Source organism: Rhea pennata, chromosome 23 (assembly GCF_028389875.1).
Source record: "Rhea pennata isolate bPtePen1 chromosome 23, bPtePen1.pri, whole genome shotgun sequence".
In the NCBI taxonomy this organism is placed as follows: Eukaryota; Metazoa; Chordata; class Aves; order Rheiformes; family Rheidae; genus Rhea; species Rhea pennata.
In genome coordinates this window covers 5,157,385-5,226,780 of record NC_084685.1, presented here as the reverse complement: position 1 = coordinate 5,226,780, position 69,396 = coordinate 5,157,385, and the positions used below count along the sequence as shown (strand labels likewise).

The 69,396-nt window shown below is 45.7% G+C and overlaps 3 protein-coding genes across 11 annotated transcripts in view; all 3 read left to right on the top strand.

Annotated features, from left to right (window-relative positions):
• DHDDS (dehydrodolichyl diphosphate synthase subunit) overlaps positions 1–7,826 on the top strand; it is a 13,414-nt gene extending 5,588 nt beyond the window's left edge. For 5 of the 7 annotated variants that reach the window (XM_062593975.1, XM_062593972.1, XM_062593974.1 and 2 more), the window contains 4 exons: positions 1,552–1,659; positions 4,710–4,929; positions 6,466–6,536; positions 7,401–7,826. In XM_062593975.1, the coding sequence (XP_062449959.1) occupies positions 1,552–1,659; positions 4,710–4,929; positions 6,466–6,506 (369 nt within the window). In that variant the 3' untranslated portion in view covers positions 6,507–6,536; positions 7,401–7,826. Of the gene's footprint in view, positions 1–1,551; positions 1,660–4,709; positions 7,060–7,400 lie in introns of those variants that run through there. The other 2 variants (XM_062593977.1, XM_062593976.1) reach the window with 2 other exon arrangements.
• A 537-nt stretch (positions 7,827–8,363) lies between these two features.
• On the top strand, positions 8,364–12,039 carry HMGN2 (high mobility group nucleosomal binding domain 2). 2 transcript variants are annotated; one of them, XM_062593979.1, is made up of 6 exons: positions 8,364–8,447; positions 9,400–9,444; positions 9,792–9,821; positions 10,159–10,209; positions 10,566–10,661; positions 11,131–12,039. In XM_062593979.1, the coding sequence occupies exons 1-6, from the start codon at positions 8,433–8,435 to the stop codon at positions 11,164–11,166; spliced, it is 273 nt and encodes a 90-aa protein (XP_062449963.1). In that variant the 5' UTR covers positions 8,364–8,432; the 3' UTR covers positions 11,167–12,039. The 2 variants fall into 2 exon arrangements, with proteins under 2 accessions (XP_062449963.1, XP_062449962.1); XM_062593978.1 differs by having other exon boundaries at positions 10,563–10,661.
• Positions 12,040–27,594: 15,555 nt separating this feature from the next.
• On the top strand, positions 27,595–68,053 carry RPS6KA1 (ribosomal protein S6 kinase A1). 2 transcript variants are annotated; one of them, XM_062594133.1, is made up of 23 exons: positions 27,595–27,688; positions 34,137–34,181; positions 50,480–50,533; positions 55,437–55,553; positions 57,839–57,920; positions 58,240–58,320; positions 59,150–59,229; positions 59,858–59,964; positions 60,560–60,597; positions 60,729–60,871; positions 61,453–61,523; positions 61,760–61,848; positions 62,068–62,132; positions 63,159–63,261; positions 63,572–63,699; positions 64,198–64,323; positions 64,782–64,871; positions 65,136–65,294; positions 65,518–65,679; positions 66,336–66,412; positions 66,573–66,690; positions 67,114–67,251; positions 67,599–68,053. In XM_062594133.1, exons 1-23 carry the CDS (start codon positions 27,626–27,628, stop codon positions 67,719–67,721), a joined length of 2,259 nt encoding a protein of 752 aa, XP_062450117.1. In that variant the 5' UTR covers positions 27,595–27,625; the 3' UTR covers positions 67,722–68,053. The 2 variants fall into 2 exon arrangements, with proteins under 2 accessions (XP_062450117.1, XP_062450116.1); XM_062594132.1 differs by lacking the exon at positions 50,480–50,533.
• Positions 68,054–69,396: the final 1,343 nt, after the last annotated feature.

Genomic DNA, 69,396 nt, shown 5'->3' with positions numbered 1-69,396 from the left:
GGTTTTCTAGATTCCTAGGAGAGGAGCATGTCAGTTGTAGGTACTGAAGACTTTACCCTGAAATGTATATATAAGGTGCATGACTGACTGACTGACTACCAGAGTTCCGAAATGGTGATGAAACAAGACCCACAAACCTGTTCTGAGGATGGCAAAGTCTAATTAAAATGTGTTAGGCCACAGAGCTAAGACATAACAAGTTCTTAACCTGTGCAATTCATGTACCTACAATTCCATTTCTATTTCTCTTTCATGTCCTAGGTAATATTGAATTGCTTGTAACCTAGGATCTGCAGAGAACATCTGAGTCTAACTGCTTTACTTAATGTAATTTCTTTTACGTGTAGTTTGGAGCCAAGAACCAATTGCCTTTAAGCAACCACACAAAATATTCCTGTTCCGAGTCATTTGATGTGCAAGTTCGCAGAAGTTGCCTGGCCTGAATTGTGATTGCCCAGCAAGATGTCCTTCTCTCCTCCCCATATTTTTTGGCACATGTACACCCTGGACAAGTGTCAGTGCTGCAAACTAGCATTTCTCTTGCTCCTCTTGTGGTGGTAGTCCTGGCAGGGATGCCTTTGAGACTGAGCTTGTATGTAACTGATGAACCATTACTGAGCAACTGAATGCTTTGTGAATCTGGTTGGCAAGAGGCCCCTCTCCCATGCCACTGATTACAGCTTCTTCAACAGAAGTAGTAGAAGAGAATGTGTGACTGTGCTCCCACCCTACCAGGTCATGTTACAAAGCACTAGTGCAAATTTTCCTTCATGGGCAGTGATCAGAGTCCTGACAACCCCCAAGCAGGAAAATTGTGCTATTCAAGGAGATGCCATAGCATCAAAATGTCCTTGCAGTGTTTTCTTGTGTAGAATTGGCACTGAGATTTTTTTTTTCTGTAGCACTGTGATTTTTAGAAAGAACGTGCAGGGTCCTTTAAGTGTTACGTTTTATAGTAATGTTTGCTGAAAGGTTATCCACTTACCTGAAACTTTAAGAGAATTGATGGCAAAAGTAGGTTTTTTACTTAGAAGCTTCCATCTTGCAGCTCTGGGATATTATCAGTGCAGCACAACTCCTATATTCATTATGCAGTTTAAATGCTGTGAGTGGGCAGTGAGGAATATCAAAGATGTCATTTGGGGAGTGTCTCAAATGTCATGTCCTGATCCTCAGTTCATCTCTTGGTCCCCAAACTCAACCTTTGATAGTCCAAGATTGCTGTTTTAGTTTTGTTGTATGACTGTTATGTCTAAGCTATTAGAAATACTTCTATGAAGACCAGCATAGTTTTTGAAAGAGTTCTGCGGGATACTTATACCCGAATGGATGACTCTCATCACAGAATTAAAAACGAATTATATAAAAGACTCTATGTTGTACAATTTCAAAGTATCTTAGCTGTTTTTATTTCATTTTGAATAGAATCTGATAACATAGCCTAAGGAAAGTCTTTGTGGAGAAACTGGCATAGTTTGATTGACTGAGCTGCATCTTGATGACTCTTCCTTCACTAGATGACTAAATTTTTGGTGATCTTGCTTTCTGCAGACATCCCATTCATGCCTGGTGTTTCAGTCAGTGTTGTGGCCAGAGTATTCCTTTTGGAACCTGTGTGAGGCTATCCTTCGGTTCCAGATGAACTACAGTGCCTTACAGGTAAGGGAGCCTTAGGGAGCTAGAGAGCCCAACGCAGTATGTTGTCTGAACAACAGCTCTGTAACACGCCAGAGATCAAGTGAGAGTGCATGAAGTGTGGACAGAGGAATTATGCATTTCGTTAAGATCTTGTTTCTGTAGCGGCCTATACCAGATGTGTGGGTTCTCCTGTATCCCTGTGTCTTGTTACAGCATCTTAGGATGTGGACAAACTCCTTTCTGGAGTAACTAAGGTATCTGAAGTCATCAATATCTCCACTGATCATTATCATTCCACCAGCTGGAAGGATTTGTCCCCACTCCTCAGCTGGCAAGACAGAACAAATAAGAACTGATTTGCTACAGGGCAAAGGCAATGAGTCTAACTCAATCCAATCCATCAGTGGTTTAAGCAAAGACTGCTGAATTCACTGTGGAGTGGCCAGGGAGATTTCACATGCTCTTCTGATAGCTCTGTTGTGTTTAGAGTTGTAACAAGTAGATTTACGATCTCCTTTCTGGGAACTGATGTGGGGATGCCTAGACCATGAGACTGGACAGGTGTCTTCTAAATCTTGATGTGGTTGTTGAGGAGGTTATTCTCATTGCTGGGAAATGTGCTGGAACAAATGCTGTTGCTCCTTTCCTCCTAGATCTTTCTCACCTGGTTCAGGTAAATCCAGCCAATTTAGTAATGACTTGCTAATCTGGCTATTTTTAAGCAGAAGTAGTTTAGCAGCTGGAGTGCCCTAATGAGCAGGTTGATAGGGAAGCCTGGGCAGCAGTGGCCTGTGCCACAGGAACAGCAGTAGCTGGCAGCAGGAGCAGCAGTTTGGCATAGTGACTCCTACCTCCACCAGTCGAGCTGCTGAGTGCCTCTTGCTCAATTATTTGGGTCCTCTGTTTGAGAGGCATTATACTAGTCTTCAACCTTCAGGAACCTTGCTCACTTCTGAGAGTTATCAAATAGATTATAAATTGCAGTGGTTGCAGGTGAATTTAGTAAGGTTCAACTAGTTTGGAAGCATTTAAATTCTCTGAGTCCTTAACCTTTCTTTTACTTCTCTCTGTCCTGCGTCTGCCCTTCTGCTACCAGCAATTTGTTGTTCTAATACATGTAATGACAATTCACTTTGAGTGAAGAAGAAAGACGAAAAGCAATATTTTTTGGCATTGACGTTAGTTTTACCTCCCTCTAGTAAGGTCACTGTTGTGTTTTTGCTTGTAGTGCTAAGTTCTGATGAGGTAAAAAATGCTCCTTCTGTTCTAGCTAGTCTGGTCTCTTTCAGTTCTTGTTTTTGTCTCTACGTGTTCATGTTACGCTGTTAGCAAGGTTCCTTATTTGCCAAATTTGTTCTTTGGTCAGGTTTTTGCTGCAAGACTCACTTGTCCACAGTGTATGGAGGCTGCCCTTGCTTCTAGGGATGCAGCTGAGTCTTGCAGAAGGACAGACTTCTCAGTGAACTGGGGAGGGGTTGCATTTGAAATAGATTCTGTTGAAAGCCAAAGATATTTGGAGCTCAGAAACAAATTGCCTTGACAGAAGTGATTCTTGTCAGTGAGAATGGCAGGGTTAAAGATGCTGCCTTTCTGAGAAGTCAGAATGTTTTACAGCAGCTGTGTCTATTACGGAGGGTACTGCTGTGTTCAGGACACCAAAGGCAGTAAAGATACAGAGCGGCAGCTGGATGGAAGCTGGAAGGTTTGACAAGGCGCAGAAAGAATGTGGGGGTTCTTGCTTGGAAACACTGGACCAAGAAGATAACCTCCCTCCCCTTTGTTCTGATGGTGCTACTGTTCTATCTCCTGTCTTCCAGACAGGTCATGCACTGTAGTCTCTTGCCTAATCTATTTCTAACTCATATGGCATCAGACTTAATCGCCATCTTTGTTTTCCATAGTGAGTTTACTTCCCAAGAGAGGCTACTAGCTGGTTGTTCCTCACCATTCTGTCCCAGGGTTGGTTGTACCCGCTTTTCCTGCGTGGGAGTCCTGGGGAAAAAAATGCAAACGCTGACTGGCAAGCCACCTATTTGAAGGTGGTCACACTGAGTCTTTTCAGGTTGCATGAGCAGAATTTTACTTTATTCAAGGTGGAAGTGTTACGCTGAACAGGCTGATTAGCTGTATATTTCAAATCAGCAGAGCTATAGCAATGGTACGCTGTCAGTTCAGTGGGCTTTCTGTAGCTAGGGATGTTTCTACCCTCACTCCCAGAACAACAAAAGTTAATTTACAGTGCCAGAGCATAGACTACTGAGTCTACATTTTGCTTGTTTGAAAGGCCAGTATTCCCTTGTGTGTGCATGTCAGTGGTCATAGTCTTGTTTCTTTTTAATGAAGGCTTAATCTACCCACATGCAGACACAGTTCTTCTGTTAGAGGCTCTATGACTGCAGAGTAGGATGTGTGCAATGAGGAGAAACCCAAAAGCGTTGCTGTGCAATATATTTCAAATACTTGAGGGTAGACAGAAAGCTAGCTACTACCTTTTCCTTTCTGCTGCCCATCATGCTGTGTCTTGAGCTGGTACATTATTAGATCACAGGCATTTGGCAAAGCTGAGCCCACTCTTGCTTTTTTTGCTGCAGCTAATTAGCTCAGTACCTGATCATCAACTCAAAGAATTGTTCCATAAATTGTTGTTCTGAATCCCCCCCAAACCTTTCTACTGCCATGTGAATAAGTTCAAAGATTCTGTGATGATACTGGCAAGGATAGTGCACTAGTCTGTGATTTGAAAGTGCTTTTCGACACTGTTCCTCTCTGATTCAAATATAAGGCTTTTTCCACAGTCTGTCATGACCTTTATTTTAACTAGGAGTTAATGCTGTGAGCGGACTTGTGTCTCAAGGAGAAGGTCCTGAACAATATCCCTATATTTTTCTCTAACCAATCAAGCAGCTGCCTTAAAGTGGAGGAAGTGCACACAGACCCTCTCTTCATTTAACCTGCAGACTGATGGCCAGGCAGAGGCTATTTCTGCTGTGTTCTTTGCTGCCTTGTATGTGTACCACAGGCAAGCTGAAAGGCCTGGTGAAGTGCTAATGCTCTACTGCTTTTCACTCTAGAAGGCCAGAGATTCCTACATGGAGGAAAGGAGGCGACAACAGATGGAAAGGGATCAGGCTTATGTGACAAAGAAGCTGCAGCAGGAGGGGTTTGCGTCTCATGGAGACTCCCGGCGTCGACGGACACTGTTGCAGAAATGCACCGCCATGCGGGAGGAGAGAATCCAGGGCTTCCTACAGGCACTAGAGCACAAGAGAGCGGACTTCTTTGAAAGATTGTGTACAGTGTCTGCATGACATAGGTGCTGGGTGGTTCTTGGGAAGACAAGTTTAACCATGGGAAAAATAACAGCTGTTGCCCAGAGGAGTTGGTGTGGTTCTGCAGTGGGGATGCAGGGCTGCTACAGGACTTTACATCCCCAGTGGCACTACCCATGTGCCATGGGGGATGTGCCAACCTTGCTTTCCTCAGTGGCAGTCACAGAACTAGAAATGTCGTCTTTCTGTCTTGCCTCTGTGCCCCTGATGATAGAGAGAAAATACATGCACCCTACCTTTTCTCCACTGACTGGTACTTTACAGGCCTAGATGTTTTGGGGACAAGTACCTTACTAGAATGAGCTTCCAGTCTTGTTAGGCTGCTCATGAATTGGCTGAGGCAAAGCAATTCAGCACTGTTAAATCAGGCTGGACTTGAATTTTTCTGTGACTTTGCAGTGGAGAATCTTTTGGTAAGATTTCCCTTGCTGTTTCCATGATGGTGTCCAACTTCCATTCTATATGCAGAGGATTATTCCAGAAGGGATCTATGCCTAGCAGTGGCAGAGATATTCCCTGTTCCCTTACCCCTACCCGCACCCCACCCCGTGGCTGCTGGGTTTGATATATCTGCTCTCAGCTTCCAAAGAACTAAATGAAGGTGCTGTTAGCTTTACTGTAAAGAAGGTACAGAGCTTCACCTTGCTGTCAGGTCCTGTGAAATGTAAGCAGTGGGGGCAAGGAGGGCCCAAATGCACCAAAATCATAGTTGCTGATGTTGGAATGGACTAAACATTTTTGGGGAAGGCTCCAAGGAGGCAAGAGAAAAGGATTGGTATGGATCTAGGTTAATGGCTTTAAGAGGAAAACATGGTAGCTAAAACCAGCTGATGGTTACAGCATACCAGATTTACGTGAGACCTGTCTAAAGATATGACTTACCATCCTGTTCCCAGTGTATTAGAGTAGGCTTAGTTCAGCAATACATTAGCCAAAACCAATCTGTTCCAAATCAAAATGGTTTAAAAGTACTGTATAGCCAATTTGAATGGAAGTGGTGGGAGTATCTGGGAAGTGGTATCTGTTCTCAATTCTCTATCAGCAGGGAGATGGACTAGCTAATCTCCAAGATCATTTCCGTCTCTAATTTCTCCTGTTTCCGTCCCACAGGAAAAAAAAATCAACAGAAAATGTTGTCTTGCTTTTGTTTCTGCTGTACGTACAGGTGCAGCAGTTGCAGCCATTGCTGTTTTTAAAGAGCTCCTTTTTACCTCCAGATGAGAACTAGAAAATGCAGATTTAAAAGATGAAGTGCTGCAAACTCAGCACACTGAATATGATTGTGAAGAAGATAATTAAGTTGTCAAACTATGAATAAAGCATTTTCATACCAAACACTTTTAAAATAGGCTGAGCATTTAAAACTATACACAGCTTCTTTTCTAAGTTTTAATGAAGTTGGCATCCAGGTCTAATATAATGTTGTTTAACCTGTGACAGAATCCTTATCTAATTCCCGTTAAAATGGAAAGGATTTCAAAGCTGTATTCTTTTACAGTATTGTCTGAGCAATTTGCTGCTGTCCCAAGACTTGGCTGAATGAAGCACTGTGCAAATGCATCCTTTTGCGTAAGTAGCTAACAGTAGCTTGGATGAAAATATGCTGAGATGATGGAAGCTGTCAATTTGAACTTATTCTGTGGTATTTTGTCTATCTTTACATTTTTATTTTAATTTTATCTGTCTTTCTGTTTCAGAAAGTTGTCTATAGAAATAGTTCTCTCCAGTCTGTTTTGGTAGACAGATAGGGAGATTGTCTTCTCTCCAAGAATGTATATTTGCCTCGAAAAGAGGTGGTGGGGGTGGAAATCAGTAAATTGGTTGTTTGATAGTACAATCAGTAGTATATTGGTGACTTTCTGCAAAGTAGTAGTACTGTTGCAGCTGTGGCAAATGAAGGATAAAAGTTGCACAAGGTTTGTCAGAAGTGTCAGCCTACAGGTTTGATATTTTCCAGCTGTAACAACTGCTCTTATAAAAGGTATCAGAACAAGTCCTTCAAGTGATGGTGGAGGGAGCTCTGTGGTACCTGACAAATTGTCCTATTCCGCTTGCATTAGTTATTTGAATAAAATAGTGACTTTACCTGTAAGCTTTGCTTCCTTAAAGGGTGGACATAAGTTATAAAGACAGACTCCTGTGTCTCAGGAGTCCATCTGTCCAGGGAGTATTTTAGTTATGGACCTCTCTGAGTGAGAATCCAGCTTCCCTAATTTAGAAGGGATGTTTACCTTGTGAAGATGTGAATAATCAGCACGTGACTGGGGAAAATGCTCTCTTACTTGCATTTGAGAGCTGAAAAAGCCTGAACGATCACCTGGTGAGGGGAGGGGGAATGTGTGCTTGTGTTATTTTTCCAGGTAAGGTTCAATTAAAGGCAAAAAGGTTGGTGCAAGAATGAGGTGTGTATCTAACTGGATGTTCGTTTTGTAGCGGAGGCACCTCAAAGAGGCTGTGCTTGTATTTAAGCGTGAGCAATGTCGTCTTTTGGCAGGAGACTAACTTTGCAAGCCACTCGAGCGTAAGTAGCGTATGTGGTGAGACTTCACCGGGGGGAGAATCGCTTTACCTGTGAACTTTCCCGCATTTTGACGAGGCTTGGTTTTTGCTCTTACGCCACTACCTGAGCACCCCCCCTTGCCTCTCTGTGGTCGGGGCGAGGCCCCCAGGCTGGCCGGCGCCGGGGCGGTGGGGGCCGCGGCGGCCCGAGGTGCGCCTGGTGCTGAAAGAACAGCTCCGCTCACCTGCGCGCCGCCGCCGGCATTTTGTGGAACCCCGGCGGTCACGGGGGGCGGCCCCAGGCCCAGCGCGGAGGCAGCAGCGCGGCCGCGCTTCCTTTTTCCCCTCCCGCCGCGGGCCGCCATGGCCTTGCGCATCTTCCCTCCCTCCCTTCCCCTCACGGCTCTTTCCCGCGCGCGCGGCTCCTCTGTGGGCAGGCGCGCGCGGGAAAGGGGGGGGGGGGGGAAGGGAGGGGGCGCGAGGCCCGGTTGCGCGCGCGCCGCCTCCTCAGCTTGCTTCCCACCCTCCCCCCTCCTCCCGCGCTGCCTGGCTTGGCCCCACCCCACGTGACCCGCGCGGGCCAATGGGCGGGCGGGGCGGTGGGGATCCGGCTGGAACCGGTTGGGCCGCGTCCGGCTCTATATAAAACTTTATAAACACCCGATTCAAATTAGTGGGGTCGGGAGCCAGCCGAGCGAGCCGGGAGCCAGCCCCGCCGCGCTGCCCCCGCGCCGGCCAGCCTGCCAGCGCCGCAGCCTTTTTTTTTTTTTTTTTTTTTTTTTCCTCCTCTTCCTCCCCCCCCCCACTTCGCCCCCTCCCCCTCTTCTCGCCGCCGCCCCGGACCTAGCGAGCTCGACTCCCCCACCCCCCCCCCTTCCTCCGCCTTCTCCCTCCGCCCCCTCTCACGCCGCCCAGCCGAGCTCTTCGCTCACACACGCACAACACACGCACACGCCGCCCGGAGACATGCCGAAGAGAAAGGTACGTGGCACCGCCGGGTGGGGGAGCGGGGCACCCCAGCTCGCCCCCGGCGCCCCGCTCCGCCCGGAGGGCCTACGTTCCCCGCTGCCCCCACCTCCCCCCCCCCGCACGGCCGCCCGCGCCTCTGGAAGGGGGGGCGGGACTAGGCGCCTCATCCCCCTCCTTTCTCCCCCCCCCCCCCTTCGGGGCGGTAACGGTTGCGAGGTGGCGCGCGAGCGGAGGCCCCAACGGGCGCGGGGGTGGGGGCGGGGCGGCGGGGACCGTTAGCGGCCGCGCGCGCGCTGGGGCTAACGGCCGCGGGGACCGGCGGCGCGGGGCCGAGGCGGTTAACGGGGAGGGGAGGGGCGCGCGCGGAACGGAGCCGGTCCGATCCGGCTGGTTTTGGCGGGAGGTCGGCGCGAAGGGGGGGAGGGGAGCGCCGGTGGGGCTCGCCCCTTTCCTCCAACGCGCGGGAAAGGGCGGGAAGCGGCCGCGCTCCTGGAGCCCGGGCTGCTTTGCCGCCAAAACCGCCGCCCCATGGGGGCAGCCGTGGGCGGGAGCGGGGCCTCCCTGAAGGGGCAGCTTCCCCCCCCCCCCCCTCCTCGGGGGAGAGGGGCCTCTCGTCTCCGCTCCCGCTTCGCTGTGGGGCGGGTCGGTGCTGGGCCGAAGGTTTGCCTCCGGATCCCGCCGCGAAGGGGCCGTGACCCGTGCCAAAAGCCTTGGCGCCGCTGATGCCTCCAGCCCCTCCCCGAATCTCTGTCCGCGCCGGAACGCCCGGCCTCGCGGTCCAAACAGGCAGGTGGGGGTGGAGCCCCGGAGACCTGAGGCGCCGTTAGGGCCTAGCGCCCTCCGGGAACTCGCCGAAAACGTTTACTTTACAGGTATTGGGGTTAAAAATAACTGTGCTCCTGCGGGTATCGGGGCTGAGCATTCCTCTTAACTTGTTGCTGCAACTTACATTTTATGCTTCTAGGCTGAAGGAGATACCAAGGGCGATAAGGCCAAAGTTAAGGATGAGGTAAGAAGTTAAATATTTTGAGAAAGTTAAAGCATAAAGTGTTTGTGTTGGAAGGCTAGGTTTACCTTAGTCGAAATAAATAGCTGGAGTGGGGTAAATTGTTCTTAATTGATGCTATCCTTTTAAAGTATTAACTGTGCATTTTAACCGTGCAGAAATCGACTTGACTGCTGTTATGTGTTGTTTGTAGTGACTTTAAATGGGGTATCTTGCTGCTTGATAATAAGAAAAAAGTAAAAAGTTAAGCTTGTGTTCTGGGATTGTACTCCTTGAAATAGACTTATTTCAGAGTTTTGGATAGTTCGCATTCTGTCACACTAATTTTAATCATTTTTCTTTTTAAATAGCCACAACGGAGATCGGCAAGGTTATCTGCTGTGAGTATTTTGTTGAGATGTCACAATGTTTAATAGTATTAGTCTTGAGTATTAAATACTGCATCTGCGTGAGAACCATAGGTATTCTGGAGGGATGCATTGTTCAGTTGAAAGAATGTTGTTAGCTTAACAAACTGCCCCATTGTGTAGTGTTATGGGAGTGGTAGAATAATTGTCAAATCAACTAAGTGCTTCGATTTCAGATACTGCTTTCCTGCAAGTAAACTATTTGGAGAGTGTGTGTGTGTTTGTGGGGGGGGAGAATCTTTTCATTTTTTTCTTAAGACCCAATATGATTTTTTTTAACTGCTTGTATAATAGGATTTTTTTCTTATAGAAACCTGCCCCTCCAAAACCAGAGCCTAAACCTAAAAAGGCAGCTCCAAAGGTAAGTTGCTATGTTAATCCTATTACTGAAAGGCAGATGGGTTATGAATTATAGGCTTGTCTAGTAATAATTAAGAAAACTTAGAATAACAGTGCATTTGTCAGTGGCGGCAATCATTTGAGGATTTAGTTGGATCATTGCTTCCATAAAGTTGGACTGAAAACTCTTATGCAAGTTCCATGAAAAAGTATCTAAGACGGATCAGATTCGCTACTCCTGTAGAGTTTCTTCTCATGTATTGCTACATTCTTTTTAGGCCAACAGTCTTTCTTTTAGAATCCTAGTTGTTGGAGTCTTGTGGCTTAATGAATGGGTATCGGTAATTCTAATGGTGTATGTCATCTTGCATTTAGCAGAAGAGCGAGAAGTTGCCTAAGGGGAAAAAGGGGAAAACTGATGCTGGCAAGGAGGGAAACAACCCTGCAGAAAACGGAGATGCCAAAACAGACCAGGTATAGTAGTATTACTAGCACCTTGTGTTACATCAGTAACTTTTTTCCTCCATATCAAATATTGGCAGGTCTAGACCTGTACTAATGAAATGAAATTATTGCTCAGTTATTTAGACCTGTTGCTTATGACATTAAAAGAATCTGTAGACATGTTGTTAGAAAGTATTGTTTGTGTTGGTTGATAAAGAGTTAAAATGAAAATTGCCTGTTTGCTAGTTGAAGTTACTAAATGAAATTACTGTTGCGCCTTGTTCTACAAATCAGTAAAGTTAACACATAGTAAAGCAACTTCAGATCTGCTTTTAAGGTGCTTCTAATTCTAGATTTTCTTTTGCTTAAAGATTAGAGTGATGCAGCTCAAATAAGTTTGTTTTGTTTTTCTGTTGGGAAGATCCTTAATGAGGAAAAGGAATTTCCAGTTTGATGCAAGTATATGGTGTATATTGACTGGTTCCCCTTTTTCTTTCAGGCACAGAAAGCTGAAGGTGCTGGTGATGCCAAGTAAAATGTGTGAATTTTTGATAACTGTGTACTTCTGGTGACTGTACAGTTTGAAATACTATTTTTTATCAAGTTTTATAACAATGCAGAATTTTGTTTTACTTTTTTTTAAGCTATGTTGTTAGCACACAGACCGCTTCGTTGTTGTGTTGGGGGGGAGGCAGTGGGGACAAATGTCACTTAGTCTAATTCTCAGAACCTGGATTTTAAAAAACAAAAGTTTTTTTCCCCCTCCCCCATTTTTTTTGGAAGAAAGGCTCTTCCTGAATAGAGGAAGAAGGATTCCTTCATGCTGCACGTCTGTCAAGTTCTGTGAAGTGCATCAGAGTGAATGTTCAAGTTCCCAAGATGCCCGTTGCCGGCTTCAAAACCACAGTTTTGTAATGCCATCTGTATTTTCTTTCATGTCTTCATTACTTGCCGAGAGCTTATCACTCCAAAATATGGCAGAGATGGCAATTGGGACTTAACTACTCTAAATGCATTGTCAGGTGATTCAGACTTCTCATGTTCAATTTGGAATATAATGGCTCTAGAAGGAGCTGCATTCCCTCTTTTATATTGTGGATTTTCAGATTAAGAAACCTGCAGTTTTAATTTTTCCTCTAAAAGTCAGGGTAGGTTTGTGAAAAGTTGTTAAACAACATACTAAATGTGAAAGTGTCCACCCTCACTCTAAACTTTTCCCTCTACAAGTATGAAATGAGGATTCTTCTGTTTTATAGCAACTTTTACGTTTTGGTAGTCCATGAAGGGAGGGGAGTTCGACAGTTGTTGTAAAATGTTGCAGATTGTAGCCCATGTCCTGCCTAAATTACCATGATTGTTTATGAAAAGTACCTTTAATAAAGCTGGATACGGTTTGGCTTGGACTGTTCTTAATGCCTTTCTAATTTCTCTTGCCTTTGTTTCATCTCTAATGTGGTGTATGCTACAAGAATATAGTTGCTGTGTACGTGCATGCATTTATATTTAGGCAATGTTTCACTAATGGTCAAGAACTTGTTGAAGCACCTTAATTCAGATGCATAGGATAATCTTCATTCACAAATGTTTCTCCTTGCTTCAAAGTTAGATAAGGTAGCTTTTCTGTAGGATGTTTCAAAATTCTTGACTCACTAAAAGGCCGAAAATGCAATGTGTAAGTGAATGTACAGAGATAAACTGTCTTCATTGTCTAAGAACTAGTACTATGTGAAAAGGGGGAAAATACTTTTTTCAGTTGCTGCAGAGAAAAATTTTGTTAAGCTTCCTGTAGTGAAACCAATAATAGCTCTGTAAAACTGATTGTATGTTAGGCTTCTGCACTTAAGCTTGAACATTGTTGCTTCTGCTGATCAAATGCAGACTTTGCTGTGGTAGTGACTAGGCAGGAAACAATATTTGTTGAGTAAAGGTGCACTATTTCTTGTAGTTGCTGCTTCTGACTGTAGAGTGATGCCAAAACAGAAACACTAATGTGTAAATGTCTCCTTCAGCTAACTTTTTCAGATGGAGTTTTTTTTTTTTTTTTTCTATCTCTACTTAGCATTTCCTGGGACTTCGGTGGCCTTCATTAAGTTCAGGGACTTGTTCTAATCTGTGCTACTTTTCAGGAGAATCCAGTAGCTACTGACAGGGAAGTGTTTCACATCAAGAAGTATTACATATCTAGTAAAAGTACAGTATGCATCAGATGGCAATCTTTTAAAATACTTGCCCAGTAAGAAAAATGGTGAGGTATGATAAACCTGCATATGCCCCTATGCAGAAGCAGCATTTTGGGAAAGGTCAGTGCAAGTACAACTAGTTCTCCAAGCTTGGTGATAAAGATGTAGGATACAGCTACTTGAAAGCTGCAGCTTCCCAGAGATGGAGCAGGGAGAAGAGAATGGTTAACCTTCCAAGGTGTTCTCTAATAGGTGGTGCTTAAGAAAAGCCTTGGAATGTCAGCATGTGAGTGATGCTTTTTTTTTTTTTTGGGGGGGGGGGGGGGACATTAAGACAGGTATGACACCTTGATAGGTCAGGTCTTTCTCTCTTGTCCTCCAGAAGATGACTCGGTTGCTGTGTCCCATCTGCTCAAGAGAGGATGAGCAGTTAGTCACAAAGGGTGATGACTGCAGGTTTGAAGTCCTCAGGATTTTCCAGTGAGTCTGAATTATCAAGTGCCAGACTGAGATGAGCCTCAAGGCTGTGGAATGGTCTTGCCATAGTGATGGTGCTATAAAGCCTTCCAGGACTCTGAAGTTAGAATTTAAATATAATACTGAAATCCTGAAATATCCTACCTGCCTTGATGGAACCTCATGTTGTCTGGGCCTCTACTAAGAGAATGAATAGTTCCAAATGAATTGGCTTTTAATGGGATTGCTCCTGGATAACAACTGTAGTGCTAAGTTCTCAGTAGTAGTACCATGATGGTTGGGAGGTCTTTTCATCCCCTATTCCTTCAATACACTGTGGTTAATAAAGTATAATTACAGGTTTTCTTTCTTTTTAACTTAATGCTTAACTAATCTTTTCAGTACCTGAAAGTCTTAATTGTATGAACTGTGTGCTGCTGTGTTGTGCATTATGATGCAGAACACTCTCCACTCTCTCTGTTGTGTGTGTTAACTACCATGTAAGTTTATTTGTGGTAATTCAGCCATGTTATCTGACTGCTAACAGCTGAGCTTCAAGGTGTCGTGTCACAGATGCTTTGGAAAAAATCTAATGTCTGTGTAACACATATGACTCGGTGCTCATAGCGTGATGTATTTTGGAAAGTACTTGATACTTTTTGCTGCAAAACTCAGTCTGTATTTTCCTTTATTCTGGGCTGAAATCTACTTGCTGATGAGTATGTTCTCCATCTTCCATATATAAAACTTACTAGAGGAGTTTTTAAATCTCCTTGATGATCTGCATCTTGGCTACAGGAGGGATGTCTGCATGTTTCCTCTCTAATATATGGCAGTGTGCATATAAAGCACTGCAAGATTTAAGTACCTTGCTGGTTCATAAGGTTATCCCAGTGGACATGCCTTGATACTAGAGTTACTTTTTCCCTATTGGATGTGACGTGACACGCAGGGCTCATTTATTTCTTCTTAAGCAAATAGTGGGTAAGGTGTGCTAAAGACAGTAAATCCAACTAATTAGTTCTGTAAATTAAATCATAAAGATTGGCTAACCCTGTGCCGCAATCCATGCGTTTAGTGGTTAGAACAGCTGCAGATCTGCATCTCTGGCTGCCAGAATGCCTTAAGCAAAGAATAAACTTTTTTTGTTAAATCATAATCATTTTACATGGAGTTTTTTTCTCTGTATATCATCTAGGAATGTGATTTAAGCTATCAGATGCATTAAGCAAGTTGGCCTATTGGGCTGTCTTTGCATTGTGTTTTGTCCTGTGAATTTTGAAATTACAAATTACTAAATTGGACACCACCAGCATTTCAAGGAAACAAAGCTAGCCTATGGAAAGATGATCTATAATGGAAAGGCAGCACCTTGCAATGTTCCAGCAATATAATACCAAAGTACTATGCAGTAATGTGCATTTTCTTGCATTTTTTTTTTCCTAAGCTTAAGGACAGAGAGCATCCTGTTTTGAATCAGACTGAGGAGTTGAGCATTAAGTTAACTTTCCTCAGAATACACAACTGTTCCCATATGCAGTGTATGACAGAAAAAGACCGTGGATTGCACCAACTTCAGATAAAAAGAGTAAGTACTAGGTGTAGTGATAAATAGTTCTGTCTGACCTCAGTTGCATTATTGAGTTTTGCTTAAGTACCCTTTCTGGCAATTTGTTTCTGTGGAAGAAAACAGCTTTTCTGTTGGTTTGTCCACCTCAGGACTTCTCAGTATCTTAGGGAACCAGCTATTTATTTACTTACTTTCAACTAATCTGTGACCCCAACCACATACCGAGCAGCTATATCACTTCATTTTAGATGCTTAGGTGTATCCTCAAATCTGTGCTAGGTTGGTAGGCAGGGTGTACATTGGATACATCCTGTTTCTATCACAAGAAATGAAAGCCTTTTGTGTTTCTGCAAATTACTCCAGTTCTACACACTCACTGTCAATTTACATGATAACTTTTCTGCTTTGGTGCTACTCTACATACCTTTCCCACCTTCATTTTGACAAGTCATCTTACAGAAAAACTTGATTTGTACAAGTGATGTGCAATAGAAAAGAAATTTGATTTTAATGTGCTGCTTGTTTCTGCAGTTGCTTCTATGCAAAGGAAGCAATGACATCTAGGATCCAGAAAGTCATCATTGACAGCAAAAAGGCAAATGAGTAGGTTCAGTGTTCCTCACCAGGTCTTGAAGTATAGTTGTGTACCAGTATGGTTTAAATCCATGTAAAATTAGAGGTTGTAAATTGAAATAATCTGATAAACAATCGAAAGTGTCTGTAAATAGACTCAAACTCCCTTTATTGTTTGTTTGATACTGTTTGTCTGAACTGACTATACATTTTGAATCTAAAATCGCTTTCATGACTAATTTCACAGGGAAGATGGCAAAGAATGACTGAATTCTTAATGGTGTGGAAACCTTTGGCATGTTTCCAGTAGAGCCTGTGAATGACTTTTTGTTTGTTTTCCTAATACCTAGATTTTTGCTGGGGTCTTAAGAGCATTTGGATTACTGAGGAATACAGAGTAAAGTCTGGCATCCCAAAAGCAGTGTACTAGGTAGTGATTAAAACTCAGACTAGAATTTAAAGTGAGCTACAGTTGCAGGCCGGTAGTCGCTTACTGTGTTCTTACAGAACCACCTTTACCACAACTGCGTTTTCACTTTCAAGTGAAAGCAAATAATAGGCCAAAAAAACCCTTGGGAACCACTGAACCACATCATTCTTACGGAGTCTTCCCTGCATAACGAGGCTGTGAACCCTCTCTTCCCAATGTACTGTCTTTGGATTAACAATTTGGGATTTCAGGATAATTTACTCTTGCAACAGTTTTATCTTGCCTTTGTAGAGCTCAGTTGTATGTGTCAAAAGTGATGGTATACTTACCTCAGCCAAGCCCTGACTCGGGTGGGTAGGAAAAGGAGCAAGGAAGGAAAAAAGACTAAATTTCAGTGTGCGCACAGTGAATATGGAGTGGTAAGATCGTTTGTGTTGGAAAAATCACCTGGCTCTGTAGCACATGGATTACATTGTCCTTAAATCATCCCAGGCGTGGTAACGTATATCCAGGGATGAACGTTGCTGACTATAATTTGTGAAAAACGGGTCCATATCCAGCATATGGTAAAGATAAAATGGAGCTGTCAAGCAGACAATTTACAATATATGCCTGCTCTCAATTGCAAAGGATAGAAAGGAGATGACAAAGGGGGATTGAATTCTGAGTAAAGTTTGAGGCTAATGAGAATTAGATGCAGACCATTAAATAGCTTCAGTAAAATGATATTAGGAAGAATTCTGATATGAATGACTGTTTAGTATTTTGTTAATTAATAACTTGTTGGATTTTAACCATCTTTTTGCAAAAGGAATTTTTAGGATGCCAGAAGATGTGTGGCGTGTTAGAAGAAACAGCAATAGAAAACCTCAATGTCAAGGAAAACTTTCTAAATATGAGATCCATTAAAATGTGTTAAGGTCTCCAAACAACACAATTCATTTGCTTTAGAAAACTACTAAGAAAATATGTTAGGATGTCCCTGCAGTGGCTGCAAATAGCCTAGATATGGGAACACGTTTTTTCCACTCCATTTTCCGACCCACTTGAAGGTAGTAGAAGTCTTTGCTGCTGGATACTTAAAACTCAAACTTTCTAGGTTTTGTCTTCTAAACAGTGGATTTCTGTTTCAGTGAATTTCACTTTATCTTGTGCCATTAACCCTACTAAATGTGTTCTGGGATTTTTAACAAATTTTCCCCCAGGCAATAACTCTCTGCTCAAGTTTTCTAGTTGCAGTTGCTCTGTAGAAGTTAGTGTATATGATAATGAAGAAGCAAGAGAGGAGTTACCCCAGACAAGAAATACTATTTCAGCACTGCGCAGACAGGAAGAGATTGACTTTTGTATGCCCTTATTCTAACTAAGTGGCATCTCTGTGCTTATTGTTGATGGAAATAAGTGTTATCTAAGTATGAAATCTGAAACAATATATACTAGATGTTCTAAGTCTAGCATGAGGACTAATTGTAAACTTAAGCAGTTAAATTACTTTTTGCCATAATTTCCTTCTTACAGGAGATAATACCAGAGATTGTTACTCTGTTCGGTGAATAGATTTTGCTGGATTGTTGCCTGCTTCTTAATGCCTGGGTTTCCCTGCCATAGCATAACAAAATTAGCTTCCTTGTTGGCAAGTGCTACAGAAATCAGGGAAGGAAAATTCCGTTGATACTGAATTTATCCCACTTGCAAAAATACCCATGGCTTCAGAAGTAAACTGAAACTGAGGCGTGTTGGCAGGGAACCCTATATTTGGCAATCTCTTAATGTGTGTTTGCCACAGTTCAGTGGATTCAGGGATTTGGATAGTTCCGTTTGTTTCATTAACGGTTTGATTAAGAGCCTATTCCTCCCTCCACCACACGGTGGTACTAGGAAACACAGAATTGCTGCTTGGACCCTGACAAATGGCAGGCAGTGTCCAAATACATCGCGAGCTGCCTGTTAAAAACCTTGGAGGGTTGAAGCCTGTTTTATTACAATCTAATAGGTGCTATTTACTTTTAGAAAGCAGGAGAACTGCTCCTCCTGTATTCCCTATTGGCATGGTGCTCTTCCAGCTTCTGAAGATCAGCATGAGACAAACAATCACTTGAGCAATGTGAGTCTCCCTTTTGATCCTGTCTAATGTGCTTGTATAACCATAGTGGACAAGCACTTCCCATTTTTGTTATGTTTTTGCTCAATATCCATATGGAGTGCTCAACTTACCAATTTACAGGATGCCAGATATCTCGTAGGAAATCTGTGGTATAGCAGGTCTTTGAACTTAAGCCTCCCAACTTATATTTTAAGAATCTCTGGTCCTTTTATTTCCCCCCCTCCTTTCAAGCATTTATTACAACTGCTATGACATGTATCCTGAAAATCTAAGCCTAAACTAGACTTGTTATCCATCTCATTTGTCCTTAGCTGAGGAAGGGATGCTTTATACCCAGATTTAAATAGCCTGGTCAGCTTTAGTTTTGCTGGTACAAACTATATCAGACTTGCTGAATCTTCAAGCTGAGATTCCAAACCAAATTTTATTATTTAAAGAAATAATACTTGACTTTACTGAAAAGCTTCCTATGCTTTTTGTCATGTCTCCCTTTACATTTGTATGCAAATATTTTAAGTGATTTTGTTTTTCTTCTACAACATAAATACAATCTAGAAAATAAAATCTAATATCTGTTCTAATTCACAGGAAGTATGAGTTGAATTATTTTTCTGATGCTGTAAAACTCAGCACTACAGTTTGTTAGCCTGCAACTTTTACCGGCCTAATGTTAACATTCTTGTCAACTTCAACACAATGATATCCTGTAATGTGTACTGGGCTGAAGCAATATCATTATCTATAGAGAGCTGTTTGTCCTTCAGCTTGTGCATTATGAAACACCTTAGCCATGGGGTTATCTGCTCACACATGCTTTTGATGTTTACCTTCTCTGAGTAGTAGTGCATACAGTTGGAAAGGAAGTGGCTGCTTCCAAGAGCTGGAGATTGCATATGAAGCACTTGACACCCTAATGCTACTTCCTTGAAGAGGATGCGAAACGGAAAGATGATCTCCTGGTAAGCTAAATTCATTATTCCTTTTTTGCAATTCTCCATACTTGACTGGGGCAAGAATTACTGGGAAAGATGCACGTTTTGGGAGAAGTGGGCAAAATACCACCCTAGGTTACAGGGAGAAGGCAGAGATTCCCAATCGCTGACAAATACAAGTGCTATGATTGAACATTGAAAATAATAGTTTTAGGGACATCTGATTATGTGCCATGATGAAAAATGACACAGATTTTATTCAGATGTCTCCAACAAACAGGCCCAGTCACCATTTACTGCTATATCCTCGATAACAAATCTGCTGTGATTAGTCTGTGATTAGTCAAATGAGCAGACCAGAGTCTGTATCCATTTGCATGAGAATGCAAATGGGAATTTGGTTATTTATTAGCTCAGTAAATGAACAATTTATACCGAGAAGGCAAGGATGAGACAGCCTTAAGTTGCATGTACAGTTTGCATTTGGGAGGGGGAAAAAAAAAGCAAACTCAGCTCAGAATGGTCAAGAGCCACTTCTCTGCACTGTAGCAGGGGAATGCTGAGAGACCCTTTTTACATATCAAGTGCTGAGGTGGTCAAGCAGAAGCCTCACAGCTTTTGAGTGAGCATGCTAGTTGGACACAAATGTATTGGCCCAGCTAGCTTATATTAGATACAGTGCCTAGCTTGCACACATGAGTAATCAGATTGTTTTAAGATAGAATGCCCCAATGTCATCCCAAGGTCCTTCTCACATGCTGTGCACGCTCAGCACAGGGTTTGTTCACTTGCTGTCCATGTGCACCAGAGCGGTGAAAAGTACAATGATTTATTTTCTGAAATCAAAGGCATTGGATTCCTGCTCCGTATGTGTAATGGTGTCTTCACACTGAACAGGTAGCTCGCTACACAACCACACACATGTGAAGACAGGACTGAGGCTTCTTTGCACTTCTGTGCAGTTAACCCAGCAGCAGCTCTCACGCACGGCAGTGTTATGTAAGGCTTCATGCAATACCCTGCTTCCCTCACCAGAGGGATTCTCGCAGCATTGCCACCTCACAAACACTCTGGTTCTGCAGTTGAGACAGTCTCCATCTCACACTGGGAGGCAAATACTAAATTTCTCCAGTGACTAGTGCTAAGACCTGCAACACCATAAAGGGTAACTAAACCACGCTCATGGTGTTACAGAGTGTTAGCTAATAGCACATTGTGGGCCTGAAACACCCATGGGCACGGGGAGGTACTCAGTGACGGTTGGACCCTCTCCACTGTATCTGCAGCACTTGGTGCAGTCCTAGACTGGTGGCTCCCTATTTGTGCTGCAGCTGCTTTTGGATGATTGAGATTTTTCTGTGCATTATGCAGTCTTTTTTATTATTTATGCTTATTTTGTGAATTCTTTAATATGCATCTCGGGACACATTTTACTGCAAAAGAAGATATTTAGTCCCTGCTGACTAAATGCCCTAGTAGTAAAACACTATCATTTGGGCAGCACTGCCCTACTGTCCTGACAGAGAGGAAAGATACAGCCTGTGTGTAATAAAGAGATTTCTTTCAATCACCCAGAAGTCCACAAAGTGTGAAGAAAGAAAGGAGAAAGTAAACTTGCTTTTGATCATAGAAATTCTGAAATTGTCTATTCTGAGCAATTTTTGGAGAATGACAATGAAATGACAACAGCACGCAGGAATCAGGCAGGCAGACTTTTAGCTTGCTAACAGAACTTTTTGGGCTAAACCTGTTAGTGCCTACATGGTCACTAGAAAGTAATTTTGAAAGACATTTTTTTTTGATTAAAGATCAAGTAGTTCCTCCCACATCAGTGGAGGTATAAGAACTCCAGGTAAACACGCTGAGAAATGTACCATGCTTGCTCCTCTGAGAGTGCCAGAAAAGGCCTAGCTGAAAGATTTCTAATGTAAAACCCAAACCCAAAAAACAGTACTTCTGTTCCAACTTTTGGAAAAAAGAATGTTTAAAGAGCAAAGTCTCCAAAGCCTCCCTTCCTCTCATCGTAAAGGTGAATGGAATTTCCTTTGCCGGGTAGTTGTATTTCTGACATCCCTAGACCTGTTGTGCCTTTTGTTTGCTATCCAACAAGGAAGCCATTGAGCATGGTGTAGATGTATCTGCTACCTGTATGTGCAAGCCAGCTGAGTCATATCTGTACTGCTGTGCTCTCTTAATCATCTGCAAAATACAGAAAGCAAGTGCTGTTAAAATAAAAGTTGGAGACCACCTTTTCTCTCCCTAAATGAGGAAGGCATCTCTGTCATGCACCTCTTTTCCACACCTCTTTAGAAAATCTTGCCTATATTATGTCTTCCTACATAATACAATATCTGCTGGTCATTATACCAAAATAATTTCCAAACAGAATCATTTCTTTTATTTGGGAAGTATTTCTTCTGCTTATTTTGTGATGTGGCTTTTCCAGGCTGGATGTGCGCAGCACACCTTGTTTTGTAACAGGTCTGAAGTGAAACAGTGCTAGTCATGAGTATATCAGTCTTGAGCAAATCACAAAGTAAATTACTATATATTTTTTTTTCTTTTTCTAAGGACTGAATAGTTTTCTTGACATGAGGACTTTAGGCAAAAGCAAGCAGCTAAGTGTAAGGACTTTTGAAATTCACTTCCAATTTTGAAATCGTTTTACTTTGAAAGACGGCTTTCCAAACTGTGTAATGGGGTAATTAGGAATGGGTATTCATGTGTGCCCTCTATTAAGCAGGATGAGACTTGTTCAGTTGCATCATGTAGGCTTGAGACTGCAAACAGGGGAATGACATTTTCTTCTACCTGAAACTGGGTTTCTGTTGAAGTGTGTTCTTGTTTTCTGCTGCCAGATTCCCTCCTCTAAGGAAGCTGGGACCTGTGTGCCTGGGTTTGTTCTGTAAGTAGCACAAAACTGAGGAAATCTATTTGTATATACTTAAAAGACCCATCACTTGTTTACAAGATCTTAAACCTAAAAGATCTATAAAAACTGACTGTACTTACCACAGCTGTTTACTCAGCTTTCTCCTTGGCTAGGGGACAATGAAAACAGGCCTGACAGTTTCACTTTTGTTTACAGTTTCTAATAGTTTTCTCTTTCATGTTATCACTCCCTTGCATAGTGCTACAATGAAATAAACTACAAACATATTATCTGCATGCTAATAAAAACAAAAATTGCCAGATAACTCAAAATAGCTCACCACCTGGACTGCAAATCTGGAGAAGCTTTAAAAATGCACCCAAAAAAGTTTGTATTTATACAGGGCACTGAGTTTTGTAAAAGCCTTTTTCAGGTGTAGTTGGAGGGCACACTTGACCTCCTATTTTTTGCTTTCGAAGAGAACTGCAGTCACTGGGACCTGAATAGCTCTACCCATGTGTGTATGTTTGCTGGTGCTACTGCCTTGAACCCTATGTTGAACAGGGCAGCAGTGAAGCAGCAAGTGTGTGCAGCAGGCAGAGTGTCTGACTCTGCAGCAGCTTGTCACGAATCCAGAAGGCCAAGCAAGAGCAGAGGCTGACTGGATGTGAAAACTGCTCCTCTGAAGTCCTAGGAAATATCCTAAGGTTACGGCCCCACCAAATGCAATTGGTCAGAGCTTTATCAAGCTCACATAGTTTGAATACCGAAAAAGCAAGTCACCTCCCACTCTCCTCTTCGAGATGCCTTGGTTTGAAACAGATTATTTTTTCTTCCTGCTTGGGCATCAAGCGTTCTATTCTTGTGTAGAAACAAGAGCAGACCACCACTCGTTTATTTGCATCCCGGAAATGGAAGGTAACTGATATCGGGGAAGACTGACAGAGCGATTGTATCCATGACAACTGGCAGATACAGTCTCGCTGCCTCAGAAGCACGTTCCCCATCGCCTCCCTGCCTTCCGGAGGCACACACAGAGCTCTAGTGGGTCCATTTCCTTAAGCCACCTCCTGGCTGCAGTTCAGTGTTCCTGAGACATAGGTGACAAATTCCCAAAGAGTTTCTTGGAGGCATCAGCTTAACTAATTCTTGTCTCTGTTAGTAGAACTTCCTTGACTTGAGCTGCATGTGCTTATGGGAGCCCTGGTTTTAAAAACTGGTCTGTAGAGGAACCACATGGTTCACTGTGATGCCACATAGAAGTAGCAGGGTGGGCTTAGCAGATTGGCAGTTGGTTTGCTGAACCAGCAGGGCAAATGCATTAAATAGTGTAGAATTAAAAAGGAGTTTCAGATATGCTAGGTACCTTAATGAATCCAACAACTGGTCAGCTGAGCAAGCCTTAGGAGGCAACAAGATGCTGTTCTTTGTGGGAAGCATGCACAGAAGTTAAAGGCATTTATTCTATTAACAGGCCTTCACTCTGCAAATACCCCTTTCAGGAGGATGAGAGCGCTGCCTGGACTGTGATCCCTGAGGAGCTCTTCATCCCACTGGCTGCTCTGGTGTATTTTCTGCATTCCAGCTGCTGCCTGGACCTGCCTCAGAGTACACTGGCATCTGAGGCAGCTGCAATTGCACACAGTGGTAAAGAACGGAAAGAAACCTGTCAGAGAAGAAAAAAGCAATCAGCCATTAAACGCAGCCAAAGTTTTTCATTTACAAGACCACTGCTTTATATCTTAAGTGTGACATTTGCACTACACTAAGGAAAAATATCTCCTTGGGATCAAAACAAGGTGATGTATCATTCCTTCCTTCATGGTGGAAAAACAAAGCAGAAGATGCAAGGAAATGAGATCTTGAATTGAGTGCTGGGGATTTGAAGATGGGACATGGAGTTCAAGTTCTAGCCTGATGACCTAGTGAAAAAATGACTCAGTTTCTCTGTTAGTGCAATAAGAATGAGCTAAGGAACTGATTAGCGAATCTTAAAAATACAAAGAAGGTTACTATAAGCTCTAATTAAACGACTGTCATAGCGTATACACAAAGCAGATTACCCCAGTCTGTCTCTGTAAACTGTAGCAGGCATTTGGGACTCAGTTTGTGAATTCTCGTGCGTGCAATCTTTTTGCGTTTCCTTATATGTGTAAAAGCAGTGTAGCATGCGGTTAAAGAAGGATGCTCCCTGGCTTCAGTAAAAAGAAAAGAATGGATACAGTGAGCCACGGGAACACTCTGTTATTATATGGTTAGGTGGAGAATCACTTAGGCAGCTTTTAACATAATGATGAAACCTCTCCTTCAAAGCCTGATTGGATTTGTTAATGTGGATAAGGATGAGTCTCAATACTTCCGCTTTGGAAGTGGCTCTTTAGGGATAACTGGCTTAGTGAATGTTGTCAACCTCCCTGAAGAGGAAAGTGTTACAAAGCAAAAGCCAGGCAACTGTAGAGGCAAAAATATCTCTTTGAGGAGGATTTGATTTTAAAAAATTAATAAAGAAAAACTGCAGCATTTTGAATCATTAGCAAATGTAATAATGATGAAAGGCCTGTCCAACCAATCCGTTTACTTGTAGCAGCAGCAGTCTAAATGGAAATATAGAAATCCTGTTGTGAACCTTAATCCAGCCTGCAGCCATGTCAGAAAAATGCTAGTATATGTGTTTTAATCACTATATTTAACCATAACAGTTACTCAAACAACAGACTTTGCTGTTCAACTCAAAACAAAACAAAAAAAACCACTTTTTTTCACCCAGCTTGTGGCACAGACTGCTTTTTATAGCTGTTCTTTGATTAGGAAATAAACACTGGGGGGATACCACTACTTCATTCCACTCACCTAAACTTACTGCTTTGGGCTTACCACCAGCCTGGAGTGGAAAGATTAATATTCTGTTATTCAATTGTGATTGTGTTGTCTAGTGCAGGAATCAGGAAGGATGGTCAATCTGATAATAGATAATATTGCTTCTCTTTGAGTGCTGTCCAATGCTGCTGCTGAAGAAGGGTGAGGTTGTTGGTATGATTTTGAAGATACTGTGGAGCTAGCTTAGCAAAACTCTTTTCTAGCCTTTAATAGAAGTAGCTTCATAAATGAAGGATGTAGTCAGACATGAGACATTTTTGGTCTCCATAGTATCTTTAATTTGATATTTGGTTATCAACTCGGCAGGATAATTTGATATTTTTGTTTAGGTGCATGCACCTATGGACGTACAGTTCTGTTTCTTCCAGTCCAAAGAAATCATTGCTCCATAAAGTTCTACAATTTCTGTCTTGTCAAACTCATGGTCAGCCTGCCTGTCTTCCTGCTATGAAATATGAAGGACTTTCTGCATCTCAACAGACCTACTGGGGGGCAGAAGCAGCAGTGGACTCCTTTCTCCTTTCCCTCACTGAATTCTCATAGACCTTGTTCTGTGTTTCAGACTGCTCCTCTGGATATTGTCCATCAAGCTTTCACTGTGACCTTGGAAATTAAGCCTTGCTTTTCTACTGGTCACTATACCACCCTGTAACTGGCCAGATACCTGCCAGTTTTCAACATTTCAAGAGGAATTTATTTTATTTTTTAACATTTTTTTTTCACTGTTACTGTAACAGTCATGACCTTGGGGGCAGAGATTTTTCAGGGGGTTAATGACCAACTTGACGAAGATTACCTCCTCAGCTGCTTCAGGTCACTGTTCGGCACCTGATCTTACTTGACTCCCATGCACAACCCTTCTTCAAAGCTGAGAGGTACTCTGTGGGCCAGCTGATGGAAATGGCCTTTGTGCTTGTCATTTGTTATGATTTAAATATTCTGTGGTTTCCCCCCTTCACCCCCCCTCCCCAGGTGGGAATCCCCAAGTGTGCTGGGATGTGGTGGTAAAAGGTCAGCTTCAAGGGGCTTAGCACAGAAGCATGGCAGGTCACATTAGTGTTTCATTTTGTTCTCCTTCTAGAAAGCATGCAGAGTGTCATCCTTTCTCATTTGTCTGTGCATTCCTATTCCAGACCCATCTGACGCACGCAGAGCAGAAGGAAATCCAAAAAGGGCGATGAATTTTGCAAACAAATGAAGAAGGTAAACGGGATGCCAGTATTGACATCATCATGTTACTGATGCCATTTAAAGCAGGTTTCAGTCTGCACCAGCTGGAGGATGAATGTAACCAGACGGCACACTGTGCACCAGGCAAGAGGGGAAGTTATGGACAGTTTTGGAGCTAAATGAATAACTCCGTGCAAGATCTGCTTCAGCTTGCTCTCGCAGTGAGTGACATGAGTTTAATTGGCTATAACAGGAGCTTGCTAGTACCATTCTGGTTGTTATTTAATGCCTTCATGTGGGAGTCCAGCATTTATGGCACAGGGCTGGGAGAGAGCAGTTCCCAAACTTGACTCACAGAGTTACTGTGACCTATGGGAATTTTTTCTACTCAGTTCCCCCCACATGTGAAAAAGATGACAGCACAAACATAACTCATAAGCAGGTTCTGAGGATGACTTACAAATTAGCTTCAAGTGTTGTGAAGATCAGCTGGAATTTTTAGAAGTGCTTTGCTCCATTCTGCCCTAATTGAGCTTTTTACAAGTTCACTGCTCAGCTTGAACAAGTTGCAGGTCTACAGGTTGTCCTGCTTTTTGGAGGTAGGTGCCCTACAGAATGCTGAACCAGAACTGTATGCACTTTCACTTGGACTCATTAAGTGATATTTTCAGCTATGCCTTGGTAAGTCAGTGCTTAGTGATGAACCCTTTTAAAAAGAACTTTTGTTAGCAATAATTTTATAAAGAAACATGAAAATGCTGTGCTTTGGCTTTTGATTTAAAAAAATGAGTAAAGAGTACATTTCTCTATTTTAGAAGCTTAGCAAGTAAGAATAGCAATGAATTATGAATACTTGTCCTTAAGGCATCTTTCCTCTGAGGACTTCTAAACACCTCAGAAAAGTGGATACATTTTTTTTATTGGTGTTTTGTTGGGAACAGGAAAAAGGGGGGAGGGGGCTCACTGCTAACAGTGATGAGCAGTGACTCACTGCGCCTCACAAACTTAGAATCCGGATTTCCCGGAGTGGTTTCCTGTTTTAAGCAGCAGCCTGAATTATCTGTCACCGAGTTTATCCTCACAGCCCTCTTCAGGGAATGTTTTGTAGCACTGTGTGTATAGCGAAGCAGCAGACAGTTCCTCCAGCTCAGGAGGAAGGAAAAAAAAATCTTTCCAAGGCACAAAGAGTTAGGCACCTAGTGACTGACCCAGATCAGTAGACGCTGGCTGCTTTTGGTGCTGGTGAGGATTTCCTCGCTAGACAAGAGCATCTAGTGACCACCCTGCTCAGCTCATGCGGAGCGGGTGGTAGCTTACCAGCAGCGTTAAGATCTGCTTGGCTAATGGGCGCATCCAGATTTTTTCACAGCAAAGCACACAAGGTCTGCAGCTGTCACCAGAGCTAACGGGGAAGATTTCTTCCCCGAGCAGTCTCACCGCTCGCAAAGGAGCGTGCAGGCACCACGTAGAGCTGGTGGTCTCTGCCCTGGGGTGAATCTGCCACCCCTTGGGACACCCGCTTGCTCGACGCCTCCGGCTCGAGGTAGCAGCTCGGTCTGCCCAGGGCAAAGCTCCCTCTCGGCCTCCTGGCTCCCGCACGGGCCTTTTCCCCTCGCGGAGCCGCGGCCGGGGAGCAGCGCGGCGGCGGCCGCGGGGCCGCTGCGGGCGGAGCCGCGCCGCCCCGCTCCGCCCCGGCCCGCCCCGCCGCCGCCGCCGGCCCGGCCCGGGCAGCCCGGGGAGCCGGTGCCCAGCGCGGGGCGCCGCGCCGCACCGAGCCCAGCGCAGCGCGGCCCGGCCCGGCCCGGCGCCGCGGGGCGGCTCGCCGCCAGCATGCCGCTCGCCCAGCTGGCCGAGCCCTGGCCCAACATGGAGCTGGTGCATCTGGACACGGAGGTGAGCGGGGCACCGCGGGACGGGGCGGGGGGGACCGGGCCGCGCCGGGCCGCCCCGCCGGGATCCGCGCTGAACAAAGGAGCGGCCGGGCCGGCCAGGCTTCCCCGCCCTGCTGCCGGCTCCCGGGGGTGCTGCGGGTGCCGCCGCCCCGTTTCCCTGGCGTGGGGGAGTGCTGCCGGCCAGGCACGGTGATGGGCTGGGGAAGGGGCGAGTTAGGCGGCGCCGTGCGGGCGGCTGCTCCCAGGCAAGGGGCTGGCGCGGTCTGTGCATGCAACCTGCTCCATGGGAGCTGGGAGCGCCGGGGGCTTCGGGGCTCCGTCGTTGCCCTTTCAGGCTGTGCTTGTTCCGAGACTGCGAGTGGCGTGCGCCTAAACCTCTTCCCAGGTGTAGAGGGGCGCAGTCCCTGCCGAAGGACCGGGGAATAAACACCTCACGTCTCGGGTCTTTCTCTTCAAGGCTCCCTTGCTATCGTTCTTCCTAGACCAGCTGCCCAGGCAGGCCTGCCTGTGTTTCAAACTCCCTGGTACTTCATCATGCTTCCCTGTTACTTTGGTAGATGCTTTGCTTTTTCTCTTCTAATTATGGCTTCAAACCCAGATACACAGGACACTGCACCTCATCTGCCCACATCTGCAGGGTTGTGTCACAACCGTCTCAGAACAAAGGCACAGCTTTCAGGAGTTTTCACCCATTGCAAAGCAACTAGCTAAGGCAGTGTGCTCTGGCAGTCTTTAGTTAAGCATCTTCTACTCCAAATTAGAACTGGCATCCTTCCTGAACGAATGATATGGGTGTTGTGGATTTTGCCCAAAACCCTTTACTTGGACCCTAGCAGTCTCCCATCCTTTTGGCCATATTCTCCTTTGCTTCCTCTCGTGCCTAAAGATATGGTGACAGTTGAGTGGTCAGATTTGCTCATTCCTGATTAAAATTGCCTCTTAAATGATCTTTGCCTTCAGCAGAGGCAGCATTTCAACTCCCACTGCAATAACAGGTAGAGGTCTGCTAGCAAAAGTACGTGAGGTTGCCTAATTTTCATCAACCAGATATGGCAAGACTTCTCTTGGAGATTTCCCTGTGCCAGAGGTGCTGCATGTGGTTCACAACATCTAGGTTGAAGGTGCAGACGCAGCCAGCAGCAGGCTCGGACATTTGCTCGGAAGCAGTGCTGGAGTCACGAGGATGTCTGTGCTCGAAGGTGGGAGAGGGGGGTGGTTGCTCAGCCTGCAACGACTGGATCATGATTCCTGAAACCGCACTGTGCCTTCAGAGCCCATCTGAGGTACTGGGATAGGTTAGAGGTAGAAGACAGTTTCTCTTTTCCTAAATAGGAAGATATCCTGAAAAGCTAAATAATGAAACTAAACTCATAATGGGAGAAAAGTAATACCAGTGCCCAGGGCAACAAATGCAATTGGCAAGATCAGTTTACTACTTAATCCTACCTCTTTCAGGTGCCAGTCAGCTGGCTGTGTCAAAATCACAAGATCTCTTCTGACCGGAAATGGCTGGGGGGGAGGTCCCATATATTTGTCAGCTGGAGTCAGCTGTGAAGATCATAGTAGTTAGCAAGGATTATTTTTCCCATTGCACTAGTAACCCATGTGTTAATTGTAAACTGAAACACGGGGCCTGACTCTCACTTCCCGGGTATTGCCTTCCCCCATTTCACCTTGGCTAGAGCTCTAGGTCACCTCCAAGATTGGGAGCGGTTTGCGTGGGATATTTCAGAAAATCACTTTCTTTAAGCCTTAGAAGGGCTGCGTCTCTGTGTTGAGCGGGATGTTAGCAGTTTATCTTGCCATTGTTTGAGCTGAGCGGGGACATGCTCTTGTTTCCAATAAGGAAATACAAGATGGATGTTCTTCGCCTCTAAACCTGGCTGCCGTTGCCTGTGCCAGCTGCTGGCGTGTTCCTCTAGCTCTAGCAGCATATCTGCAGGCTACATAGGGGGACGTGGGCTCAGTGGGATATCTGCACCTTGTGAGGTAGAAGTTGCTGAAGAGAGGGGTCTGGGGAGAAGGTTTTAGCTTCTCCTGGGCAAGGTGGAGACTTTTCTGGAATGTCAGTTACGTAAATTGCCCTGGGATCTCTGCCATCAGGGGTTTGAACCAGCTTCCTCGTACCTTTGCTTTCTGAGTCACAGAGCAGAGGTGCTGTCACTGTGCTGGTGAAGGCATCGGGCCTATTGTCTGGAGGTTTGGGATTTTTCCACTGCACTACAGGAACGCTAGCAGCCTGTTCTGGGGGTCTGGTCACAGCTGGCGCCTGCTGTCCCAGCCTGCCAGAGCTCAGTTTAGAGCTGCTCTGTGGAAAATGCATGGGAGTGGGTGGCAGCAGGAGTGAGGACTAATCCATTGCAGGAGAAAAGTGGATCCACCTCTGTCCTGGGGACTGAGCTAGTTTCATCATATTTTTTTTCTCTGTTCTCTCCCCTGCTTCTATCATTTAGAATATTGCTTGTGTAGTTGAAAAATCTGGCTGGGGCAGAGTACAAGCAATAGAATGGAGCTGAATGACTTCATCACCGTAGTGATGGAAACTGTCATCTAGGCTATGCTTTTCTTTAAACTCTTGTCTTGTTACATGAACATACAGCAACATAACTGACGTGGGATTACCATAAACCCAACCACTTCAAGCTAATTATTTCTGCTTGTATATGTGCATCCTCTTATTGAGCAGAAGCTATTCTCACGTAACTATCTTTTCCAAGCATCTTAGCTGAACAGTGCATAAAACAATGATCAGAAGATACAGGAGGAAACTATGTGACTTTAGTCTCTGATATGCCTTGTGCGCAGTGCAGCAGACTCCTTGGTCTGTTTTGGCTACATTGGTTCTGTTGGAGATCTTTATTTCCTTTTTCTAAACTCCAGTAGGTAAGAGCCGTAAATTCTACTTCAGAAATAATAAAATGTCTTGTTCTTGTGTTGAACTAGCAGAAGCTCTGGGGTGATGGCTGTCTTCCCCTCCCTCCTCCTCGCTTGAATGTTTTACGATTCATTGAAGCTGGGAGAAAGAGTTCCTTTTGGTACCTTGTGTTATACACTGACTAGGCAAAACCTAGAGGTCCAGAAATAGCAGTGGGCTGCCTGTCTAAGCAGAGCTGTCAATAATCCGCGGTGATTTGTGCTGATCGTGCTAACTATAGAGCACAGGCCTCGGTGGTGGTAGGAGTGGGCACAGTCTCTTGTGGTCCCGGCAGGGGCGAAACTCGCCCTGGTTTCAGACCAGAGTAGCAGCGGCCAGCTCTGTAAACTCTCTGTGCCATGGTTTAGGTGGAATTAAAGAGGTTTAAAAAGCAAGATGTCCTAAGATAAATATCTCCAAGTTCAGTCTAGGCTGGCAGTTATGTAACTAAATACATTTATATTCCAGTATACTTTCCTGTGTTCTATTAAGAAAACTCATTAGAGTAGCAAGCATACAGAAAGGCCTTCGCATTACCTCTTGGAGAGGTTTAGCTGTCACTCACCCTAGAGGTGCCCGAGCTGCCAGGCTGAAGCTCCATGTGCCATCAGATTAGCTCTCTAATCTCCATTTCCCATGGCCGCACTGCAGTACTAGCTAGAAAGCTGCGGAGACAGGCTGCTGGCCCCAGTGAGACACATGCATCTCCCTTCTTGGTGGCTGCTCTGCCACCAGTCTGCATCAGCAGCTTGCTGCCATGGGCACCTGAGGGAAGGAGCTGTGCCACCTAGTGAGATCCTTGTAGCAGGTATTGCTTGGTTACTGCCCACAGGGAGCCCTTCTGAGCTACTTTCAGGGTAGGACGTTCAGGCAAGTCCTTTCCGACCGCGAGAACAATGTTCTGTGAGAGTGTATCTGGCACAATCAGAGGCAAACACATACGCACTTGCTAACACGCTGTGCATGGTGTGCAGGAGGAGTACAGAAATAAAGCATTTTAAAGAGACAAACATCAGACCAAGAAACCCACAAACTATTTCAGCTCTACTTACAACGTAGTGAATAGCCATTTTCTGTCTTGTGAGGTGATGAGTCTGCAGTTGTGAGTGTATTTCCATCCTGGAGGTTTACAAATGGCTCTTGAATCCTGTCCTGTATCAGAGAATAAATACTCTGTTTTTCCCTCTGGAGTAGAAGGAAAGCATTTGGCTCTAAATACTACAGTTCTCTCTTTACAAATCTGTCCTACACCAGCTTGAGAAAGTGACTGTTGCAGCAGGAGTTGGTGAGATGAAATGAAGGAAAGCTGTTGAGGGCAAAAGGGCAAATCACTGCTGCCTCACTCCCTGTTCTGCTCTCAGACCTTGTTCTGCTGGTGTCTTTCATATGGAGGAAGTCTGGCAAGTCCAGGGTTAGCACCTGATGTCTCCTGGCTTAGCCCTGAAGCTGACGGGTTGAACAGACCCTGTGTTCATTTGCCATGTGCTGATCTTCCCAAGGGAAGGAAGGCGCTTGTCCCATACCCAACTTATTCCCTCTCCTGACACGTGCCGTGTAGATCCGTTCTCCAGGCCGTGAGCCAGGCTCCACTTCCCTCTGTTTGACATGGAAATTCTCCTTCTTATGGGACATGAGCTGTTTTAGACATAAACAGCCCTCCCAGAGTTATGGTTTTGATTAGCAACGACTTATGAATTGTTGATCAGTGACAGCTGAACCAGTAAACATGAGCATGTTTCCAAGTCTGGCTATCTTGAGCACAGTATCTCTCCCCTCTTTGTGGAGGATATACATAAACACAAAATCTTACTTCACTTCTTAGATATTCTTTATGCTAATGGCAGCAACAGCTTTGTGTAAACATGAGGACTGTGTTCCTCTGGAAGAACTTGGCTTATGTAGTAGTGCTATTACTTTTTTTCAGCCATTGGCTGAAAGTGTATAGAAACTTAAAACTTACTACAGTTGGTACAGCGGGTGGTTTATGGAGCTCAGAATGGGTCCAGATAAATAAAAATGTTGCTGGCCTAGCATCAGTCTAAGAGGCAAATCTTCCTCTCCTCAGCTGATGCAGCAGTACTGTGCATTGTAGTAGAATTAAGCTGTTCTGTGATGTGCTGCAGGCAGCACGCCTTAGGATGAAATGGGAGGACAGAGGCCAAAATATGGAGATATATGGAAACATTGGGCTATTGTCCATGAATATGGAGCATCTGAAAACTAAGCTTTTACTTAAATGAGTCTTTTGGCTGCAAGCTGGTACCCAAGCAGTTTAAAATTGGCAATGATGACCTCCTATGGAAAACAGAAGGACATAAACCTGTAAGCACCATTTGAATGCGGTAGAAACCTACTGAGGTATTAGCGTCAGGTTTTCCAGTGGCCCCAAAAGCTCTCTGATGAGTAATAAGTGCAAGTTTTCCCTTGCTTTGTGTTAAAGGAAAGTAAAATGAATCTAGGCTAAAGAGTGGAAGAGGGTAGCATACTCCTCCAATATGCCAGATTGAAGTCTTCTTGTTTTTTCCAGGAAGGAGCTGGCTTTCTTTCTGTTAAACTCTTGAAATGTTGTAAAACCCAAACTGAACTAAGAGTCTGAAGCTGAAATATAACTGCATTGCATCTCTTCTCTTGGGCCATAAAAGCAAAAGACAAGTGAATAAGTCTGCTTTGATTTTTTTTTCAAAGAACATGAGGACTTCCATGAATTTTTGCAGCCTGACACTGTAGTACAAACAGACATCAAAACAAAATCTTCTTGCCCTTGTTTCTCTCCCCAGTCTGCAGAAAAACTTTGGTACACGCTTATCATGCTCTGAGTATCTGTATCTAAGCAAATCCCACCCACCTTTGCTCCTGCGCCTGCTGGCTTCTCCAGGCACGGTGCTGTGCTGAACCTGATATGCCTTTGGTTCAGCTCTGAGTGTGACCAGCCCGATGCCATTCCAGGCAGTTCAGGTCAACTGTTGTGACTTTGTTAAAGAGCTCCAGCAACAAAAACTTGACTTGCAGGCCAAAGGTGGCCTGGAGGCTGTAAACTGCACTCACTGCCTTTACTTAATCTCCCCAGCTTGCTTCTTTAGTGGCTCCACAGCAACAGCGGAGGGTGCAGCTGCAATGTGAGCATGGGAGGTGGGATAGTGCAACAGCATGACCATGTCTCTAGAGCAATTTCTGCAGGGTGTGCTGCTGAGAGTGGAACTCCTGCACACCTGGGAACACACACAATTCCCCTGGGAATTCATGCTTGAGGAGCGAAAGGGTGAAACTCTAAGTGGCCCTAACTAATTGTTGAGGAGAGCATGGAGGCACACCTCAGACAAGAAACTTATTTATGCAAGGTCTTGGCAGAAAAAGTATTTTGCTATGTCCTCTAGACACGTGGGGAATTCTCAGCGATCTTGTACCATGGCTGAAAGTGGCGTCCTTCTCTATCTGTCCTGCATGAAAGGCTCTTGAACTAAACAGTCCAAGGGGGTGTGAGAGGAGCGGTCCTCGTGCCTGGCATTCGCTAATGGAGGGTTCTCTTGCTTTGCAGAATGGGCAGGCTGCTCCCGAAGAAGGTGGGAATCCTCCATCCCAGGTAAAAATGCAGCTAGCTTTAAGTCTTTCACTCATCCCTCTGAGCTGCATGCAGTGTGTGAAGTGACTTTGTGAATGGATTGGGGAAGACTATTTTTAAATCCTTTAAGCTGCTGCTTTGTAATCTGGATGGTGCATGTGGGAGAGTGAGTGTGAGGGCCTGAAGTGGGGGAAGACGAACCCTCTCTTTTCCTGTCTCTTTGGCCATCCAAACACACCTGGAAAGTTTCCCAAAAGCAGCGTTCAAGGTTTATCTTGAACCCTGCATGGGAAAAGCTACCTGAGTCCAGCACACTGGAGATGGACAGGTGGCCAGAGCAGAGGGTCAGAAGTGAGGATCTCTGGAGTGTTCCAGTGCCATGTTTACACCCTTCTCTATGTTGTGATCTTGCCAGATGGGATGAGAAATGCAAGAGTTTTTAAGTGCTTTGACGTGGTTGTCCTTGCTGAGTGCCTAGTATCTCAGTTTATTCTCGTGGCTTTGCGGGGCTGGGAGGAGTTGCACTTCTGACAAGTTACCCTCTGTGTCCACAGTGATACTAACAGGGAATAGTAGAGGCAACTGAGCTGGTGTGTCTTGTGTTTTGGGCTACGGTCTTACGTGCCGGGCCTTCTTCAGACACCAAAAGCTCTTCCTGCTCTGCAAGGAGCAACAACATGTTGCAGGACTTGATTTCTCTGATATGAGCCCTTTCCAGGCAGGAGACCCAGGACCCATATTGTTAATATGGGTGTTTTCTACCAGTAAAAATTGTGCCCATACTTCTCTGTCCTGCAAGATACTGTGCAGAGCAGTACCTCGAAAGTGCAAGTCTTTCAGGATTTCCTTTTCTAACACGTGCATGTTGTGACCGTGAACAATTACACTACATGTTTGATTTGGCGTGGGAGACCTTGCTGAATGGATTGTATAAAGTTTGTCCTGCGCCTTACACTCAGTGAATGCCCTATGGCAGTCTGTCACACTGAATCATCTTCCTCTTCTGTGCTAAAGGACATGGAAGCTTATTTTATTGTTTTTTTTTTCCAGTTGGTTGCCATCACAAAGAAGTTTAAGCCTAAAAACAATTGTCTACTTCTCAGCCAGTTCCTTTCCAGAAACTCATGTTGAACTTTATTGCTCTAGCATCTCAATTACCTGATCTGCATTTCTGTCCCAGTTGCTGGACTGGCATGTTTCCAGTGGCCTGCAAGAAATCTGGCATAGGTCAGAGGAAGTCAGGTCAATGATAATGTGCGCTTCTCTCCCCTGAGAATAATTTTTTTTTCATGTTTCTTCACTGTGTCTGCATCTCTGGCATGAAAAAAAAAATATGTCTCTTCTGGTTATATTCCAGCTGGACTTCTAAGACTTCGCCCCTTTCATCTTCAAACACTTGTCTATACTGCCCTCCTGTAAAAGCAGCTAAGGATGTTGCTTTAAAAATAATTACAGCTTCTTTCTTTGAAGGTCATCACACTGGGAGCAACCCTGGCTAATTCCAGGTGTAGATGCAGCCCCACAGAAAGATCATGTGATAAAAGCCTAAAAGGAGTTGTAGTTCTCTTTGTCCCTCTCTGTCTGTCGCTGTCCCTCTGTGTCCACATCGCAGGTGAGGAGCTAGAGCAGAGAAGCAGGGCAAGTTGTCCAACATCCCACAGCAGGTTGGGAAGGGAACTTCAAGGGCCTTGTGCTGGTACAGGTGTCCTGCTTTGCACTTTTCCAAGGCACTGTGCCCAAAATGCCTGTGCACAGTGTCTGACCATCCCATTTTCGGTAACTTCTTAAATGTATGAAGCTCTGTTACGTGTTCCTGAAATAGCCTCTTTAGTATTTTCCAAGTTTGTACAAGGTACGTAGTCTACCAGCACACACACAAATGAAATCCCTACTATAAACACATACCTTCAGGGCTGACTCTGGCACTCCAGACCAGCTCTGATGCTCCAGAGAGGGGAAGCAGGCAGGTAGTTAACTGAATGTCTGAGTATTTTTATGTTCATTTGGGGGTAGACATTGTCATCAACAGCTTCTGGCAGTAGCTTTTTGGTTTTTGCCTATAGCAAGGACTAAAGGAGGAGAGCTGAAGCAGCAGTAAATGTTTTGATTTATGTACTCTTAAGCTAAAAGTTGCTCAGGATCCCTTACCTGCCCCTCAAATTTAGCAGGCTATGCATGGAGAGCTGTAAGGGTAACAGGCACCTTTATTCTATGATTGTATTTGCTATCCTTTTGCAGCTAATTCTGTGATCTCTTCTAAAAATAGCCCAAAGCAGCAGACAACTGGGATTATTCAACACCCACGCAGAAGTGCCAGCCCTCCCCCTGTCCCCATAAGTGGGATGCTGCCAGAAGTACAATATTTATTTCATTGGGCAATAACCAAAGAAACTTTGAAAGGCAGAAATCCAAGAGTTCCTCAAAAGAGTTAGGAACCTTGCAGCTGGTAGCACAAGACTGATGCCGTCCAATGCTTCAGTCTTCTCTATCTCACCATCTTACCTGCTGTTGCTGCATCTTAAGGGTCTTTGGACAGGCAACACAAAGCAATGGTCACTATAGGTATAGTGAGGGGATGTTTTGGGCCAGGTTTTTGGCTGTGGTCTCCAAATAGCTTGATACTTCCAAGCTGCCTCTCTAACTGCGACTTGGCTTCCTGCTGAGGACATCTCGTGCATTTCACAACTTCTTGTGGCTTTTATTTTTGTGTGGATTCCCATCTTTCGAGAAGAATTGTGGTACGCAAGTCCCTGCAAGTATCATACCTTAGTGTTTTTATCTGAGTATCTTGGAAATGCCTGCAAGATCCTACAGTCTGGGCAGAGTTATCCAGAGTGACTGCCTCCCCTCATATGGCCATGAAAGGAACCTGTCTCTGTAGGGTCAGGGTCATTGCAACAGCATTTCAGTTTGGGTGCCGTAAGGAATTCACAGGTTCAGAAGCTGAGCACTCTCCTGCCAATGAGCGTGCTCTTAAATTGCTGATGTCTGAATCCTTGCTTATCTGGATGTTCCCTACTGTAAGGAGCTTGCGATCAGCCAGGCAGTCCAGACCTCGTCCCTAAAACCGGATTGCTAATCCAGTGCTAAATTGAGCAGGCCACCTTTGGAAGAGATAGGTGTACAGGGATGGCTCTTCCCCCCCCCCCCCTTTGGGGCTTTAGGGTGGCAGCAGTGTAGTCAGTATAGGGTTTTCAGTGCAACTTCTGTGGGCTACTAACAGAAGAGCTCTTCTTCCAGATTCATGTTGGTGGTGGAGGCCTCGTGCTGTAGGACTGCTGCGCCCAGTATCCTGTGCATTTCAGGGAGGGCTCTGAGTCTGCTTTCCTCCTGTTTTACATTTCCTTTGACACAGCCTAGGCTGACAGGGTGTTCTTCCATAGAGAGAAACATCTCCTGTGACAGTCCCTGAGTTAACTCTCTGCCCTCCCTAGCAGTGCTGCTTATCTGTGCTGATCTTGGTCTCACCCCAGAAGCAGAGTGGAAGGTCTCTTGCCTCGCTCTTGAAAGCTGCTGCGTGCCAGGGGCTAATTGGCAATGCTGTGTATTGGTCTCTAGGTACTGAATCTCATTCCCTCCTATGTTCTTTAGATTTTAATTGTCAGGTAGACTGAAGATTGATCCTTGTTCAGCTGGGGAACAGCAACAGAGGGCTTGAATTCAGGAGAAAAATTGAACCTCTCGTAACTGATGTTTTACAGCCTGCTCTGTAGCCAGCTTGGCTGAGGGGTGAGCATGTGCTCCCTGAAGGTGCCAAGTGTGAGGAATTATGCATGAAAGTACAACACCCAATTAGTGAAATCACTTCATAATGAAGAGCAGAGGAGTTGATTTGCAGTGCTGAGCGTGCCCACCCTCTCTGGAGGTAACACTGGCACAGTCTGGGAGTGCTGATCAGCTTGTTCTTGGGTGATAATCACAGTGGCACAATGAAAACCAGGGAAGTGAATAAGTAACCTCTTACAGCTCTGCTTTGCACCATAAAAGAGACCTTTGAGACCTTGAGGCAGGAGCAAGGGCCAGCTCTGCTGTATGTTCCAGATGTAAGGTGCTCCACCTGCTCAGGCTATTTGGCTGCAGACCATAACGGGAACGCAGCAAAGAAGACACAGCTCTTACCCAGATCTGTGTAACTCACTGAGTGTGTGGCAGAAACATCCACTGACAGTTGTCCTTTTTCCTCTGGAGCTGCATCACCAACTGGGAGGTCAGATGGGGGAACTTAAAGCACCTGCTTTTCACAGTGTGGGTGGGGGAGAGAGTCATCTGAGACCTGCTGGCCATCAAAGGGCAAGTCCAGCATGCCCATCTAGTGTCCAGGTGGTGAGGGTCTCTTGTTACCTAGGCCACGTGTTATCAGCATTGCAAGACAACTTTAATTCCAGGCTGAGTGCAAATCTTGCTGACAGAAGATGTGTTCAGTGGTGTGATCCTCATCAATATTGGACACAGCTCTAATCTTGGCCTCTTAAAATGAAGGGTTTTAAAACAAACAAATGAAATGCTTTCCTTTGAAAAGAGGCCTGGTGTGTTTGCACAGCTGCTGCTGTCTTCTCTAAGAATCAGAAAGCTGTTTAATGTGAGAAGATACAGGTATCTCAGCAAACCCCTTCTTCTGTCCGTTTTTTTTTCTTTTTTCTTTTTTTCCCCCTCCAGCAACTTAGCAAGGGGTGATCCTGCTGATCTGGTGCCCACAGTCTGTATAGCACCTGGGATAACCTGATGCGAGCAGAACATCTTGAGTGCCGTGTTGCCTGGAAATTTGCCTTCCCCTCTCCAACACGAGGACTGGCTGGAGCTATTGCCACTCTTTAACACTCAGCTTTTTCAGCCTGTCAGTGGTAAAACGCTTAGTTAAACTGGCTGTTCCATATTGTCAGTTGAAGTATCAAATGGTTTTGTTTTTAATGTAATGCCTGACAGCTGCCCAGCTTGTTCCTGCCAGAACGTTTGCTCTTCATCCTTGGCAAGGCTGAGCTATGGTTAACAGCAAGCTTCTGAGCTCTTAAAAGAAAAAAAAAAAGCCCCAACAAATAAATGCCTGTTTGAGGAGCCCAGTCTCTGATGAGCTGCAGACTCTAATGAATAATTGAAGAGGGGTCAGTTTACAGGACTTGCACATGAGGAATGCAGCAAAGTCTGCAGAGCTCGCAAGCAGCGCTGTAACGACCTCCTGCACATTGTGCCTGGCGTAGTTCTGACTGATCCAAACTGCTGTGGTTTCTCCTCTTCCCCTTTCCATCCTCCTTATGAATTAATAGATCTGTACCCAAAAACCCTCTTTTACTGGGGGGGGGGGGGGGGGGGGAAGGAGGGAACACTCACTGTTTTGCTGCCTGAGGTAGCTGGAGGAAACCTGTGCCATCCAACCCTTCATCAAGGTTTGTAGGGTGAGTTCTCTTGAGCCTGCAGCAAAGCAAGAGGATCCTTCTGTCAGCCCTTCTGTGGCCTTGTTTCTCATGACTTTTTGAGCTGTTGCTTCTTTTAGGAAGAAGCATAAGGGAAGCCAAAGCCCTATCCGTACTTCCTCAGAGGACTAGATGAGCCGTGTGTTCCTCTCTCTCTCTCCGAAAGAAAGGTGGGTTGAAATTAGCCCCAGAAGATGGAGTGGGGAAGCTCTGTAGTGGTGACTGTTGCCTCTGTGCCAGGGACAAATGGCAGAGTGTACAGATGCTGGTGAGAACCCCGAAGAGCTCAAACTCAAGAACTTATTTATTCCCGTTTGGTTTTTGAAAGGGTCAGAGTGGAAAATGTGTCCCTGGAATGGGCCACAGGTGCATTATTTAACTCTGAGCTTTGTGTCCTGTTCGCTGGATTTGGAGGGCAACTGGCTTCATCCCTGACACAGGTGCAGATCTGGCGCTCTCCCTGTAGACATGAGCAGTTTTTCCGGAGCTCCTGCAGCTTTACAAGTGTCAGCTTTATTTGGAAGCTGAAGCGTGGTTTTGACACAAGCAGTAAATTCCTTCCATAGCTCCAGGTGAATCTGTAATACCTCTTTTCCCCTCACTGTGCTGTGTGGCCTGTCAAGTGTTACCGCAGGGAGAGGCTATGGACTGTTTTAGGGATTTTGCAGCAACCAGACAGCACAGACAAAAACAGAAGCAGCTGCCATGGGTGCTGTAAGTGGGTAGGGGACAAGCAGCACTTGCAAACTTTGGACACAGAGAGCTTTGAGCCCTGACCCTCTGCTAAAGACTCCTGCCTGGCCTGGAGCCTTTCCCCTTCCCTGTTGCCCTTAGCAAAAACTACTTAGTGGCTTATTTGCCTGGTGCTGCCTCTGCGGTGAGGAAAGCAGGGACACTGTCCCAGCTGGCTGGGCTTAGGAGGAACTCCAGCAGCTCTTGCTGTCATGTTGGTCCAAGGCAGAAAGAGCCTTTCCTCACTGCAGCTTGGAATATGAGCCCTTCCCTAGCTTGTCCTGGAGTGCAGATCCAGGAGTCATCACCCTCATCTTCAGATATGGAAAATGAGGAAATTCATCTCTTCCCCAGAGAAAAAAACAAACACGCTGTGTCGCGAGCAGCTGTCAGACCTGTCTGTGTTTCTTGTGTACCTCAGCTTCCCGTTCTGAAGGGAGCATTCATGCAAGGACTTAATCCACGCTTGCAGAAAACACTGCAACCTAGACCTCAGCAAAGCTTCTGGGGTGGGTCTAGGAATACTGAACTGACTGCTAGTCTTTTTGTGCTCCCTTAAGCACTCTGGGATGTGGTAGTATTGATTCCCTCACTGTAAGAAGAGGTGTATTTAGCTGAACTACTCTGGCTCAGGCTGGCCTAGTTACAGATCAGGAATATGCAGTATCTGATTACAGAAAGGGGGAGGTGATGTCTGTGCTGTCAGCAGGCCAGTGAGAAAGCACTGTATGCGAAACCAGAGACTGATGTCTAAAGGTGCGTATAGTGTTTGGGGCTGCCACTTCTTTTGGGCTGATTTGTGCAGGCATAGCACCAAGACAGGAGCCTCAGTCTCCGCATCAACAAAGAGTGGGGGGAAAAAAAGTTCCTTAAAATGAAGTTTTCTTATCTTAGGTGAAAAGGACAAAACATGTTATTCCTGATATTCAGGATGACTATAATCCTGTAATGCGATAGTTAGAAAGAGGAAAGCTGCCAGTCTTAGTGTTTTGCTGTCCTGGGCCTAGTGCCCAGGTCAAGTATATGCCTTGCAGCGTGGCTAAGCAGTGGAGGGAGGTGGTTGCTGGCTACCACAGTGGGTTTTTTACAGGTGTTAAAGGAAAATTTGCTTGGTTATGGCAGGCACTCATCCTATATGCTCTCACCAGGGTGCCAGTAACACGCAGCTCAGGGTGCATTTTGCATGTGTGGTTTTTTTTTTTTCTTTTAATGCTGATGCAGTTCAGAGCCTCTTTCTGAGACAGTGACAAACACTTTACTTTCTATGCATCTTGCACATGTCCTTCCTAGAGGGTCAGACAGAGGTGGATTCTTTAAATATGCACATACCAAAATGTGGTATGTATAGGGCAAAGGCTCTACCAAGTCCCAAGACCATTTTCATGAATATCTTGCAACAAAAAAAACTGCCTGCAGCGTGTGTGTTGTGGGAGGAGTATGGAATTTGCGTGTTCTTGTGATAGAGAATAGTTTCCACATCCCACGATAACTCCAGGGGCAGCAAACAAGTCTCATTTGTAGTTGTGAAACCAGTGTTATATTTTCTAACTCGGTTAGAAGGAGTCTTTGCTTTCTCCAGCAAGAGTCTGAAACTAGCCGAACTACAGCACGTCTGGGTGGAGGATAGTGCTTCAGCACTAGTTCCTAAGAATGATACTCATTTAGAAAAGTCTGGGGCATGGTCTTTTGGTTTCACCGCCATCAAAACATAAGTTTGTCTGAGCTTGATCAGAATGGACTAACTTTTCTCCTTGCTGGGAAGCAATCTCTAGAGCTCCGGGGAGGCAGTATCCTTTGCACTTTCTAAATGGTGACTAATTTGTTCTTTAGAAGCTACGTAATTAAGTTCTTCCTTATCTTCTGGCATTTAAAGGTATTTTCCTCTTTGGTATCTCATTTCACTGGGTGCAAAGTTCTGCCTGCTGTGAATGCAGCTCTGCAGCAAGCTAGCGGGCCACAAATGAGCCATCGGAAATTCTGTTTCGTGAAGGTCTTTTGCCTGAGCTTGTGTCTTTAGCCCCAACTATTTAATGTCAGCTGATCCCAGCCAGTTGTGACTTGTGCCTGGAAAGGGTGGAGTTTTTTTGTTTTTTTTTTTTTCCCTCTCTTTTAGAAACTTGCCAGATCTGGTGCCAGAATTCCTCCCCTGGAGAGCTTGGCCCAGGAGCAGGGAGGAGAGCGAAGGAGTGCGAGGGGGGATCCCTGTGTCTGTGCCAGAGTTTTTCTGCTCTCTCTGTATCTACTCACTGTCCTATGAGAGACCCCAGCTCTCTGGTGTAAAGCAGCAATTTTGGTGCTCCTGATGTGATGAGTCGGATAACAACTGAGCAGATCAGAAAGGATGCTGTGAGGCAGAAAGGCTTGGTTTGCCATGGGAATTTCACTGTGTGATGCCAACTTTTGTCATTTTCCTCCTTCAGCTTCAGGCTTTGCTTGGGAAAATGCCTTATCCCTGTGTCAGTTCCTAAATCCCCTCCGTTTCCAGGGGTGCTGAATATTCCTCCAAAACCTACTTAGGAAATGGGTCCATTCTGCTCTTGCCTCCTGTTTTCAGAACAGAAACACATTTTGGACTTTAAAGATGCTCCGAGTGCCACCTGCTGGAGTGAGCACGAATGGGGAGCCCAGCAGCTCTGGCCAGCCGTACCTGGCCAAGGTGGCTTCAGTGCCCTTGCGACTCTCAGCCGGTTACTGGCAGTGAGACGGCCTGTCCCACCCTGTACCCACTGCTATCTGTCACTGCTGTCCCACCGCATCCGGCTGGGAAGTCCTGTGGCTCTGTTACAGCCATTCTTCTGTGTATTGCCCAAGAGGGTGCTGGTATCTAATTTGTGGCCTCCAGGATTTTGCAGCATTTCCTTCCTGTGATAACTCTGTCCACCTTCATGGAAGATGATGTGGGTTGCTTTCGTACTTACAAGAAAAGCGAACCTTCTCTGATGAGCTGGGCCTGTTGAGCATGGCACAGAGCTGCTCCCTCTAAATGTGGAACAGCTTGGATATTCCATATTGTAAGGAGCAATTCCCTTTTTAGGAATTTACTAAGCTCTTCTTGCAAACCTCTAGTGCAAACGCTTTCTGTCAGGAACCCACCCCCATCATTATCCTTTCTCAGGAAGCTCCAGCTGACGAAGTCTCCGGTGTTCTTTAGCTGTGTTTGTGGAAGTGACTTTGTCTGAGACTTCCAGCTTCAAAGCTGCCCTGCAGGAGGCCCTGCCTTCCCCCACCCCATGCGCTCTGGCGGGCTTGCAGAGGCTTTTGTCTGTCAAAACAGCATATGCCCTTGTTCAGCATGAGCTTTGCTTAAAGTGCACCAGGACTAACAAAGCTGTCTCGTTCCCTGAAGATCTGTCTCTCAGATTGCTCTAAGAATCTCCCTCTTCTTTTAAACTCTGTCCATGACCTGAAGCATTTATGCTCTCTTGCTTCTCCCTCCTCCTACAAAAGCTGTTGTGAATTATCTGATGTGTCAAAGGCACAGGCCCACCTTGTACCTGCATCCGCTGCCTCCTTTTATAAAACCTCCAACGCTGAATTCTTCTACAGCTTTTCCTGCTCCAAGCACGGTTGGAAGCAGCTGAGGAGCTCTGGTGCAAGGTCCTTCTTCCTTGACCTCTCGCAGATGTGTGCAAGCACATGCTAAGCTAAAGAAACTCTCTCTAATAAAAAACATGTTTAAGCAGTGGTCAGACCTTCACTTGGAGCATGCAGCCCTGCACTATTGCTGGATCTATGATGATGCTGGAGTGCGAAAATCAGACCCTGGCAGGTTGCAAAGCTGCAGGGAAGGCCAGGTACAGCACTGAAGGAGCTGGTATGGCACAGGGAGTGTTGGCTAGAATTAAACTAGTTGGGGCATGTGCAAGGGAACAGGACAAATTCTCCTCCTGGCAGGAAGGTCTTTAAATCTACTTGAGGCTTCACATGACTTTTTTTTTTCTTTGATTGTACGTGTGGTATGTGTAAGCAAGAGAGATGGTTTCAAACTTTAAGCTCTTGAATACATACATGATAATGAAATGCCCACTTAATTAGAAAAAGTGAAACTCTTGAATCCTCCTGGTTGTTTTTTTTGACTTCAACGACTGAATGAAATTAATACAATCTTGCAAAATGTTCTGCTTGGCTGGACTTCTGTTTTTAACTTCTCTTCTAAGCTGCAGTATGGCCTGCCTTGTCAAAACTAGGATTTAATAGTGCTGGTTACCACATTTTGGCTGACGGTTTTAAAATCTGAAACTAAACTGGAGGCAGTGGTGGGTTGACGTGGTAGCTGCGTCATGGAGAGGTGCGTTCAGCACAGGTACGTGGGGATGCTTTGCAGCCTAACAGAGCAGCCAGCTCCCGACAGGTCCGGGAGCAGTCACAATCCTCTCGGCCGATGTTGGTCAGAGGCAAGGTTTCCTGTGGTACGAGGCAGCGGTGCTTGCTGCGCTTTCCTGGAAGTCGGTGGATGGCAACAAAGCGAGCTGAAATCTGCAGCTGCAGATACAACCATCTTGCTGCTGTGGGCAGAGCTTCCTCTTGTGTCAAAATGGCTCCTGCCTTGAGGTCGGAGTGCCCTCATTGCAAATCTCCTTTCTCTGGTGCCTCCTGGCCTGTCTCTCTCCGAGCAGGTCCAGTCTGTCATCTGCGCTGGCTGACAGGTGCATTCAGGCACGGGTAGCACGAGCTGAAGCCCTGGCTTGCTGAGGTGCACAGTGTGTCTCTGCTCAGGAAGGATCTGTGCTTTAGGGCAACACGGGCTCCCTGCAGGATTTTGCAGCCTGAGGTGGTCCCAGAAACACCTGAAGGTGGTCCACCAAAGAACTGCAGGCAAAAGTACCTACTTTGGGCCAATTCTTCAGCTGCAGCTGAGAAAGACTATCAGCCTTGCCCAAATATGGTCCTCACACAAGGGGAGGCAGTGGCTGGTGAGGTTTCTTTGCTTTGTTTGTTCCCCTTTTTGAGAATCACCACCTTAAAAAAGAAAAAAAAAAAAACATGTTGCAGACCAAACTGGCTTTGCCTCTCCGCTCTTTACAACAGCAGAAAGTACCCTTGCTTCCTGAGTGAAGCTAGTGGGATCTCGTGGTTCCCATTTATTGCAAGCTCCTTCTAGAGCGGGAGCACTGGTTACCAGCAGTTGCCGCTCTTATGTGGCGGGGATCATTGTTCCAAAACAGATTGCACAGCACAACTTTGTGCAAAACTTCAGGAGTGTGAAGTTCCCAGGCTCCGGAGACCCTGGTGGCACAGGCACCCTCCTGTCAGTCCCCAAGAGCAGTTGGGGCTGGAGGGGTCTTCACAAGATGCAGTACCAGCCACCACGCACTCTTAGGGCTGCAAGCACCCATGCGTCTCCATCAGCTTCATCAAGACCTTTGTGCTTTCTGGCCTGCAGCCGAAATCTCTCTTGAAGCATTTCTTTGGTCTAGCATGGGGGCACAAGTCCCACTTCTAAAGCATGTTGAAATGATAGCAGCTGTCTCTCTTCAGACAGCAGTTTTCACACCACCAGCTTCCTGTTTGTGAAATTCTGATCCTTCCCTCCCCTCTTTGTGTGACTGATATCGTTTCCAGTGCTTGGTAGGATGTAATTGGATCTTGGCAGGAGGCAAAGGCAGTCCCTGATTATTCTGGTTTAAAACTAGGGTTAGCAAGATGTCCTGTTTTACCAAGCTGATGCTAGACTTGCTGGAGCTTAGCCCTAAAGTCTCGTCTGCTGACACAGAATTAATTACAGCACCTTTAAACCATGTACCGAGAATCATTTCTATCTGTCACCATTGGATTTGAGGTCATCTTTCTTGGGAATAAGGTGCTTGTGCCAGCACGTTCACACAGAGCTTGTAGATAGGTCTTGGAGCTTCGATGCTAGTGTCTACTGAACAATTTCTTGCCTGCTGTTGTTCAGATAGTCTCATCTCAGCTCTCCCAGGACTCTTGGGCATAGGAACAGGATGAACGGAATTGGTAAACTTGGTTCTGTCCCCAACTTTTTGCCTCTGCCAAAAATACGGAATAATGCCTAGAAGCAACTTAAATCTGCTCTGAGAGGGTCAAACTCATCCTGCATGTGTAAGGAAGATGACAGATGGAGACTTTTCCCTGGGTTCAGCCTGTGTGTTTCTTCAACTTGCAACCTGCCTGTTCACAGGCAGCTGCCTGTACCACAGTTTCCCTGGGTGTATGCCGCATGCTTGGCTTCTCTGATACAAGGTGATATTGGAATTACCTTATACTGGAATTATTGCCTGTTTATTTGGTACCAATCCCATCTCTTGGGAGCAGAGACAGAGGAGTGACTGAGGTCCATACTGTCTGCAACAGCCCTCCCCTTGCTGGCTGTTAACCACATCTGCAGTGAAGAGCTGATGGCTTCTACTGCCAACTAGTAATATTTTATGGTCTCTTAAGTTTAGCAGAGTGACTTCATATTGGGCCTCTTCCTTGTGAAAAGCCTCAGGAGTTCAGAGGGCTGTTTCTGGGTGAGCAAAGAGGTGGGTAGGTTGAGTCAGACCCCTGGTGAGGCAGGAAGAAATGAGGGTGCAGCTATGTGAGTGAGCAAAGAGCTCTTGGGGTGCTTCTGTGTAGACATACCTGTAGTTTGGAAGCAGTTTTAATGCTGCAGTTCAGGGAGACACTGAGCAACTTAACAGCTGCAGAAGTTGCATGCATCTGGAAAGAAGTTCAGCAAGGAATGGTAATTTTGGATGTGGCAGCTGTGACTTTTAAGGTACAGAGTGGGCACAGCTAAAGGAATGCTGATAAATAGCAAACAACCTTGCAGTGACACAAGTAAAACAGCTGGGTAACTTGTGAAACCGTATAGAGCATGTATTTTGCATAGATGAAACGCACGTGGCCTCCTGATGGGAACTGGGAGTAAGCACACAGCTTACTCTCTTTTCCTTGCAAACCCAGATATCATGGAGGATTTATTCAGAGACACAGGACTATAATTATTTTTCTTTCCCCTCCACCCTTGTTCCCATGTCTGCACTGTCTGACTTGGCTCATTCCAGTTCCTATCTCCTTCCCCCTCTGATCATATTAGGACATTCCTGGACATACTAATGTACTGTATAGAGCAGTGTTACTAGGTAGGAGTTGACCCCTGAGCAAGTGGGCAGAATTGTGTAATGTTCTCATAAGATGTCAGCATGCAAACCTCACATGGGGCCACTCAGCAGTTCCGAAAGACCTGAACCAGCAGGGCGCAGGCTGCTAAGCACAGGGAGAAAGCAGTAACGAGTGCAGAAAATGCTTCCTTCTAGCCCTTTCCCTGGAGATGTGCAGTGCTGGGTTTGAACAGCTGATCGCACCGGGATCACATTTGTGCTGCAATCAGCACAAACCAGTGTGCTGCTCGGAGCAGGGGCAGTGTGACTTTGGGGAAGAAAGCTGGATGGAGCTTCAGTCACCTCTTGCTGGCTAAGCAGTGACCGAAGTCACTCCTTGCGTCCGTTTTCCTATCTGTAAAATGGGGGATTATAGTACCAATCCTCCTGAAAAGCTTGCTGAGATTTGCTGATGGAAAGAGCTGCATATAGGCACCAGTAAAATCATCCAGTGTCTTCATTTGGCTGCCGGTATTGTGCAGTGATCGCCACAAAGTGCGATTTCCCCATATGAAACCACAGTTTCCTTTCAGCGAAAACTCCCAAAATACATCCCAGTGACGTAACTACTACTTGGGGTTCTTGTGCTAGGCTGGGTGCTGCAGAGAGCTCCAAGTTCAGAAGCCAGCTTGCAAACTATGGAAGAATAGCAGCCTAGAGCTTTGGAGATGCTGAGGCTCCTCTTTCGCAGCAAGCCAAGGATCCAGGAGGCAAGTGTCTAGCTATATCTGCGTACAGTACTGTGCTGTCTGTTCTGCAGGACATGAGAAGTTGGTGAATTGCTTGACCTTAGAGAGCCTTAGAGAGTCCAGTTTTAATTAGCAACTTCTACTTTGGAAAAGGCATTCTCATGGTAAAACTGTTCTCTAAGAAATGCCTTTCCTAGGTGCTGCCAGAATTTTGGGAATGTTTTGGGACCAGAGCATGTGTGAAGCAAGAGAAATTAAAACAGCTTCTGGTTAGTTGTTGATGAATAGGAAGCTAAATGCCAAAAGCATAATCTGTTGCTAGCTCTTGCAGTTCCCCCCCCCTTGCATTCAGATGTGTTGCTCTGTCAACCAGCAAAGTGACAAAATGTGAGCAAAAACAAACCTGTCTCTTTGCTTCTGGCTTGTAAAATTCTTCCTCAAAAAGAGGAAGAAGTAGGAAAGAGGACTTGTATTTTAAACTTCTTTGTCTTGGAAAGAAATTATGTATGTCCCCAGCCCCTGTTCTAGGATGACTAAGCCATCTGTGCAGTTAGAACGCGGCATTAAGAAGTTCAAAAGTTGTCTCCTCCTCTGAATTGTAGCAACTTCCTGATTTCAAACCTGGCCGGTGGGCGTGGGTGTTCTTCAATTTTCCAGGAGCAGCAAATGTAATTTCCCAGTCATGCAGGAATCTGTATGAAATGGCCTCCCCTGAGGCTGTAGGCGTTGGAAGATGGCTGATAGCTCCCAGGAGCAGTATCTTACGTGGGTAGGATGAACCTGCAAAGCCACGCTATGCTTGTGGCTTTGGCAGAAAAATCAAACCCATCCCACCAAACTGGTGGTTTACGCACACTCAGTGGTCAGAGCAAGGTGCTGCAGAGCCCAAGCAGTGAAGGAGCAGGTTTCCTTGTAGGTGGATGTGATGCCCAGGAGGGAGTGTTGAGGTTTGTGTGATCGCTTTTGGAAGCTTGGGAAGGGGTTCAGTTGTGGCTTTGTTAGATGTGTCAGACAGCTACCAAGAGCATCCACTTCCCTTCACAGTGGAATGGGACAGCTACCTTCTCCCAGATCTGGAGAGATTTTTGCTACCCCTGTGCCAAGAGAGCAGTGGAGGGGGAGGAAGAGGTGAATGCAGTGGCTCCTCTGATCTGATTCAGTCTTTCCGGAGCTTAAAATCAGTTAATTCTTGACTCTAATATCACTGTTTTCACGCAGCTCCTCCCTTCCCTCAGGGCTTACTTTTTCTTCTTTCATTTCTTTCTAGCTCCTGTCCTACTTTCAGGCTACTGATAGCGGGTCACAGTCATCCTGCCTTGTTCTGTGCCCACCCAGTTGATGTTCTTGGAGCCATAGATCCCTGTCAGCAACACAGGTTCCCATGAAGTCACTGCTCAAGTCCCTCTCCAGATCCCTTCTGTGTGCAATCACATGAGTTTTATCTCATCTGCAGCTGAAGACTTGAACCTCTCAGAAGAAATGTTCTAAATCTGATTTGATTTGGGGGTGATTTTGTTTTTGTTTAAACTTCAGCTCCTTCTCTCAAAACCAACTAAAAAAGAACCTGTGATAGCAAATCTAAATACATGCAATAAAATACAACAGACTTGGGGATCTGAAGTCTGACCTTCCAAAAACTTGCTTCTTCCCTTAAGTCTTGAGTTTTTGGGAGGAGAGAGTGCCACATTCTATTTGAAAAGTGGTTCTTTTCTCAGCTCCTTTTAAATGCTTTTGCATCTCTCCCCATATGGGTTCATAGAACTGTGCCTGGTCCTAGAGGCAATGTAAACTAATATTTCTGTTTCTGCTCAGGGACCCCTGTCAGAGCAGCTGAGCTGGCCCTTCCCTGTCCTCAGGGGATGCGATGAGTTTTTGTATTTGAATGTGTTCCTCCTGGTTGCTTTAGAAATGCTGAGTATTCCCCTAAGGAGAAACTCTCTCTTAGTCAAGGGGAGGGAGAGTCCCAAACTTCTCAGCTTTACAGTACTGAAAACTCAGGACATCACTATGAGAAAAGTTTTGGAGTTTGTCCAGATGTAGCTGACAGAAGAATCTGATCTAGATGCTAATCAGCTTGCCAGAAGTCCAGTCACTCTCTCTTAAGTGGTGAGGCTGTGAACTTTGGGGAACGTATGACTGATTTTCACCACTTTGTCCTTCTCCACTGCCTGTTGTCAGTGTCCTTCAAAACCTTTAATACCAGCTGGCTCCTCCTCTTCTGGCACCATCAGCACAACTCAAAATCACATCCTGAGGAGGAACATGTGTTGGGATGTCATCAGTGATTCTGTAAATAGCTTGCCTGGTCCTGCTAGACTAACCTGTTGGGAAAACAGTAACAGAGTACCACAGACCCTCTGTGCTGACACTCATTTATTGTTCCACAGGCAAAATCAGACATCAATTGGATAGAGAAAGACCTTGTGGACTCAGCAGACAAGGTAAGAGAGCTGGCCATAGACGTGTGCCTCAAGGAGACTCCTGTGTTGAATTCACACTTTGTCTCGTGACAGATAGTCTCAACAGTCTGACACGTGGGCACCTATGAGAAGACGTAAGCAGTGTTCACAATTACCTCTCTGAAAAACAACATTTTTGCCATACACACCTACTGCCCCATCGCAGCTAGGTAGAAATGCTAATACAGAAAGCAGCTATTAGTCACTTGCTCACGTGACATCCTAGTCTTGTCTTCATCCTCCTCCTCTTTCCTCCCAGCCCACACCCGTTCCCGTGCAATCATTCTTGTCTCTTTCTGTGGCTTTCTGATCTTGTCAGCTTGCTGGGGTCGAGACCCCTGTTTTTTAGTGGCATGTATGTGTAGTGGCTTTTTTGATTACTTTTTAAAGGTTTCTCTTCCCTGCTGGGTGGCTGATAACATGTTAAATTGTCCTAGCTGGGACAAAATTTGCCAGATCTGAGAGAAACAGCTCCAGGCCCACATGCAGAGAGCTGGCTGCCTGCCGCTCCTGCATGGATTAATTGAGCAACATAAAGCTTCCTTGTAACTGCTGATGCTCATCTTCGGACTGTGCGCTGACATGATTTCCAGTTTACTGGGACCCTGGTGGAATGAAGAGGTGTCAGTAAGAACTGAGTCTCCTGGAGACATCTGTTTAGCAGCTAGCTATTCAGCACTGTTTTGTACCATTCTCTGGCAGCTACTCAACCTCCCAAGTTCCCTTGCTTTGGACTTTGTCACCTATTGTTGAGGTTCCCTTTGCGGCGCTGGGACCAGCTGGTGTGCTCGTATTAAGTCATTTGTTTCTTTCGTTATGGGTTATCAGAGATCATGGTGTGGGGGTGGAGAAGGCAAGACAGTCATAAGTAGTCCCTCTGGGTCCAAACCAAGATCCTCTTTTCAAACTCTACGCTCTCTGGAGAAGTTCAGAAATCAACATGAGCACAGGGTTATTGTGAATGTCAAAGGTGTGTAGGTGTCATCTTACTCATTTCAAGGGGTTTCTTTTTTATCTGCACTTTCTGGAGTGTCACTCCAGAAAACATCTCATGTCTTTCTTGACTCAGTGGAAAGGTCAGAGGAGAACACAGACCTGGAGGGGGACAGAGGTAAAAGGATTGGTTTTAAAATGTAAAACTCAAGACACTTAAAAAAAAAAATAAATAAATAAATTTGCCTTCTGTCCTGCCAATAAATCTGAACAGTAGTGGGTTCGGAACATGTCCGCTTCAGAAATGCCTTTAAAAGTACCTTGCATGGTGTAGTATTTTGTTTGCTTTTCTCTTCCTTTTTAAAGAGTAACTTCTCAGAATACTCCCCTATTGTGGAAATACCCCCAAAGCTCACAACCTGACATGAGATTCATGCGACACTAGATGGAAGTCAGGCAGGACTCAGTCAGGCAAACTAGGCAGGACACAGTTTTTGTCAGAAAGCGTCTTGTCTGAACCAGGGAAACCAAAGTGAGCAAGGAGCTGTGAGGTTTTTTTGTTTTTGTTTGTTTTTTTTTAAAAAAAAAAAAAAAAAAAAGCCCCAACCACAAGCGCTGTTGCTGAGGAGTGGGAGCATGAACCTGCCTCTCCGTGTGACTGAGTCGCTTGTCTTCACTGCGCATCTGCCAGCTGGGCTTTAATCACCTGTATCTCCTCCATCCTGCAACCTCAAACTCGTGGCGGCCATGTAGCGTTGTGGGAGCCTCCCTCATCCCCAGGAGCCTGCCGTGCTTCCTGAGGAGCCCGCAGTGCTGGTGGTTACTGGGGCTGTGCGATGTTGATCGGGATGGGAGAATGGAGAGGGACCCTAAACTTCCTCGCATCTGCGCGTTCCTCACACTGTGGCTACACAGGAAACATCGAGCAAAGCCCTGCAGCCTGCCACTGCCTGCCCCCAGCCAGCTCTCCAACCCGGTTAGTATTGCCGCTAGCTTGCTCAGCTTGCAGGAGGCTGCTTTGGCTTTGGTTTGTCCGAGTGGGCTGATGCTTCCAACGAATATTCAGAACAGTCTGTGGATGAGAATCCTGGTTTTGCTTTTTCTGTTTTCCTGCCTTTTGGAATAGTTTGCTTAATGGTGCTGCTGTAAGAAACTTACCTTCGTGCAAGTGAAGCCTGTTCATGCTGCAGATCAGTGAAAAGCTGGTGCTTTTGTACTAGAGACCTGTTCGGAAGTGCTATTGAACGAGCAGTAGGGTCTGGTGTCCAGAGTCATCACTGTTGAATTGTAAGTTACTGGATGAGTCCGTGGGAAGAAACCTCCTTTGTATCAGTATAGTGCCAAATGGTAGCTCAAAGCTTGTTCTCAGAAAGCTATCGACAATGTCTCTGTAGGTGCCGCTTTTGGTCTAGCTGGCATGTAGGTATGTTTGCTGATTTGGTCTAGCTGGCAGGCTCTATATGCAAATCTCTGCCTGCGTTAAGAGTGCAACTTGTCCTGCTGAAACCACTTGCAGTTAAACACACTGGGTCTTGCTATTGGCTAAGGCAGAGAGCTCTCGTACCTGTGAAAATACGTCACTCCACAGCTGGTGAAGAGCTGTGGTAGATGGATGCCTCCAAATTCCTCAGAGGGGATACAAGAGTTAAGTGTTCCTCTGTGCATAGCTGTGTGAAGCTGCCGGGTGAAATAGGCCGCACAGCAATACAAATGCTGATGCTGTGCAGATTTGGTCTCTCTTAATGTTTTCATGAAGTTTGGGAGCTGAGGAGGGAAAGAGTGCCCCTCTAGCCAACAGACAGGCCTAACTTGACTTGATGCTGATCTGATCTTTGAGGCATCTAGGATACAGGCTGTTTCTCATACTGCATCTGATGGTTTAGCTGACCCTGAGCAGCCCACTTCTACGCCTGAGTGTTTTGGTCAAGTGACTGACCAAAAGACAAGGTGGGTGGCCGGAGCTGTTGCAAGCATGCAGCGTTCCCCAAACTTACCTCCAAGTTCCTTCCCAGGGTCTCTCCTAGAAGTGCTGGGTGATGTGGAATGGATGACAGGAGGGGAAGGGAGCCACAGAGACCTCCTAACTAACTCTAGTTCAGGCTAATGGCTCAAAATGGGAAGCTGTTTCTAGCTGACAGCTGTCTGCGATGGACTGAGCCTCCAACCGCAACCAGCAGCCTAAGGTGGCTGATTTAAGCTGAGAGACCTTATGGAACATGAAAGTTTATTGTTAGAGAGATTATAAGGTCTTTCTTGACTGCGATCACTGAGACCACTGTAAGAACAGAAGGCAGATTAATGTGGGACACAGCTTTCGTCCTCCTGCCCTTTCCTTGCGCTTGGGCTGTCTGTGCTGCACAGCTGAGAGCGTGAGTGTCTCTGCTAGAACTTCGTGTCTAAGCAATGCAGGGTCTTGAGAGAATAAAGCTATCAAGAAGCGTGGAAACAAAGCCACTTCCTAATCTAGAGAAAAGCAGAGCACGACAGTGGGAAAGGAAGGGTGCGCAGTGCCGTTCTGCAGGTAGGCAACCACATCCGCCTGTGTTTGGCGAGGTTACCTTCCTTGAGACTGCGCTCAGAGGGTGGGGAGAGTGGGCCGGTGTGCAGCTTGTGCGGGAGGCAGAGGCTGAAATGTGGTTCCCGTTGTTTTTAAAAGCTATTTTAATTAGGAGAGTTCCAAAACAGGAATCTGAATAGAATTACAAAACAGTACAACTTTTTTCCCCTACTCCAGAAGGGGAAGAGCTAAATGATAATTTCAGCTTTCTGGAACCCTCTGGCTACAGGTTCACTAGGGTCAGAGATCAACTGGGTTTAATACCCTTTGGAACATACTTGCTTACTTTCAGGTCCAAGCAGTAACCAGATAATGTCTGACTTACGGTGGTGTGGCTGAGAAACCTGGACTTCTGTCTTGAGTGAGATTCTTACCTATGGAAGTGGGAAGCTGAGTCTAGCCTGGCCTCTGGGCTCTCCCTGCAGTGAATCAGGAGAGGTGCTGAAACACTGTCTAGTTTAGAGGAAACCTAGATGGCTGCATGGAATTAGAGAGAAGTAGAAGGAAAGGCACAGCTGGAAGACTAGTGGCACAAAACCTCTCTTTATTTCTGGAGATGCAAATAGAAAGCAGCACAAGGTGTTTTTACTGGGTTGAATTCTGGGCTTTATGCACCACAGGTATGGACAAGTTTTGCTGAGGAAAGGAAGTGTTTCAGTAGCACCTCAATGTCTGTGGCTGTTCTCATGCTCTGGTCAGACAGACAGTTCTGGCCTAGTTTTGTTGGTGAAATGATTCTAGTTACTTCTGACTAGATCTGTTTTTCTCTTCTGTGTGTATATGTATATGTTTTTAAAATAAAATAATGTGTTTTAAACAGAACATGTGCCAGAGACCTTGGCTTCCCCTCAATCTTCTTGAAGGCTTAAGTCTGTTGAAAAGCATCATCTGTATGTGCTGAAGATGCACTAAGACTTATGTTGCAGAGTTGCTCAGATTGCTGAGCAGATGGGCTCCAACATGTCTGATTTTTGCCAGCCCTGTCCATGTTTTGACAACAGTGCTGTATTTTTGTGTTGTGGGATTTTTAGTGGCATAAACACTCCTGCTTTTGCCACCAGTGCCTTAAAAAGGAAGGTGCTTTCAAAGCACTCTTCTGAAATGCAGTTCAAAGAAATACAGTACTACTGGTTCAAGGACAAAGGAGCACAGCGTTTGGGAGAGTGCAGGATATTTAACAGGGCTGCTTGGTGGAAGTCTACCAGTGATTTATTTGTTCCAGAGGTTGAAGACAGGAGATACCTATGAGAAGCACCAATTTTTATGGTTCTCTCAGGTGCAGTTCCTATGAGTTTGTAGCTACAATCCTTGTTTCTTCATCTGATAAGGTTTTTTTTTTTTTTTTCCGCTTGTGTGGGAGTATATTCCCATTCAATCATGTGTCCTCTTTTTCAGGGTGAAGGCGTTGTGAAAGAAATCAACATCACACACCATGTGAAGGAGGGCTCTGAGAAAGCTGATCCTTCACAATTTGAACTTCTGAAGGTTCTGGGACAGGGCTCTTTTGGGAAGGTGAGTTCACTTCCTGTGTGTTATGCCAGTCAAGTTTTTTTGAGAGGGTAGGTGAGAAAAGGGACTGTCCCCAGTGTAACCACTCTCCTGATTCTCACCAGATCATGGCTGGAACAGCCCACTTAGCAAATGTTTGCTTCTAACTTGAGAGGCAGCTGCAGAGATATATGTCCAGAGCCTTTCTGTTGTGGTGGGTTTTTCTTGTTGTTTTGTTGGGGTTTTTTGTTTGGTTGGTTGTTTTGGGGTTTTTTGTTTTTTTTTTTTGTTTTTTTTTGTTTTTTTTTATTTTTTTTGGATAATTGGGAGGAAAGGAGTAGGATTCTGCTCCTGAACACAGGTGAGGCACTGAGTAGAGGGACCTCCTGCAGCCCTCGGTTGAATTGAGAACTTGTAGGACTCAGGCCATGCCTCTTGGTGTTCTCAGCTATGAGCTGATATGATGCTATATGTAACGGGCTGTTTTCGGCCCTTGTGTATGGTCCAGTTTCCCCTCTGTGAAGGAGGAAGGAAGTGGCCTGTAACTCTTATCTATTTCAACTTGCACATAATCCAGGTCTCTTACAGACTGTCTGGTCATGCATTAAATCTTTAACTTAATGTCAGTCGGTTACCAACACTAATAGTAAAAGCTTGTATAGAACCAGGTGCAAATACAGCAGTGGGCTTTATTCAAAAGAATGGCAGTGTATTTTCAAAGCTGTCTAGATCCAGGTAGTTCAGGACATCTGGGAAGGGAGGGAGGTAAAAATCCGGAGAAGGTGCAGGGCCTGAACTCCAGGGAGTCAGGCTTGCTGCCACCAGGAGGCTTTGTGATTCACAGAATCATGAGTGAATCTGCAAACATGTCAGACACCAACAGGCAGTGTTGCAGGGGCTAGAAATAGGTAGAATCACAGAATGGTTGAGGTTGGAAGGGACCTCTGGAGATTATCTAGTCCACCCCCCCCCAACTGAGCATGTTAGGATTGCATCCAGGCAGGTTTTGAATATCTCCAGAGGAGGCTCCACAACCTCTCTGGGCAACCTGGTCCAGTGCTCTGTCACCCTCACAGCAGATAGGTTCTTCCTTATATTCAGGCAGAACTTCCTGTGTTTCAGTTTGTGCCCATTGCCTCTTGTCCTATCTCGTGGCACTACTGAGAAGAGTCTGGCCCCATCCCCTTGACACCCTTCCTTGAGGTACTTACACACATTGATAAGATCCCCCCTCAGTCTTCTCTCCTCCAGGCTAAACAGGTCCAGGTCTCACAGCCTTTCCTCATAGGGGAGATGCTGCAGTCCTCTAATGATCTTTGTAGCCCTACGCTGGACTCTCTCCAGTAGCTCTGTGTCTCTCTTGTACTGAGGAGCCCAGAACTGGATGCAGTACTCACGAAGAGGCCTCACTAGGGCTGAGTAGAGGGGCAGGATCACTTCCCTTGACCTACTGCCAACACTCTTCCTAATGCACCTCAGGATGCCATTGGCATTACTGGCCACAAGGGTACATTGCTGGCTCATGGTCAACTTGTCCACCAGCACTCCCAGGTCCTTCTCTGCAGAGCTGCTCTCCAGCAGGTCACCCCCCAGCCTGTACTGGTGCCTAGGGTTATTTCTCCCTAGCTGCAGGACTCTGCACTTGCCCTTGTTGAACCTCAGGAGGTTTCTCTCCTCTCCAGCATGTTCAGGTCTCTCTGAATGGCAGCACAGCCCTCAGGGGTATCAGCCACTCCAGCTTGGCATCATTAGCAAACTTGCTGAGGAGGCACTCTGTCCCTTCATCCAGGTCACTGAGGAATAAGTTGAACAGGACTGGCCGCAGTACTGAGCTCTGGGGAACTCCACTAGCTACAGGGTTCCAACTAGAACCTCTGTGCCACTGATAGCAACCCTCTGAGCTCTGACTTTAAGCCAGTTCTCAGTCCAGCTCAAGGGTGGGATAGGGTTATTTCTGTTCTGTGATGTTGCTTCAAGTTAAGAACACAAGGCTGGACAGGACTCTTAGTCACAGCCCCTAGGCATTACTACAATCCCATGGTAGCTGCAGGAATGAGCAAGAGGTGTGGAAGATGGGAGAAAAGTTCACCTAAAAGCGTGAGTGCTGTAATGGCTGGAGATAGGGTGTTAGAGTCCACGCACACATCTTTGCTGAAAACCTCTTGGGTCTTCATGTGGAGAGCTTGAGGTACAGCTTGCCAGGTGGCCAGCTGCTTCTCAAGTCACTTGGAGGTTTGCTGCTTTGGGAGATATCTAGCTCCTTGTGCTAGTGTTTAGAACTCGGATAATGATGTGTCCTACTCCTTCAGGTTTTTTTGGTGAGAAAAATCACTCCACCAGACAGCAACCACCTCTATGCCATGAAAGTCCTCAAGAAGGCCACACTGAAAGGTAGGAGAGTCTTCCTTTGACACTCTTATTCTCTATGTCTAGAGAGCTCTGGGGAGTTACATTGTGAAAAATCCCGCAGCAGTCACTGGACAGTGCTGGCTCTAGAGTGATCTGTGTGAAAGAGAAGTCTCTTTGTCTCAGCTGGATAGCCCCTCTTCTCTCCATCTCTTAAAAGTTGTTGCAGTGCTGGATGTGCAGAGATGGAGATGATCTGGCTCAGGCTGCCTGGAACTAGAGGGCTTAAGGCTGGGGGCAGGCTGGGGACAGGGAATTGTGTGCTTTTTTTCAGTGTCTGAGCTGTTCCTCTCTTCTTCCACAGTGCGTGATCGAGTAAGGACGAAGATAGAAAGGGATATCCTGGCTGATGTAAACCATCCCTTTGTGGTGAAACTCCACTATGGTGAGTGTGGAGCTAGTTGAGACACAGGGAAAGATGGTGCCCAACTAAGCTTCCAGTTTTTAAGGGCTGCCACCTTGAACAGAGGCTAACTGCTTTTGAGCACAATAAAGAGAGATGCTATTATAGATGCATTTACCATGACCAAGTAGATGAGCATTAAGGCATCCAGCAGCAGGCTGGTTGGAGGATGCTGGGAGATTCTCATGGTCCCTAGCAGGCTTCTGGAAATACCTGAAATGGAGAAAAGGCCTTTGTCAGTCAGTATGACTCAATGGCTCTGCTGCCCTGGAGCCTTCACAATCCCCTTTAAAAAATCCTTTCCTCGAAAGGACTTTGGTCCCGTGCTCATTCTAGGTTTTGAATGGGAAAAACAGCATAGCCCGGGAGAAGAGATTTAAACATCAAATCCTTTGGATTAAGATATTAATTAAGGAGAAATCGAGAAAGAGTTAACTAGTCAAACCAGCGTTTGTCAGGATTAATGTTCTTGCTCTGAGGAAAGCAAGAGCAATTTTTTCCCTGTAAAGTGACCAGTGCCTCTCTTGGGAAAACGGCCATTTCAGTGGGGCATCGCTGGCCAAAAGGAAACAAACCCTGCAGAAAAGCAGACTTTTGTGCAGTGCCAGAGTACTGCTGGTGAGTTCCCATTTCAACATCCTGGCCAAGCTTATCTCATTTATACTACATAATTAGCCCTACCTGTGTTTAACCTGGTAACCATGCAGGGCATCTGCGTAACTGAAGCCATTGGGACTTAAGTGATTAATATAACACAGTTGAGCCGTCCCTCAGCAGAGTGGTGTGATTCCTGCTCTGGCTTGTGTTTCAGCATTCCAGACAGAGGGGAAGCTCTATCTCATCTTGGATTTCCTCAGGGGAGGTGACCTTTTCACTCGACTTTCCAAAGAGGTGGGTATGCTCTGGCATCTTGGTGGGTTGCTGAGGTTGTCAGTTCATGCATGCTAAGCCTTAACTGTCTGGAGAAGTGATTGACTCTTGGGAAATCTTTGAAGCGGATGGAAAAAACCTCCATCCTGCAGCTAGCTCAGAGCTAGAAGCAAGGGAGAGTGTCTCAGGAACCCTGTCCTCTGCCAGAAGAGCACCAGCACAGGCGTCAGGTCTCACCTTCTCCAGCAACTTCTGCTGAGCATCATATCAAGAACGGAAACAAGCAAGTGCCATGTTCTGCTGTGGTGTCTTCTGGCTGCATTGCTTCACTGGGAGAGGGTGAGGGTAGGGCATGGGAGGGGCAACAAGAAGCTGTGCCAGGTAACCAAGTTACATTCACTGTTGTCTTTAATGTAAGTGAAGAGTTCTTTAACACCTCTCTGCTACCTAGCAACCATGGTTGTGTTTTTTAGTGTTGCTACTTAACTGATACTTTAGGATGGCGAGTGAAGCCTGAGAAGCTTAGGTCTTGAAAAGGCAGAATGGAGCAACATGGATATGAAAGGTCTTGCATGGGTACACCTGATGTGGTCCTTCTGTGAGGGCTATAACCCTGATCAGCCTGTCTACTTCCTCTGCCCTCTTTCAGGTCATGTTCACAGAGGAGGACGTGAAGTTCTACCTGGCAGAGCTCGCTTTGGGGCTTGACCATCTGCACAGCCTGGGAATCATATACAGAGACCTTAAACCAGAAAAGTATGTGTGGCACGACTTAGGCAGGGAGCTGAGTCCTTCTTACAGCTCAGTCAGAAAACAGCACAGTCTTCTTCCATGAAGACAGCTGAATAATGCCTCCGAGCCAACTAGATGGAAAGCAGTAGTGCAGATTGCCTCTTGCTCCTCACATCAGCAGTTGCGGCCAGGAGCACTGTGGAGGCAGCATGTGTGCACCACATGTCTGAGCATTAAACCTTGGCAGGCTCTGGCCTCCAGCTTTAAGCAATTGAGAGCCTTCAGAGGAAAAAGGCACTATGTGAGGGCTCTGCAGAGATGCATGCCAGCTGCATGACTCAGTTGTTCTTACCTGGGGGGTGTGGGGGATCAGAGGCAATGCAACCTCTAGGGGCTATTTGCTCAATGTGAAAGTGTGCCTGTAGAAAGAAGGGGAGCTGTTCTTTCTCCTGTTTATGCCTTGATGATGGAGTTTAAAGCTTTGGAGTTGGAAGGGATAGTTAACTCTCTCTCCTTTGGAGTTTTGAGAGCATCTCTGACCAGCATCCAAGGTGTGTGCTGATACACATCAGCCTTTCTTACAGCTAATAACATCTTGCTTTTTTCACTTATGCTGTAGCATCCTCCTGGATGAAGAAGGGCACATCAAACTCACAGGTAAGAGATTCCACAAAAACCTCCTGCTCCAGCAAGCTTAGTTCTTAAATGTGGAAGTTTTCTTAGACCTCTCTGCTCAGTGTAGTAGTCCAGAGCTGATAGGTGCATGCTAACAGTTTTTTCTTACATAGATTTTGGCTTGAGTAAAGAAGCTATAGACCATGAGAAGAAAGCCTATTCCTTCTGTGGGACAGTAGAATACATGGCGCCAGAAGTTGTGAATCGTCAGGGGCATTCCCACAGTGCTGATTGGTGGTCATATGGGGTGTTAATGGTATGTACCAAACTAGTGTGTTTGGAACTTAACTTCATAGCAGCTGCTCTAGCAGTAGCTCTGAAATACCCTTGTGTGATTCTGCATGTCTAGCAGATGCACTGACCTGGAGATACTCTCAAAGTATCCCTGAAAGGACTCTCCAAAAGGGTGTCTGAGCAGTGCAGGGATTCAACCAGGAATGTGCTTCTCAGGGACGCATTGCTCCTGGGACTGGACCGGTTCCAGCGAGCGCCTGGGGCATGCAGGCGTGATGTGTGTGTGGGTGCCCGTGTCAGCCCCTGGTGCTGGGATATTGGTTGTTGTGCAGATCTGGTGCCACCATCTGGTGGTCACTGAGTCTGAGGGCTCCTGGAGGAGCAGGCACTGGCTGAAATATATCCCTTGCTGCAAACCAAGTTCCCTTATCAGAAAATGACTTCTTTGCGAACTCTTTTTTTTTTGAGTGAAGCTTCACTTTGATCACTCATGCAAGCTTTTCACTAGTTTTGGAGGATTCCCAGCTGAAGATGTAGTAGGGTCTGTGCAGCCCTTAAACTTGCTGAGACATGTGACCTCTCATTGTACTCTCTTCCTCCCAGTTCGAAATGCTTACCGGCTCACTGCCCTTCCAGGGAAAGGATCGTAAGGAGACCATGACCCTCATCCTCAAGTAAGTGTGCATGTGTGTGAGGTGAGCTTGCTGCTCTTTCTCTGAGGATGTTGCAACTTGGGAGTTCTCACAACTTGATGGCATTATTTGGCATGTGTTTCTGCATCAACAGCTAGTTTGAAGGTTGCAGTATAAATGCCAAACAGATTATTGCACTTTCAGGGGTGGAGGTGCTGCAGTCGGCTTGTGGGTTGACTCCTTTAAACCTTCAACCAATTGCATAACTTTCTTTCTAGAGCAAAGCTGGGCATGCCTCAGTTCCTGAGCTCTGAAGCACAGAGTCTCCTGCGAGCCCTTTTCAAAAGGAATCCAGCCAACAGATTAGGTAAGATACATTTTCTTTCTGAATATGCCTGATGCTGTACCTGGGCCTCAGATCCTAGTAGGTCACGTGCATGTTCAGACTTGTGCTAGGTTAATTTGCTTGTTTCATTACAGCCAGGTTCCCCGTGATATACCTGATCATGTTGCGTACGTGGTAGCAGCCTTCACTTAGTCAGTGGTCCTGATCTGATGTTACACGCTCCACGGGTGTATCTTTCAGGTTCTGGTCCAGATGGGGCAGAAGAGATAAAACGCCATCCTTTCTACTCTACTATTGATTGGAATGTGAGTATCAAATCAAGAAATTGAAGACCAAACTTCCACACCACTCAGTGAAAGTACTGCAGTTTTGCTGACTGCAGTAATAGCAGAATTGTGATGCTTGAAGTCTGACCAGTTTGCTATGGGGGTACTGCTAGTCGCTGTCTCTGACAATTCTGTTAATCCTTCCAAAAGCTCAAATGCCCCTTTGTCATGTGAATAACTGCTTAATGCCTGAGTTGCTTATGATCTCACCTTGACTTGAATTTATTCTCTCAAAGAGAAGTGCAGGTTTTAATTTGGGGTTTGGCGCAACAGGTGTTGCCTTGCCCAGAATAGAAAGGACTGAGAAAAACTGTCCTGAAAAGGAAATACTCTGTATCATCCAAAGAAGTAGTCTCAGGGCAGTAACTGAACTAGCATTTCCAAACTACTTTTGGCCAACTCCCTATTTTACTCTATAACCTAGTTTCTCCCCTGGCCAGTTTCCCTTGCTTTGCAAGGGATTTTGAAGATGAGTCTTTTTGTGCTTTTGAGGCATCCAGCAAGTTACCAGAATAAACCTCCAGCAACGCTAGTAAGGCTTATTTCAAATTTTTGCTTCAAGAAGCAATTTAAAAAAGAGACTTGGGGGGCGCTGGGAGGTGAATGTTCTGCTAGGGCAATTCCTGTGGCTGTCCCTGAGATATGTGTCAGCAACGCCTTAATGGGAGTCATCGGGAGGTGGAAGAGCCTGGTGAGGTAAATACTTTGCGCTACCTTTGTAGCAGGGGGCAAGCTGGTTAGAGAACACTTTCTTTCTTCTTGACCAATATATGGTGGATGATAGAAACTTGTAGTATTTCTCCACAGACTGACTCTCCACAGACCATACTGCCCCAGAAGTTTTCCCTCCAACTGCTGAGCTGTAGTTATATGCTAAACTGCAAAGTTTTTTCTAGTTTTGCAAAATCCCATCTTGGTCTCTAATTCCTCGCAAGTCTTTACACCCTTCTGAGTACATATGACAGTGACCTATCAGAGCTCTTTCAAGCTGTATTTGTTTTGCAGAAGCTATATCGAAGGGAAATCAAGCCACCTTTCAAGCCTGCAGTAGGCCAGCCAGATGACACCTTTTATTTTGACACGGAGTTTACATCTCGTACACCAAAAGGTTTGTGCAAATTAATGCAGCCAAAGCTTCCTGTGTGGAGTTACTCTGTATGGTGGAATATTTGTTTTGCCTGTGCTGGCTAGGCTATGTCTTGCCTCCTTTTAGCACTGTCGGCTTCAGATAGTAGCAGCACTAAGACAGAGGCCCAGTGGTACATATTCAGGGTGTTCATGGATAAATGCAGTGCTGTGCAGCATAGCTGCTGTCTAGAACAGCCTAGAGAGGAGCTGTGGGCTCTGGGAAGTGAGGGAAAGGCTTCTGCTTCAGCCAGCCTAGCCCCCTTCAAGGTGCCTCTCTACTTCTGTTGCAGATTCCCCAGGCATCCCCCCGAGTGCAGGGGCCCATCAGCTCTTCCGTGGCTTCAGTTTTGTGGCGACTGGATTGATGGAGGATGGCAAAGTCAAACCTGCCCAGTCCCCTTTGAATTCGGTGGTACAGGTAAAAAGCAGGGACTGAAGAGCTACTGCTCTGAGGTGCAGTAATGTCCCAGAGCCCAGTGAGGGTCTGCAGGACCTCAGTACTGTTTTGAGGAGAGCTTGAGTAAAGCCTTAGACGAGAGTCATTCTGTTCTGAATTCTTGCATCCTGTTGTTCTTTCATTCCTATTGATTGTCATGTGTAAAGGTCACTGGGGCACTTCAGATCTGCTTGCTTTCCTCTCCCTAGCTGGACCCATGCTAGTGGGAGGTCTGTGCGAATGCCTGTGCGTTGAAAGGTGCCACAGAGATGCACCATGCTTAGATGCGGATAGTGTTAGCCTAGTGACCTATATTTGCCTTGTTCTCTCCTTCTCCCTCTCGCCAGCAGGGAGGAGAAGCTGTGGGATGCAGCAGACAGCCGTCTGTCAGTTTGCTCTGTATTACAGTTAATTCATCGCGTTGCACAAACATTCCCTGAACTCTCCCATCCCACCTGCTCCTCTGCTCTCCTCTTGCAGCAGCTGCATGGCAAGAATGTCCAGTTCAGCGATGGCTACGTGGTGAAGGAGGCGATCGGTGTTGGCTCCTACTCAGTGTGTAAACGCTGCATTCATAAAGCGACCAACATGGAATATGCAGTCAAGGTCTGAGATTTACAACCTGAACTGAACTCGCTTGTTTGACTTTTGTTCATACCTATAAGGGCCAAAATATTTTCCAGGAATGGAATTCTTTCCCTGCTTGTGTGGGACCCAGACAGACAAGTTCTGTGCTGCTGTGTGTATAGCTGGTGTTAGCTTTCTTATCTAGGAATAGTGGGGAAGCAGCATTCTCCTTTCTCATGGAGGGAGGACAGTGTCTCACCTTTCTTTGCAGTGTTTGCTGTGGCTATATCATGTCTTAACAAATAACCCAGACATAAAAATTTGGGGCTGGAGACACAAAACCAGCAATGCAAGTAAAGGCTATTGCTAAAGAGGGCAGGAGACAGGGAATGGATACAGTACTGTCGGTCTGCAGCACCCCAAATGTTCAGCTTATTTACTGCATCCTGGCCGCTTTCCCATCCAGTTGTGGATAATGCTTATCTGTACTCTCACAGGTCATTGACAAGAGCAAGCGAGACCCTTCTGAGGAAATCGAAATCCTCCTGCGATATGGGCAGCATCCAAACATCATTACCTTGAAAGATGTGAGTCTAACTTGAATAACTTACCGTGCATGTTGGTTTAGGAAGTGCAGACTGGCCTACAGAGGGTCTGAATGCAGTTTGGCAACAGCTCTGGCATGTGCAACCCAGTGTCACCAGCCACTGTATTGCTCTGTGTTGGTGCTACCTTCTGGGAGTAGAGATTCACCTCTGCATTGTTGACCTCTGTCTGCTTAGTAGTAGAACTACAGAAGGGAACTCTGGGAAGCAGTTTTTAATTAACCCTTTCCGTGTTTGCTTTGGTAGGTGTATGATGATGGGAAGTATGTGTATCTGGTGACTGAGCTGATGAGGGGAGGAGAGCTGCTAGATAAGATCCTCAGACAGAAATTTTTCTCAGAGAGGGAGGCCAGTTCTGTCCTGCACACGATCTGTAAAACAGTGGAGTATCTGCATTCCCAAGGGGTGAGTATGGGTCTGGTTACATCTGCATCCCTAGGAAGTTGTCTAGCATTGCACTGCACTCCTCCTCCAGGGAGTAACTCTGTCTGTCAGGAATATTGTTTCTCTCTGGCATTGCTGTCTTGGCAAGGCAGATGTGGGGCCAGAGCAGGGGTTGAGTATCCTGATGCAGCTTCAGACCTTCGTCCGCGTGGTGTATGAGAGAGGCACTTTCTTTGCTCTGCAGGTGGTTCATAGGGACTTGAAACCCAGCAACATTCTCTATGTGGACGAGTCAGGGAACCCAGAAAGCATTCGCATTTGTGACTTTGGCTTTGCCAAGCAGCTGAGGGCTGAGAACGGCCTTCTCATGACTCCCTGTTATACTGCGAACTTTGTGGCACCTGAGGTAAGCGCCTTACTAACTTGACTCTCCTGTAGCTCTCGCTTCCCTCCCCTAGACTGCATTCTCATTCTGCACAGATAGGTCTGTCCAGTGCTTAAGTGAAACCTGCTCTGGCATACTCTGATTCGTAATCCGTAATTGCAGAAATGCCAGTACTTACAGTACTGAACAACTGTGGCATCGCAAGCGCAGTTACAATGCACTCTTCCAACTTGTACTGTACCATACTCCTTCAGCTGCTAGGAGAGGGTCTGCAAAGAGTTGTGAGACTTTAAAATCCTGCTGACTTCTGTGGGCCATTTCTCTTCTTGATTATCTGACCTGTTAAAGGAGGTGGGTTTATTTTCCCTTCAGCTATATTGAAGTGGAGGAAAGAAAAAGAACTGGCACCCAATGGAGCGCACATGCAGAGTCACTGGATTGGAACATAGCTTCTTTCTCGCTTGTCATTTTGATGCACCTGGGGGGTTTCCTCTGTTCCATGAAACAAAAATCTGATTTGAATCCTGACCTTTAGTCCATGACCTTGCTATTCAGTAGGGCTCCAGAAGGAGCTTTGCATACAGACCGCAGGCAGGGGTCAAGCTGCTCTTCACAAGCTGAAACAAGCTCTGTGACAAGAACTGAACACACTTTTTTTCTTTGCTTATTCTGTTCAGGTACTAAAACGCCAAGGCTACGATGAGGGCTGTGACATCTGGAGCCTGGGAGTTCTCCTTTATACCATGCTAGCAGGGTAAGCGCCTCCCCGCCTTGCTGGAAGGTTACAGCTGGAGCTGTGATCCGCTTGCTCTCAAACATGCTCTGCTGCAGCACTTGGTACCTCTGCTTATCAGTCGGTTCCTGGCCCAGTTACAGGACAGTAACTCACATGCTTTTTTCTCTTCTCTCCTCAGCTGCACTCCATTTGCAAACGGGCCCAGTGACACTCCAGAAGAGATCCTGACCCGAATAGGCGGGGGGAAGTTCTCTGTCAATGGAGGCAATTGGGACACTATTTCCAACACAGCCAAGGCATGATTTGATATTCACTTGGGTTAAATTAAAGGGCTGAGATCCAGCATGGCTAGTTGCTGGGAGACAGGTTTAAAGCTGGTTGGGGAGGGAAGGCAGAAGAGGTAGGAGAAAAGCAGCAGTGTATGTTCCACCCTATACAACTGCCCTGTAGGCAGCTCAGCAGCCTGCCTCTCTCTGCTTTGTTTTAGCACTTACCTTGAATATTTGTATGCAACACCGATTTAGTGCTTGACCTGTGCCCAGCTTGTTACTTTGTTATACCTCCCAGACCCACTGCAAATGTGTTTTATACACAAGGAGATTGATGTCTTAGGCCTTTAAAGTCAGTATCTGAATTTAAATCGTGATTTGTGGTGGTGATATCTTTTTATTTGAAGTATGAAGTCTTCTAAAGCCCAACTTTCCAAATGATCCCCTTAGGATCTGGTATCAAAGATGCTTCATGTAGATCCTCACCAGCGCCTAACAGCCAAACAGGTTCTGCAGCATCCGTGGATAACACAGAAGGATAGCTTACCCCAGAGCCAACTGAATCACCAGGACGTTCAGCTTGTAAAGGTACAAAGTCTGGGCTGGGCATTCAGCTGTTCCTCTTGGATATCATGCTCTTTGGAAACCAGGGGTTCAGGTGGGGTGACAGTGGACAAGCAAAGCAGGGTGCAAGATTGTAGAGCCGTGGCAATGTAAGGCAAGTTTTTTCTTTTTTTTTTTTTTTTTTTTTGTCAGGAAAACCTAGGAAGGTTCTTTAACTGCATTTCAGGAAGAGAAGGGGATTTAAAAAAAGAAAAAATGTTTTTGGCTTCATTTGTGGTCCAAGCTATTCTGCTCCCTCATCTTGTAAAAAGCCATGAGTCTGAAATACCTCTTCTAAATCTAAATGACCTTTCTCATGCCTTCTCTCCAAGGGGGCAATGGCTGCTACATACTCTGCACTGAACAGCTCCAAGCCAAGCCCCCAGCTGAAGCCCATCGAATCATCCATTCTGGCACAGAGGCGAGTAAAGAAACTTCCTTCCACCACACTGTGAATTCTGGGCAGTCTGCAGCAGCACTGTGCAGTGCAATCGCAACAGACTTTGCACGACCTACTGAAGACAGAAGGCAAGAGATTGGGCAGTAAATGCCTGCGAAGAAGCTTCCTTGAGGACTTTTTCTGAAATCCACATCAAGGCCAAGTGCCTTTCTGCTTCTGAAAGACTGGCTCCTCTTTGTGTGGACTGATCTTTACTGAGAGAACTTCACTGTAAAACTTTTTTGAAGTGTAAATTGTCAATTTTTAAAGACATCCATCTGTGTATATGAGAACTAGAATGTATAACTGATGTCAAGTGGCACTAAAAAGCAGTTCTGATTCACCTTCTCCTGTGTAGGGCCAGATCTTTGTTGTAGCTACATCATATCTTTGAATTGATCTTCTCCAACACCATTGCAGCTGGAAGACTGCATGATGTTTGGATTTTAAGCTTTGGGTTTTTTCCTCCCTTGAAACTTTGTACGCTCTTCCCAAAGTCACACTTGCAGATTCCTAGGCAATAGCACTTGTGTTTGTAAAGAACTTTTCTCTTTCACTACGTGTGTGTGTGTGTGTGTGTGTGTGTATGTGTGTGTTCAGATTCTAAGGCTGATTTTCAGACTCCATTTTTCTGCCCTCCCCAGGCCACAGGGCTGTTCTCCAAACAAAATAAACCAAGTGTTTTCCAAACACCCCCTTAGATGATAAGCTGTCCAGAAGACATGCTAATTTGGCTCATTCCTTCCCCGACTTTTCCATCTTTGTGTGAATTCACCATCACCCCTAGTGCTCACTGGGGATTTTGTCACCTGAGCAGGTGTGGATGACAAAGGAACCTTCTCCATAGCAAAGCTGAGGTTTTGGCTGCCTTTGGCTGCTGCTCTTAATCATCTTTTGTTTTCCTTTCATTTAGCAGGAATCTGTGAAGTAAACCATACCTTTTTCTAATTTAACTTTGTTCTACAGCTGGTAACTCAGGGTTTCCTTACAAATTGCACAATAAACATGTCATTCAGTTGATATCATTTTCCTGACTGACTTTTAGCTGCAGAATAAGTGACCCTAGTCATTTCCCCCTCTGTAATATGGAGATAATGATTTTTGCCTGCTTTTTGAGAGATGTGCAAAGCTTTTTCATTGGTAGAGGTGTGTCTTTCTTCCACAGCTGGCCCGCTGATGGGAAAACCAGCAGCACTGTAATAGGGCTGCATATCATGCCCCCGTCTCTCAGGTTTAATACCTCGCTTTGCAGTTGGAAATAATTAGAACTAGTTATAGGCTAAGGCAGTAATCAACATGAAAGGTGGCAAGATGTAGACTGTGCAGAAGGGAAACTTCTTACTCTTAAGACATTGTAGTTTTAATAGAAGCCAACACTTGCAGGTGGATTGTGCTGGAAATAAACTCCCCATCCATTCCAACTTGCAGAGAACTGCTGGAGCTCTCTGAGTTTACTGGTGGGTGTTTCCTGGGAGCATTAGAAGAACTATGGAAGACTGCAAGTGCTCAGAAAAGCAACTGAAGACACCAAAGGTTCTCATGTGAATTTCTGCACCCTTTGGCTGGACATATAGAGAAGGGAAACTTTCTTTTTGCCTTTCCTCTTTGCTTGGTCCCAGGAGACTTCAAAATAGAGAATTCCATTAAAAATTTTCTTGGTGGTGTGCAGCTCTTCCTCCTACTCTTCCACC

Excerpts from the sequence above, each read along its gene's own strand:
- HMGN2 (XM_062593978.1), top strand. Across the intron at positions 9,445-9,791 it reads AGGCCAAAGTTAAGGATGAG|CCACAACGGAGATCGGCAAG; the intron begins GTAAGAAGTTAA and ends CTTTTTAAATAG. Across the intron at positions 10,210-10,562 it reads CTAAAAAGGCAGCTCCAAAG|CAGAAGAGCGAGAAGTTGCC; the intron begins GTAAGTTGCTAT and ends TCTTGCATTTAG.
- RPS6KA1 (XM_062594133.1), top strand. The coding sequence starts at position 27,626 with ATGCCGCTCGCCCAGCTGGCCGAGCCCTGGCCCAACATGGAGCTGGTG. Across the intron at positions 57,921-58,239 it reads CAAGAAGGCCACACTGAAAG|TGCGTGATCGAGTAAGGACG; the intron begins GTAGGAGAGTCT and ends CTTCTTCCACAG. Across the intron at positions 58,321-59,149 it reads TGTGGTGAAACTCCACTATG|CATTCCAGACAGAGGGGAAG; the intron begins GTGAGTGTGGAG and ends CTTGTGTTTCAG.